Source organism: Clarias gariepinus, chromosome 10 (assembly GCF_024256425.1).
Source record: "Clarias gariepinus isolate MV-2021 ecotype Netherlands chromosome 10, CGAR_prim_01v2, whole genome shotgun sequence".
In the NCBI taxonomy this organism is placed as follows: domain Eukaryota; kingdom Metazoa; phylum Chordata; class Actinopteri; order Siluriformes; family Clariidae; genus Clarias; species Clarias gariepinus.
This window is the reverse complement of record NC_071109.1, coordinates 30605939-30677500: the sequence shown is the minus strand read 5'-3', so window position 1 is coordinate 30677500 and position 71562 is coordinate 30605939. Positions and strand designations below refer to the sequence as shown.

At 40.6% G+C, this 71562-nt stretch overlaps 2 protein-coding genes across 5 annotated transcripts in view; both read right to left on the bottom strand.

The window, feature by feature from the left end:
- The window catches only part of ada2a (adenosine deaminase 2a), a 14893-nt gene extending 6637 nt beyond the window's left edge, over positions 1 to 8256 (bottom strand). The window contains exons 1-7 of one of the 4 annotated variants that reach the window (XM_053505026.1): positions 7299 to 7325; positions 5978 to 6083; positions 5448 to 5762; positions 4226 to 4442; positions 3938 to 4148; positions 3717 to 3844; positions 3515 to 3605 (exon numbers count right to left, since the gene is read on the bottom strand). In XM_053505026.1, coding sequence (XP_053361001.1) covers positions 3515 to 3605; positions 3717 to 3844; positions 3938 to 4148; positions 4226 to 4442; positions 5448 to 5762; positions 5978 to 6083; positions 7299 to 7310 — 1080 coding nt within the window. In that variant the 5' untranslated portion in view covers positions 7311 to 7325. The other 3 variants (XM_053505027.1, XM_053505028.1, XM_053505029.1) reach the window with 3 other exon arrangements.
- A 3145-nt stretch (positions 8257 to 11401) lies between these two features.
- On the bottom strand, positions 11402 to 38931 carry LOC128531246 (probable polypeptide N-acetylgalactosaminyltransferase 8). Its single transcript, XM_053505024.1, has 11 exons — positions 38691 to 38931; positions 23221 to 23497; positions 19702 to 19868; positions 19235 to 19421; positions 18149 to 18346; positions 16701 to 16815; positions 16435 to 16620; positions 16016 to 16153; positions 12119 to 12211; positions 11853 to 12020; positions 11402 to 11713 (listed from the first exon to the last, which is right to left on the bottom strand). The coding sequence occupies exons 1-11, from the start codon at positions 38854 to 38856 to the stop codon at positions 11594 to 11596; spliced, it is 1815 nt and encodes a 604-aa protein (XP_053360999.1). The 5' UTR covers positions 38857 to 38931; the 3' UTR covers positions 11402 to 11593.
- Between the last annotated feature and the right edge of the window lie 32631 nt (positions 38932 to 71562).

Below are 71562 nucleotides of genomic sequence, written 5' to 3'. Positions count from 1 at the left end.
ACAAGCTACAGTTAGTCCAAAATGCAGCCGCCAGGGTTCTCACCAGATCCAGAAAATATGATCATATAACCCCAATATTATCATCCCTGCACTGGCTACCTGTTCAGTTTAGAATTAATTACAAAATAGTATTACTTACATACAAGGCTTTAAATGGTTTAGCTCCCACATACCTAACCAGTCTTCTGATACGCTACAATCCACCACGCTCCTTAAGATCACAAAACTCTGGACTTCTTGTAATTCCCAGAATTTCAAAATCTACAAAAGGGGGTAGGGCTTTTTCATATTTAGCTCCAAAGCTTTGGAATAGCCTTCCAGACTGTTCGGGGCTCAGACACAGTTTCCCAGTTTAAAAGTAGCCTCAATACGCATCTCTTTAATCTGGCATACGCGTAACTCATCCCATAACTTCATAGAGTACTCAGTACATCTATCCTGAATTCTCTCAATCTGTTCTGTACTTTTCTACCCATCCCAAAGCCTCTGGGGATCGTACCAGCTTCAGTAGTCAAATCCCAACCCTGCGAGGATCCTGAGGCATCCAGAGAAGGACCAGCTCCAGCTGGATTCTGCCTTATTATTGTTGGAGCTACACATCCTGCTCCTGTGGTTCCAGTGATCCAGACCCCATCTTCCCTCTGCACCTACTGACTCATCTCTATGCTGAACTGGACTTCATGTTAATTTAAAGAATCTCTGTTATATTGTACTTTCAGCTGCATAACACACATGGTGTTATATCATCTATCATTTATTCTTCTCATTATTATCTAGACACATTTTTCTCACACATACACAATTTATTATTATTATCATTATTTATTTTTTTATTTTAATTATTATTTTTTAAATGAATTTCTTTCATTTTTTAAAGCTGCTTTGAGACAATGACCATTGTTAAAAGCGCTATATAAATAAAATTGAATTGAATATTCAGCGAATAGACTAAAACAAAATCATGTTTGCTTCAGCATTGAAAACAATATTGTATTAGGCTAACTTTTTTTAATTCACTTTTGAATTCGTCTTTTTGTACAGTCATGGCCAAAAGTTTTGAGAATTACATAAATATTGGAAAAGTTGCTGCTTAAGTTTTTATAATAGCAATTTGCATATACTCCGGAATGTTATGAAGAGTGATCAGATGAATTGCATAGTCCTTCTTTGCCATGAAAATGAACTTAATCCCAAAAAGGGATTAAGTTAATCTCCCTCACAATTTTGCCCAAAAACACAGCCATGAATAAAGAATGGTACCAATCCTTTGAAACGTATGAAGTGCTTGTAATTATATTTCAGTACAACACACACACACCTGAAACAAAGATCTAAAAGCAGTTTAGCAGCAAACTTTGTGAAAACTAATAATTGTGTCATTCTCAAAACTTTTGGCCACGACTGTACACACGCGCGGGCATCTTTAAATTTGAACAGAAAATAATAGTGGGCTGGTAGGAACGTTATTTTTCACATAACTTAAACAACTAAATAAAGTTAAAAATACACAATAAATTAATAATTGCGTGTGCTTTACATTTGAGCACTCGTGTACATAGCTTTTTTCATTGTTTATACTACCATATCATATATGTGTATCTAATACTGTTTTATTCATATTTTACAAAATTACATGCAGTTTGTAATTTACTTGCGATTGTACTGTTAAAATGTAACCTACGTCTCTACAGTATAAGCATATTCAACTACTTCATGAGAAATTTGTTCGGTTTGGCTTTTAGATAAAGTTCTTATTTGACATTTTTATCAATAAATCGCATGCGTTTATCATCCTTTTGATCAAAACGCTGCCTTTTGTTAAGTATAAGTGTGAGCCGCAGGTTTATACATGGCAATGAATGAATTTTAGATTAATTTTAAAGTATTTTTTTTTAGGCCTAAATATTAATTTTTAATAGCCAGGTGTATTACGAAGTGAAGACTTTGTTGTTAAAAAACTGTTGTTTAACTGTTGCCTGCACGGTGTATCTGCACGAAGAGATTGTGTGTGTGCATGGACAGTTTGTGTGTGTATTTGTGACGTTATCTTCTCCTTTAAACATGCTTCCAACCAACCAACCCTGGCCTCCAAACTCAGAAGTCTAAGTGTCATAGCCGATAACGGCTCCTTTGATCTGCTGGTTACGGCGGGGCGCCGACTGCTGATCAGTGTAAAGTAGCCTGTACAAGCCAATCCCTTCCCCAAAAATAGTGTGAATGTCTGCAACGAACACTAACCATTAAAATGTCAAGAATTTAGTTCAATACGAATATATAAATTAGATTTTCTTTATACATAATATTTTCATTATATAAACTCATGCTAGGAAACTTTTACTACGCTGAAGTACCATTTAAAGCTACTTATTCACTTATCTTTTATTTGCTTACTTACTTACTAGCAAATGCGTCAGTAAAGAGCTCTAAAACTACGGCAGTATGAATGACAATAGGATATTACAGAACGTGCGAGTTAACGCCATGCAACAATCACTGACGATTAAAATGTTGGATTTGAATTAAAATGCCACTTATATATATATTCGTGTTTAATTAAATTCTTAAGTCATTGTGTTCACCCAAAAGGTCTAGCGTGGAAACGGAGAAGCTTCTTTTTCCGTTTTTTGCATTGAGTTTAATCATGCAGCACTTTTAGTATTCATAGCAAAAGCAACCCAACAGTGTGAATAAAGTACCCGAAATAACACCGAATTTTGGCCCAGCATAAACAACCCAACGATGTGTTTACAGAAACATCTGTGTACAACTACTAATGAATGGACAAAGCGCAGTCAATGCCCGGGGATTCTGCGTGCTGTGCGTTGTTTCATTTCACGTCTGTAGTTTTGTCAATAAATCTGCTCATATCTTTGCATGCTTTTATCAGCCTTTTGATCAAAAAGCCGCACGCGCAACTTACTTTCACTGCAAAAGGCAGTGTTTATTGTTTAGTGTACATTTAAAGTGCATAAACACAATAAAACAATATTGTTGAATATCATATTGTTAACATATTATACATCTTTGCATTATTTGTTGTACTTCGTCTTTTTGCACACGCGCGGGTGTGTTACAGTAATAATAAGTATAATAATAATAATAAATTCGGAGCACTACTACTACTAATAATAATAATAATACTGAATGGAGAAAGCGCAGTTAAAGAAGTATTATTACTGAAGGAGAGAAGAAAATAAAGAATAAATACATATCAGTATTTACAGTTGATAACATTGTTGAGCTCGACACGTTTATGAGCTCTGTCGCTTACCTGTCAATGGGAGCCTAAGAGAGATAACGCATTTTCAGCTTAGTAGACACACAATACTTTAGACTGAAACACGACTGCCCCCTACAGGTAATGAAGGGCATTTTCACAGCTTGCCGCGTGCAGCCGTGGCAAGTCGTGGGATCCCTTTTCTCGAAACGTGCGTTTTTAATGGCCAGATCTGTATCAAATTTTACACACTGTGGTTTTTTTTTGAGAAAATTGAGATTTTGGGGGTATACTCACAAAATCAAAGCCTGCCATGATGTCTGGAAAGGCATCCTGCAGCTTCATGGCCTCCTTTATCACGGTTTCTGCTTGTGTTAAATTCAAGCCTCTAATATAGACAAACACACACATACACACACAACCACACACCTGGCATTTAAATACTGTAGCTCCAATATCCTGTCATCGACATTTAAAAAATGCTGAATTAAAGACTAACCTGTGGGTGGTAAAAATTATTCGGGCTCCAAAAAAGTCTGGATGCTGAGCCCTGAAACGTTGGATCACCTCTCGAACAGCTTCCATGCTCCAGTCTCTACTGTTAATGCTGCCGTCAAGCTCGTAAGTCTAAGTCATTCCAAGAAGTAATAATTTAATTAGATTTTCTTTTCAAAAAAAAAAAAAGAAGAAGAGCTTAAAGAGGAGAATAAACGCACATACATGTGGGAGAAGAGCTCGGATTTCAACGTACATAACGTTGTCAGCATAGAACTGCTTTAAACCTTCGTAAAGATATTCCTTAAAGACCGGAGCATGCGTGACCAGCCCGTACGCCGCACAGAATGATTCTTCAAACCTCTCCCATATAACATCTTGGTTGGGGTAATCTGTGTCTGGGTCCTCTGTAACCAGCGTCAGGTTTCGAATAAAGCTACAAAAGCAAGAACATTTCTGTTGCACTTAGCTACTTTTACACTTTTTTTTTCGTAATCTTTCAAGTATCTTTACCTGTTGTCCAGTTCAGTGGCATTGATTTTCTCCCTCATAGTCTGTAGCAGAACCCACGTTGAGCATTGAGAGCCTGTTTCAGGCTGTACTGAAGAAAACACAAAGCGCACGGAGCCAGCGTTGGTGAAGCACACGTAACAGTTCTCCCTGTAGGTAGCGTTTTTTACAAGCCATTCGGCCCCCACCATGGCAAAGTCATGCACGTGTAGAGCTCCACCTGAAAATGATAAAAATCATCAGATAATCACACATCCTTAATCATAAGATCTTGAGCAGACAAGTAACAGAAAATGCATTACATGTTTTTTTTTTTTTTTGTACACATTTTTTTCGTTTATGTTTTCACTTCACAGAAACATTCCTCTCCACTGTGTGGTCAAAAAAATCCCTTTTATACAAAAGAGCAAGAATTTCTTTACATACTAAATGTGACTTTAAATGTTAAAATATAGTTGCAAGCAACGATGAGCAGACTCAAGCACCCTGCGCCTTCGGTACCCGAAGGTAAACCAGAAAGGCAACGAGTACAGTAAGTACAGGCATTTTAAAGGAGAATTACCAACACCATTATGATATAATTTAGAAAAGGGAGAATTTTATGTTTAGACTTCCAAAAATCCACAGGTGCTGAAAAAGAAAAAAAAAGGATGGCACTATGATATCTTTCAATGTGATATCACGCAGAAAGCTATTGACCACTTTTTGGCGCAAGTTTAAGGCATCGCCACAGCTGACCTTCTCTCTGTAATTTTGCATCCTCAACGTATTAAGATCACATTGGTCTGGTTTAGTGGCAATAGTATAAATCCCTTAGGAGGAGTATATCGAATTCCATTGGCTGCGTTTTGCAAATGACCCAAAATAACTGACTTCCTGTTGAGTAGAGCCCTTGACATGTAGCAAAATCTTGTGTGAGAGCCCCGTGCCACACCCGGGGACCAGATTCTCAGGCATCCAAATGATGGCAGATTCCAACCTTTCTGCCAATTTTCATGACTTTAAACAAGACCCAAGATGTAAAAATAATAATAATAATAATAATAATAAATAAATAATAATCCTTGGAAGAACAAGAAGGCCCTTCACACACTATGACACCATAGGGCTGATGTCATGGTGCTTGGGCCCTAAATATTATAATATTAATGAAAAACCCAACATAATACTTTCACACTTTTTGTACAGTTTAAAAATAAGTATTAGATTATAAACATTACCACACCCTTGGGCATCTTCTGCAGAAATCTGAAGACTGGACTTGCATCTATTAAAGACTTTGCTTTAAAGAAGTGCATGGCAGGGGGGAAGTCTGGAGCCACCATTTCCTTCTGCTTTATCTGGTAAAGTTTTTGATTAAGGATCTTTTCCGTGCTGTTTAGGACCACGCTACCACCTATCGCTATTCTCTCCTCCATCTCTATAAGAGCATCTCGCTGGCGTGGATCGGGCCGCGAGTTGCACCGTTGAGCGAAGTACAGCAACAACAGCCACGTCAAACTCAGTCGGATTCTCCAGGGAGGCACAGACATGACTCTATCTACAAATCCAGACAAAATATTTCCCCTCAAAAAAGATTCAATATATATACACACAACAGAAGTACAGAGTAGAGTTATGAATTTTTGCAGGTATGAATGGTTCTACAAACATTCATAAAGGCGAACAAATCAGAGAAGTAGTTTACATGTATTGCACAAAAATAGACACTACAGTGCACCAGATACCCAGATTTACAATTATATACAACTTTACCTACATGTCTTTGGACTGTGGGAAAAAAAACAGAGTACCCGGAGGAAATCCACAAGCATATGGAGAACCGACACACAGACCTGAGGCGAGAACCAAACCCTCGACCCTGGAGGTGCGAGACCACAGTGTTAACCTCTACACCACCGTGCTGTCCTTTTCCATCATTTAATTTATTATAAAGAAATGTGGAGAGGCTCAAGACTTTTGCACAGCACTGCAGATTTTAAAATAAACAAAACAACAAAGAAATTACTAGAATCATATCAGGTAGCTTAACGTTCTGGATCAGTTAAAACTTTTACAGAATTTTTTAACTATATTTTGTCTATGCAACTCAATACAAAGCAGCTTTACAGAGATGTGTAAGTTGTAGGTTTTATGATCAGTCAGAGGCTACAATTATATTTTGCAGAAGCTTTTTTTTGTTGTTGTTTTTAAATTATGATAACGGCACAGAAAGGCATATGCTCACTATACAGTTTCTTATTTAATAAAGCTCTTTATTTTTCTGCATCCATTTTTCCCTCCGTTCTGACTAATCTCCCAGTCCCAGTGGCAGAAAGACATCTAAACAATATGTAGGGATGGTTTTAATTCTGCCTGTTACTTTTCAGTGCTTTTTACAAACGTTAGTCGCCGAACTAAACACTAAATTAACACTAAAGTGTTAAGAGTCTGATCTGAATTCATGTGTTGATGAAATATTACTACAGATATCATGTAAGTTTTATTGCTTTGCTCATCATTTGTTGTTAATCCAGTAAATAAGGGAAAATAAGAGAAAAATTATCATGAAGATTTATGTTTTTGCAAGTCTGTTTAAAAAAAGAAAGAAAGTAAGAAACCACCTGCTTTCACTTCTCGTTCCACTAGTCCACAGTTTCTGTTACATTTCTGCTGTTTCCAACCAAAACGGTACACTTACCTCAAAAATAGACCGCTTGGTTTCGATCCTGATTTGACTTTTACCTTCTACATTTAAAACCCAAAATCTCTGCCCTCACTTTTTAAACAATAGTATTTCTTTCTAATGAGTATGTGACTTGATTGCAAGTTAATATATATATATATATACACATAGATACACACAGCTTATATATACAATATACACACACAAACAAAATTTCGCAGATACAAACGGACCACAGATCTACGAATGTTCGTGCAAGTAGCTCACATGTATCGTACCAAAAATTGACACAATAAAAAAAAAAAAAAAATTTAAGCTGTTCCAAAGGTGAATAATCCTAATTTCGAAAAACAAGACAGAGTTCACAGTCCGAAACAGCTCTGAGACAAAATGGCATCCGTTGAAACGCACAGTAAACACCATGTAGCGCTGTCCTTGCTGTCCTTGTTGTCTCGTGAGAGTGTAATGAGGGACCAAAACACCAAACCTGCATGTTTGGTATTTATATGCTTTACTTTGTCCGACTTATCTGATTTGTTCCTGGAACATTTCATGTGACTGTTAACAACATGAAACTAAAATGTGCTCTATTATAGGCATCTTCTCTATTCCGAATCTTTATTGCGTTTTTTCCACTTTAACCCTGAATAAAGAACTTGACCCATTGTTTTGGGGAATTTTATTTAATATAAATGAAAAAATGTAAGTACTGTATATATAAAAATAAAAAAAAAAACTGCATGGCTTTGACTTTTAACCCTCCTGTTACCCTTAAATTTACTAACATCTTTTATCCTTGGGGTCAAGTTGACCCCAGCAGTTTCAACCTCCAAAAAATTATCATAATTAAAATTGTTACCCAAAAAACACTGAATATGAAGCTAAATTTTTTTTTTTAATAATTCATTTTGAAACTTTAAACATTGGATGGAGTCAAAATGACCCCAAAGATAATAGGAGGGTTAAGCCAATTTCAACCCAAAACCAAACAAACAAAACATCTGTCAGTGTGACTCTCATTATCAGCAGCTCACTACTTATTCTCAACCTTCCTTTCTTACTACTTGTAATTTTGGTTTGCTTCACCCACTGATAACTTGCTTGTGATTTTGTCCTGACTTTTCATCCTGTAAATAAGAAATACATCAACAACAATACCAAAAGAAACAGCAGTTTACAGGCTCAGTGTTTTGGAGAAAAAGCTGCACATGACCAGGATTTGAACGCGTCCTGACAAACAACATGCAGAATCCTCTTTGAAATTCACATAATGTAGAACAACTGAAAAGTCTTACCTAGAGATAATAATAAAGATTAAAGGCCCAGAATATGGAGGCACGAGTCCTGTTTACATGCTCCGAGCTAGCTGTGCAAATAGTGCAGGTTGCCAGGTTTGTATTTTCTCCTCTCCTTTTTTTTTTTAACGGATTCCTCTTATCCGGGCTAACAGTAGTGTGGAAACAGTTTCGCTTTCAGTGTCTTCGTTGTATTCTTGAATATAATGTATGGTTTTAGTTATTAATCAATAAATAAAAATAATCTTAAAGATAAAAAACACTTCAAAGAATTAAACCACTCAATGTATTGGAGGTTTCATACAAATATGGCAACCCTATGTAACAGACTTTGCATGAACGCTGGATTTTAGGTACGACATTTCCGGGAAGCAAGTCCTCTCGCTCTAAAAGCTTAGAGACGTTTAAAAAACCATAAAAATAAAACAAAAATCCCCCAAAAACGTTGGTTAAAGTTGTTTTTGTGCTCCTGCCAAAAGTTTGGCAACTTCCTGAAACAAAAATAATGAATAGGGAATTATAATTGATTTTACACCTTCAATCACCACAGGTCCCGGTTTCACTTGAACGAACTCACTCACCCACTTACTCAGGGGCACTAGGCTCCTGTATCACTAGGCAGGGTACAGTCTGGACAGGGTGTCAATCCATCTCAGGGCACACTCTATGGCACCTGGTACAGTTTCATCCCAGTGGAACAATCTGACTACATGTGCAGTGCCATGAAAAAGTATTTGCCCCTTTTTCTTGGGGCAATCCAGTGTCTTCTTGTCCCGGTCACAAGTCTGGATAAATGCAGAGGGTTGTGTCAGGAAGGGCATCCGGCGTAAAAACATTTGCCAAATCAATGATGCGAATCACAAATATCATTTCCATACCGGATCGGTCGCGGCCCGGGTTAACAACGACTGCCACCGGTGCAGTTGACCTACAATTGGGCTACTGTTAGTCGAAAAAGGAGAGGAGGAAGGCGTGTTCTTAAGCAGAGAGAGAAAAGGAAAGGCAAGAGTTTAGGAGTGATAGTGGGGACTTTGAATGTTGGGACCATGACAGGAAAGGCAAGAGAGTTGGTTGATATGATGCAGAGAAGGAAGGTGGATATACTGTGTGTCCAGGAGACCAGGTGGAAAGGTAGCAAGGCTAGAAGCTTAGGATCAGGGTTCAAAATGTTTTACCATGGTGTGGATAGGAAAAGAAATGGAGTAGGAGTTATTCTAAAAAGGAGTTTGTAAGGAACGTTCTAGAGGTGAAAAGAGTATCAGATAGGGTGATGAGTCTGAAGCTGGATATTGAAGGGGTGATGTTAAATGTTGTTAGTGGTTATGCCCCACAGGTAGAATGTGAGTTAGAAGAGGAGGAGACATTCTGGAGTGAGTTAGATGAAGTGATGCAAAGCATCCCCAGTGGTGAGAGAGTGGTGATTGGTGCGGACTTCAATGGACATGTTGGGGAAGGGAACAGAGGTGATGAAAATGTGATAGGTAGGTTTGGTCTGCAGGACAAGAATGTAGAAGGACAGATGGTGGTGGACTTTGCAATGAGGATGGAAATGGCAGTAGCAAATACTTTCTTTTAGAAGAGGCAGGAACATAGGGTGACATATAAGAGTGGAGGCAGAAGCACTCAGGTCGACTACATCTTGTGTCGACGTTGTAACCTGAAAAAGATCAGTGACCGCAAAGTGTTGGTAGAGGAGAGTGTAGCCAGACAACACAGGATGGTGGTGTGTAAAATAACCCTGGTGGTGAGGAAGGTGAAGAGGACAAAAAAAAAGAGCAGAGGACAAAGTGGTGGAAGCTGAGAAAGGAAGAATGTTGTGTAGCCTTTAGAGAGAAGTGTGAGTTAGATGAAGTGATGCAGAGCATCCCCAGTGGTGAGAGAGTGGTGATGAGAAAGGAAGAATGTTGTGTAGCCTTTAGAGAGAAGTTGGGACAGGCTATGGGTGCTCAGGAGGGGCTTTCAGTTGACTGGACAACTACAGCCAATGTGATCAGGGAGACAGGTAGGAGGGTACTTGGTGTATCATCAGGTAAGGGAAAAGTGGACAAGGACTTGGTGGTGGAACGAGGAAGTCCAGGAGTGTATACAGGGAAAGAGGCTAGCTAAGAAGAAGTGGGACACTGAGAGGACTGAAGAGAGTAGACAGGAGTACAGGGAGATGCAGCGAAGGGGGAAGGTAGAGGTGGCAAAGGCCAAACAAAGAGCATATGAGGACTTGTATGCAAGATTGGATAGTAAGGAGGGAGAGGTGGATTTGTACAGGTTGGCGAGGCAGAGAGATAGAGATGGGAAGGATGTGCAGCAGGTTAGAGTGATTAAAGATAGAGACGGAAATGTACTGACAGATGCCAGGAGGGTGATGGGAAGATGGAAGGAGTACTTTAAAGAGTTGATGAATGAGAAAAACGAAAAAGAACAAAGAGTAGAAGAGGTGACTGTTGTTGGATCAGGAAGTAGCAAATATTAGTAAAAGTGAGGTGAGAAGGGCGTTGAAGAGGATAAAGAATGGAAAGGCTGTTGGTCCTGATGACATACCTGTGGAGGTATGGAAGTGCTTAGGAGAGGTGGCAGTAGAGTAAACTAGTTTGTTTAACAAGATCTTGGAGAGTGAGAGGATTCCAGAGGAATGGAGGAGAAGTGTATTGGTGCCGATTTTTAAGTACAAGGGAGATGTGCAGAGCTGTGGCAATTACAGAGGCATAAAGCTAATGAGCCATAGAACTAAGCTGTGGGAAAGAGTAGTGGAAGCTATGTTAAGGGCAGAGGTGAGCATTTGTGAGCAGCAATATGGTTTCATGCCTAGAAAGAGTACATCAGATGCATATTTGCTTTGAGGATGCTGGTGGAGAAGTACAGAGAAGGTAATAAAGAGTTGCATTGTGTCTTTGTAGATTTAGAGAAAGTGTACGACAGGGTGCCTAGAGAGGAGCTGTGGTGTTGTATGAGGAAGTCTGGAGTGGCAGAGAAGTATGTTAGAGTGGTGCAGGACATGTATGAGAGCTGTAAGACAGATGCTGGTTACCCGGAAATCAAACTCGCAATCTCCAGATGATAGGGCGAGGACTTAATCACTGCCCCACTCGGAGGACTAGATCAAACATTTACTTGACACTGGAAAGAGTCAGCAGTGTCAGTAAAAATCAGAGGTAGAGCTTTAACACTTATATTAATTTAGATCTTATTAATCTTATTAACTTTAAGAAGAACTGACATGATGGGTGAACAATCTACAACATTTAATAAAAACATGACAAATTAAGAAACTGGATTTTTGTTGTACAGACATTTTAAACAGTAAATAGGTCATTTATAAAAACATGAGGTAACTTTTTATCATATCGAACAACCTATGTTATACATCCTGTTCAACCTGTTACAGTCTTACAGAAACTGGCAGTAAATGCAAGTCTTTCAGAAAGGTTTAATAACATTTTGAATCTCCCATCGCTGTCCTGAGCACTCCTTTATAACAAGTGTGTGATGGTGTATTTCCACACATCTGTTTGTCTTTCGGTTGCGCAGTTCACCACCCTGTAGACAACACAGCCATGATAAGTATTTATCCTAAATGTGCTGTTGTTTCTATCCAAACAAGTCTTTTGATTAGATTATTCGTTATCATTTTTATGATCTAATTGGTTTTTGATTAAAGTTATTTTTACTTTCAGACCTGTTTAAAGTCCCAGTAAATGCCCATATTGTTCTTCAAGGCCTCTTTGCACGCATACAAACCAGGAACCTCCCCTGTGCCGGAATCCGCCAGACACCTGTTGTCATTGTATTTGTGAGATTTGATCCCACCAACGTACAACTCACCACTTTCTCTGTAAAAGGTATTCTGTAAAAGCAAACAAAGAGATAAGTCCTTGTATATTGTGTGTGGATGTGTGCGCAGAGTGACAGGTGATGAATTTAGGTCTCGTTACACAAACCCACCTGAGGACCGTAATAGTGGCATCCATAGGCTACAGGAATATGACCTGGTACAGGACCTTGGTCCAAGCAGAGCTGTGCATCTAGATTTGTCATCTTTATGGAGGAAAATATGAGGATGAATTTTAAACAATGGGAAAAGATGTTATATATGTAAATCATTCAAATATTTAGACTTGGTTGATTTAAAAAAATTGTATTTGAATCAGAAACTATTCTTCAATACATCTCAATGACAGAGAAGTTTGTAATGTTTAAAAAGCAGCAAGTCAGACGCCCCATAAATAAATAAAGCTTTAGTCTTAATTCCTTCAATCATCCGTAACCATCATGTCTCTACATCTTAGTGACAAATCATAAAGAAACTTTCTTCATGTCAATATTTGACCAGATTTGCATACTTGCAGTACATCCTTTAAAATAAACACACTACAGCCTTATTCAACGAACATTTCATATTCAATATAAAAAAGGTTTAATTTCATAGACTTTGCCTTAAGAAAACATGTAAATAAAGTCTTATTTAAATAGTTTTTTTTTTGTTCTCCCTGCCAAGTATGTGTGTGCGTATAGATGGGGTGCGGGTCAGCCCCACACTTTTAATGTTAAAAATCCTTAACAAAACAGAGTTCATAGTCCAATACAGTGAAAAACAGCTCTGAGACAAAATAGTGTCTGGGATTCCCCCTTGTGATTTAAAGGTGCAGAGACAACACTGTTACATTTGACATCATTTCCTTAGACGTGGTTACGGTTTTTGGTCAAATACTGTATGACACATGTCAAAGGCGTATAAGATTCACTTTGTTGGACTTGGAACTCATTTCCAAGTCAGAGACTACCTGTACTATATTTGCATAAACATGTACAGTAAAAAATATTTACAGTGGCATGAAAAAGTAAGCCTTTTTTATTTCATGGTTTCCTGCATAAACATAAATTGGTCATGAAATATTTTTACTCACAAATATTAACAAAAACATGGTTTTTAAAGATAAAACAAACAGTTATGATCGTTTATGCCTTAAGTGAACACAGCTATTAAACATACAATGTGATGGTGGAAAAGTAAGTGAAACAGTGTTTTAATAATTGGTTGTACTGTAACACCATTGGCAGCAATAACCTCAAGAAAGTGCTTTCTGTACAGTAACTGTGGAATTGGGCCTGCACAATGTTCAGGAGGAATTTTGGATAATTTCTTCCTTTACAGAAGTGTAAGGACACAACCTCACCTAAACTCAGCGATATTCTTAGGATGTTTGGTGTGAACGGACCTCCTGAGGTCATTCCACAGCATGTCCTCTGGGCCTCTCCAAAAGGCAGATTTTGTGCCTGTGCCATTCTGTTGTAGAATTGTTTCGTTGTTTCGGGTCCATGTCCTGCTGCATTACCCAGCTTCTTCTGGGATTCAGCTTGCAGATAGTCAGCCTGACATTATCATGTATGATGCCTTGATAAACTTGGGAATTAATTTACCACTTCACAACAACTCAATAGGGTTCAGATCCAGGGGGTTGTGCTGTCCGCTCCATTACAGCCAGAATGTGTTTGAATTGCACAGGGGTCAGGGGTAGCTCAGTGGATAAGGCATTGGACTATGGTTCGTAAGATCCCAGGTTCAAACCCCACAACCACCAAGTTGCCACTGTTGGGCCCTTGAGCAAGACCCTTAACCCTCAACTGCTCAGATGTGTAATGAGATTAAACAAATGTAAGTCGCTCTGGATAAGAGCGTCTGCCAAATGTCCAAATGTAAATGTAAATGTAAAATGCACACTGACACTGTTGGAGTGTTTGGTGACATCAGAAGCCCCCCCCCTCCCTCCCCCCCCCAAAAAAAATTACATTTACATTTAGGCATTTGGCAGACGCTTTTATCCAGAGCGACTTACAAAAAGTGCTTTAATGTTTACAACATTGGATACATACTTACACTGGGTTAACTAGGTTAATAACTAAGTACCATTAGTCCAACACATCTGAGTTTTTTTTTTTGTTTTTTTTTTCGGGGGGGGGGGGGGGGGGTTGGGGGGGTTTAGTCCAAGTACTGGAGAAACAGATGCGTCTTGAGTCGTCGTTTAAAGATAGTCAAAGTCTCTGATGTACGGACATCTAGAGGAAGTTCATTCCACCACCTAGGTGCCAGAACAGAAAAGAGCCTGGATGAATGCCGCCCTCGATCCCTGAGAGATGGTGGGATGAGGCGAGCAGTGCTGGAGGATCGGAGGGAACGTGGTGCAGTTCGTGGTGTAATTAGCGCAGAGAGGTAAGTGGGTGCTGGGCCATTTTTAGCTTTGTAGGCAAGCATCAGTGTTTTGAATTTGATGCGGGCAGCTACAGGAAGCCAGTGCAGGGAGCGGAGGAGTGGGGTGGTGTGGGAAAACTTGGGAAGGTTAAAAACGAGTCGTGCTGCTGCATTCTGGATCAGTTGCAGAGGACGAATCGTGGACAAAGGCACAGTAGTCCAGTCTTAAATTAACGAGGGACTGAACAAGCACCTGAGTAGCCTGTGAAGAAAGAAATGGGCGAATTCTTCTGATATTGTAAAGAAGAAATCGACAAGAGCGAGTAAGGTTAGCGATGTGTGGGGAAAATGACAGATGATTGTCCACGGTTACCCCAAGATTGCGGGCAGTGGTTGAGGGAGTGATTTGGTTGTTGTCCATGGATATCACAAGGTCTTGACCTGGAGATGTCAAGTTACACCATCACTTTGTTTGTTTGATGTGTGTGTTCAAGAAAGACATAAAAGATCATGACTATGTGGTTTATCAGCTTAGAGATATTGCATTTGTTTACATCTGTGACTTAATTAAAAATCAGATGACACTTCATGACCGATTTACTGTATACAGAAAACCAGGAAATTGCAAACCGTTTCCTTTGTCACTGCCATGTTTCTCATATAAAGGTTCAATATAGAACCTGTTAGTGAATCAGTTTTGGATGCTTACCAAATGTATTCACATATCAACCATTAGGAAATTAGAGTTACTTTGCATGTTATCATTCACTTAATGCCAGTAAAATGACATACTGTAGACTAAGTGGAGTAGGAAAAAGAGCAGAAATATGGTGAAAAATAGAAAAATAAGAAAAATAAGTTTGTGGTACTATTCATCAAGACATTTCTCCTTTCTACTTGAAATTGAATTTGTTAAAGCAATTAATTATGGTCAATTAACCATAATCAATTAATTAACATGCACCTGTGGAATGGTTGTTAAGACCTTAACAGCTTACAGAAAGTGAGCATTTAAGGTCACAGTTCTAAAAACGCAGGACACTAAAGAGACTTGTCTACCGACTGTGAAAAACACCCAAAGAAAGATGCCCAGGGTCCCTGCTCATCTGCGTGAACGTGCATTAGGCATGCTGCAGGGAGGCATGAGGACTGCTGATGTGGCTAGGGCGATAAATCGCCATGTCCGCACTGTGAGACGCCTAAGACGGCGCTACAGGGAGACAGGAAGGACGGCTGATCATCCTCGCAGTGGAAGACCACGTGTAACAACACCTGCACAGGATCGGTATATCCGAATATCACACCTGCGTGACAGGTACAGGATGGCCACAACAACTGCCCGAGTCACACCAGGAACACACAATCCCTCCATCAGTGCTCAGACTGTCCGCAATAGGCAGTCCATGAGGAGGAGATGCACTGCAGTACTTCAAGCAGCTGGTGGCCACACCAGATACTGACTGGTACTTTTGATTTTGAGCCTCCCTTCATTCAGGGACACATTGGGAAACATTTTTAGTTTATGTCTTATGGTGTTGACTCTTTTAGTGTTCATACAAATATTTACACATTAAGTTTACTGTAAAAGTAAGTAAAAGCAAGTAAAAACAGTTGAAAGTCAGAGGACGTTATACTAGAAAGTGAAGACTTACTCCTCCATAGGCCAACAGGTTGGTCCAGCTGTCTAGTTTAGGATAAACGTTCTCCACGTACCACCTGAATGGTTTACACCCTAGTTTCTCTCTGAGTTTTTTTCTTTCTGACGTGTCCCCGATATCAATGCCATGACCCTGTAAAAAAGGAAAAAAGACATCACTGTATTTACTGTAGCATAACATATATATATTTTTTGCTTTCTGATTGAAATCACAGGTTTAGACCAAAGAACTCTTTCTAAAACTCTTATATCTTATATATCCAGTTTCGTCTGGGATTCATTAGTTTAGTTAGTTTAGTTTATTTATATAGCACATTTAAAAAACAACCATTTTAGAAAAGTGCTTCACAATGTCAATGTTCAGTCCTTGCATTTCTGCAATGTACTTGTTTGTACCCGAGTGTATGCACTCACTTTAAGGGGAAGGTTCCAGGCTATGTTAACATGATGCTTGTACTCATCCATCCAGATGTCAGCCACCCGCAGTGCGTTCCTCTTCATGGCTATGCTCAGGTCAGGCATGTACGGCTTGTGGGCTCTCTCTATGTGAGCGATCTTGGAGCACGGCACTATCTCGATGCTCCCACCACACGTCCATACCTGAAGACAAACCCAGGTCAGCTTTTGCTTTAAAATGGAATTAAACATGTAACGACAATGCTAAGCTTTACAAATCTTACCCGGATACCTAGCTCTACATTTTCTCCACCATAAACCTTCATGTCTCCATCCAGGCTGCCAATCTCACCTAGAAAAGCTCTGTCGGCAACCAGGATTCCCATAACAGACGGAGATCTTGAGGGGAAGGAAGATGTTTCAGACAATTTTCACAAATATGGTCTTTATACTAAAGCATTTATGAACCCTTAATTCTGATTGGTCAAAGTGTGTTCTGACAAAATAGTGCATCTGTGAGGGGCCTGATGAAAGTTCTGGTGAATGGAGGGATAGAACTGATCAATATTTACAGAAGACAATAAGCACAGTGCAATAATGAGACTATTAGCCGCATTAAAGCATTTGAAAGGTGTAAACGTTTTAAAGAAGACCATCAAACTATGAATGAAGATCCCAACAGATCGCTCCTGTGAACATTCAGGGAGTGGAAAGCCTGAACCTTTTATTATTTTGTTAATATTATTATTTTATTATGAGTTATTGCCACATCTCCTGTACAGTCCTGACCTCACTCCAAACCATTTCCACATGTTTGGGCAGTTAAAGGAATTCCTAGGAGGCCAGCGTTTCAGACATGGTTCATGCACTTTGATCATTAAACCGGCGTACTGAGAAAACCATGAACCCTGATGGTATCCAAGTACTAGTGAAACGCTGGTATAAGTGCATTACTGTAGCAAGTGATTATATAGAGAGATAAAGGGAGTTTTTACTCTCATAACTGTGTTCTGCACAAAAGTCTCGGTTTGACTTGATCACCCCTCATATTTTTTCAACCTATTGCCCAGGGTATTATGTGCTCATTCACAAGAATTTGGTATGATGCTTTATATAATCAAAAGATTAATAATAAAAAAAGAACCATTTTTAAACCATAAATATGCATTTATATACACATATCTCTCTGTAATATGCTACATTTTGTTAATCTAGGTTGTTATTATTGACAGTTAGCTATTATTATTTAAGCTAGTTACCATTGTTTGAGTTATTAGCATGCTAGCACACATGCGGACTGTTGCTTGTTAACTAACAATCTGCAGATGAATATTCATTTCTTTCGATCTTTAAAAAATCCACACAATTCCTCAACCAAATACATAGTTAATTCTATCGTGTTTTGATAAGAAAACAACATTTACCAGAATGTTCATTTTGATGACTGTTTACACTATTTGCAATGTTTTTTTGCATAAATTAACGATATGAAAGTTATTATATTTAGTATTATCTGATATCTTTTAATAATTTAGAGTTTAATAGATGTTAGTGTAGCTTTTAAGTATTCAGTACTTTCATTAGTGATACGTCTACTTATGTCTATACTGTAACATCTGTAACATTGGGGGGATATATATACAGTATATATATCTAATTGTAATTATATATATATATATATATATATATATAAAATTGTTAAGCATCTTCGGTTCAATGCCAGTCTACTTACTTTCCAGGACTTGAAGGATCATTCAGTTTGTACCACTCAGCATCAAAACCCTCGTACATACACCACAGCGCCCAGTCAAAGGCATGAGCAGCAGGAGCGTATCGAACCACTTCAAGGTCGTAATAATTGACTCGGTCAAACACAGGAGAGACGACGACTGTTCTGTCTGCCTTGATCCGTGCCAGCATTGGCTCTGCCCTGGGGACATTAATGCATAATAATATATACAATAGATAAGTTTCTGTTTTTGTCCAAAGTGTAAGGTATTGTTACAAGCTTTCTTTGTACAATGGAATTCTCTAGTAATGGTGGTTTAAGAGCTACGGTTCAAGGGCTGCAGAAGGTCATTAACACCATGTGATCCATATATTCAGTTTTGGCATAGGCTTTACACAAGGGGAAATCTCTCACTCCGGAAAATGACTGCAAAGTGCAAGTGTCAAAACATACAGTTTCTTGAATGACTACTAGGAGGCAGCTCTAAAAGTTCCCCACTGGTGGTAATACCACCATGTTAGAATGCTCAACTTCACAAAAGAAACAAACAAGTTTACACCATAACACCAGCTGCATTGCAGGTGTCAAATCGCTAGCTGTCTGCTGTGCATCACTTAATCTAACCAGCTACCTGAAATCATTGTACTGTGATATAAATTACCACATAAAATATGGAACTTGACATGGAACGATACGTGGGTTATGGGTGACGGATTTCAATCAAATGCAAAGTAACATTAACATCTAAATGAATCTTAGACACTTTAGCATTTTAGCATTTAGCAGAGTCAGGCTATGTTCATTACACCCATTTATCTACGTATTAACCAGGGGTTTAGGCGAAGTTAGCTTTCGCCAAGATAGCGATGACTAGAGCTCCCACAGTCCAAAAACCCTTCCTGTTGCACCCCTGCCATTTTCACTAATGCTGCCCAGTAACCCCAATGAAATTTCACTAATGTGTTAAACAGGTCTTAACTCAATTCCAGTAATTGCTTAACGCAGGCTAATAATTTGAACCTTTTAAAAAGGTAATTATTATTTGCCAAGCAGTGTATTTTACACAAATTGAGTTGTTTTCATACTCACCACATCACATGGACCTCTATATGTGCATCCAAAATAGCCACAACATCACCAGTAGCGGCGCGCCAACCAGAGACACGAGCTTGTGCGAGGCCCATTTGTCGATCGTGTCTCACTCGGACAATTTTCAGCTGAGGATGCTGCTTCTGTGTGGTGGCAACGTAGAAGTCAAGACTCTCTTTCAGGTCCTCTGTGCAAAAGTAGCATAATAATTAAGGCATTAGCAAAGTGTGCTTAGTGTCTGGATCACAAATGTTCAGATAATTCAGTCTAATTTCACTCAAAATTACGATCGTTAACTCATTTTAAGTCATTTCCACATTTATTTTAGGTGATACATTAAACACATGGTGTGCCACAATAGAAAAATTATAAACAATGTTGCATAGTGGAGCTACTGTTACAACTACTCACAACAAATTCAGGTTTAAACCTGCTGTGACTCTAACTGATGATCAGGTTTAACAAACCGTTAGTGCTGTGATCATCCACCAGTATGATCTCCTTGAGCAGATGAGCAGGCGTTCTGTGTATGATGCTGTGTATGGCCCTCTTTAAGATCGACAGAGCCTCATTCAAGAAAATCAGAACCACGCTGAGTGATGGGAGCTGCTCCGGATACACCTTCGTAGCACACCTGAATAATAAAACAAACAGAAACATGGCTACATGAGGAAAATAAAGATAATAGAAGCTCTGATTATTCCATATACTGTGCTTTGGTAATGTAGATAATTTCTATACACCGGCTTATCTTCTACAGTATATACCGCTTATCCTGCGCAGGGTTTGCAGGAGTCCTGGGCCCGTATTCACAAAGCTTTTTAGGCCTAAAAGTTGCTCCTAGTCATGAAATTCTTAATTATGACATTTTCTTAGAATTTCCCCTTAAATTTAGGACTGAATCTTAGTAAAGATAAAAATTATTCACAAAATATCTTAGTCCTAAAAACAGCTACTAAGGTAAAAACGGTTAAAAGTAGAGAGGAGGACTTTTAAGACGCTTAAGAGTTTCTATTGCGAAGGACAAAATGGCGGAAAGAAGATATATTCTCCAAACACTAAACGTAAAGCTAAAAGTAAACACTGCTTTACTGTCCAATTTGTTTTTTTGGTTTTACTTCCTTCCATCTCTCTTGGATTGTTGGCTAAATACCATACACAAGTGCAACTCAAATAGATTGGCCTGTAATCATGTAAATTAGTAAAAGCTGAACCATTTTGCTCCCAACAATCTGAAATGGATTAAAAGTAGTAAAGTCATTATGATACATAACTGCAAGAAGTTAAATATAGTATACATTTGGCTGTTTAATTATCTTTAAGAATTTTAGCCTATAACAGAAACGTCGCATAAAGTAGCCTGTAGTCATGATTACACAATTACTTAATATACAAACATTATGATTTCACTGTCTGTTCTATTATCTTATATTCTCATATTTTCACAAAAAAAAAATGCTTTTTAAGAGGTTATTTTTATCAACCAATCACAGTAGTATAATTTTTTTAATACTGACAAAAACAGTTTGCGTGCTATACATATAATAAATGGGACCCCGTCAATGGTGTATTCCTTTCTCTCTGATAGACATAGAACTGTAAAAGCAGACCAGGAAAAAGTGTTTACTGAAACTGAGAGCATATTGTTTAGTTCGCCTTTAACAGTCCTACAATTTTTTTATATTTGCATAAGCAAAATAGACATTCATTTCATGTTTAATTTATCAATGTAAATGGGGTGGAAGCGGCATGGCATGGCATTTCAATGGTTTGCTGACATGGAAAAGATCAACATCTGTCCCGCGCTGAAACCTTACTCTGGCTAGGGTCAACCACACCTCCTCACTAACATAAAGGTTTTTGTACTTTCCTTACTCAGAGTTGCTCTGAGAAGTTTCCTAAATCACTTTTAGTTTAGGACTCCCAGCTAGGACTTTTTAAGTTAAAGGAGCTCTCTAAAAGAATTCTAAGAAGCTTTGTGAATAAATCTGTATAAGCAGACCAGGAAAAAGTGTTTACTGAAACTGAGAGCATATTGTTCAGTTTGCCTACAACAGTCCTACAGTTTTTATATTTGCAGAGGCAAAATAGACATACATTCCATGTTTAGTTTATCAATGTAAATATGGGGTGGAAGCGGCATGGCATGTCAAAGGGTTGCTGACATCTAGAAAAGATCAACATTTGTTCAGCGCTGACACTCTACTGGTGTCCCACAGATCATACACAGCTCAGGTGGGAGAATCTGCCCACAGAACAACTAGTAGTCATGCCCTCCACAAATCTGGCCTTTACAGAAAAGTGGCAAGAAGAAAGCTGTTGTTGGGAGAAATTCACAAGACGTTCTGTTTGCAGTTTGCGACAAGCCATGTGGGGGACACAGCAAACATGTGGAAGAAGGTGTCCCGGATGATCTAGATGAGACCAAAATTGAACTTTTTGTCATAAATGCAACTAACACTGCACAGCACCCTGAACACACCATTCTCTCCGTGATCCATGGATGCTTTCCTTCAGTAGGGACACGAAAGCTGTTTAGAGTTGATTGATACAGTATATCAACATCTCATCAGCAAATGAACAACTGGGGTTAATGAAACAAGATATGAAAGAATATCATTCATTCTAATAAACAATCTAAAAGGCACATGGAATTTTATTAAATCTTTTTCTTCTAAAGGCTTTGTCCCTTTTATCTTAGTGGTCACCCAATGGGATCATTTGCCATGCAAAATCTAGGGGTACCAGGTGCCCTTTTGTCCAACCCTCCCATTTTCTAACCGGGCTTGGGATGGCACTGGATTGTATGGTGTGTAGGGTTAAGGCCCTTGCCAAGGACCCAACAGTGGAGATCTGGTGCAACACACAATCGTACAACAACTCACCGAGTGAGTCAACAAGCAAAAGAGAGAGAAAAGGAACCATTCACGGTTTCCTGCACATTACAATAACAACAGCAGCATTATTAAACTCTGATAACCCTACCGCATGCATTTTAGAGTCTTGAAAAAACAATCTCATGAAAAGACATTGCCTTATAATAATGGGTGTTTTTTATCTGATAAAATACATCTTCTAATTGCAGGTGCTTCAAGTTTGGTTGGATAATTACAGTAAATGTCACCTGTGTTCGAAAATGAAACAACATTTAGAGTTAAAACTCTTCCTGCATTTTACTATGCACATAATGATGTATTGTTATTTGATATATAATTGATATACTGAAGAAAATTTGTTAAAGTCTACAAAAGACTTGAAAATGGGAGTGAAGGTTCACCTTTCATCAGGACAGTGACACTAAACATACTGTCAGAGCTATAATGGAATGGTTTAGATCAAATTACTGTACTGTATATTTATGTGTTAGAATAACCCAGTCACAGTCAAGACCTAAATCCAATTGAGAATCTGTGGCAAGACTTGTAAATTGCTGTTTACAGATGCTCTGCATCCAAGCAGACTGAGCTCGAGTTATTTTGCAAAGAAGAATGAGCAAGGAGTTTAATCTCCAGATGTGCAAAGCTGGTATAGATATACTCCAAAAGACCTGCAGCTGTAATTGAAGTAAAAGCTGGTTGTACAAAGTATTGGCTCTGGGGGGCCTACGACAATGCATTCCAGCACTTTTCTGATATTTATTTGTAAAAAAAAAAAAAAAAAAGTTTTTTAACCATTTAGGATTTTATTTCCAATTAACAATTTGTGCCACTTTGTGTTGGTCTGTCACATAAAATCCCAATGAAATACATCTACATTCCTGTTGTAAAGTTATAAAATGTGGAAAAGTTTAAGTCCCACTTTGACATGAACACCTAGCAGAATTATTTCCCATTTAAGTAGCCACTACATCCCCATAAGAGATGAATTAGAAGCAACATGAGTGACTTGTGATTTGCTAGTTCGAATGTAGGTTTCGATTCATGTGTACCACCTGCTTTATCTTTATTGTTTAAGTTTTTTTTTTTTTTTTTAAATGTCCACATTACCTGGGATCACGGGTGTCTGGTAGAGGTCGGTCAATTGGGAGCCGGTCGCTCAGGTAGGCATTGTATCCATAACGTTTATAGGAATTCTGCGCCTCACGCTGCTCATCATGGGAAAGATTTCTACCCCAGGATTTAAACAGAAAAGAGTCTGGAAAAAGCAGGGAATGATCTTCTCCTTTTTTCAGCTCCGTTTTCTTTTCTTCTCTGTTTTCATGCAACTTCTCTATCATCTTCTGCATTTGATTTTGCTTTTCTTGGAAAGTCTTAAACATGTCATCTGCAAATAAACAACTGAGGTTAATGAAACATGATATGAAAGTTTATTCATCTTAATAAACAATCTAAAAGGCACATGGAATTTTGTCACAATCTTCCCATTTTCTAACTGGTCTTGGGAAGGCACTGGGTTGTATGGTGTGTAGAGTTAAGGGCCAGTGTAGATCTGGTGCAACGCACAATCGTACAACTACTCGGCGAGAGAGTCAACAAGCAAGAGAGAGAGGGAAAAGGAATCATTCAGGGTTTTATTACACATTACAATAACAATAGCAGCCTTATTAAACTCTCACAACCCTAATGTATGCATTTCAGAGCCTTGAGAAGCCACTCTCATAAAAATATGTTGCCTTATAATGATAGGTGTTACTTATCTGATAAAATACACCTTCTAATTGCAGGTGTTTAAAGCAGTTTGGTTAAATACTTACAGTAAATGTCACCTTTGTTTGTAAATGAAACAACATTTATAATTACAGATGTTCAGGTATCATAACACAGGTGACACTTTTTCTTCAGTAAAGACTAGCGAGTTTGCCGTACAGTACAGTAGGCGGCATTTAAAGCTAAAAATTTTACATTTCTTTTTTTTTTCTTCTTATTTTATTTTTTTAAGGTGTAAACTATAGTGAAGAGATCTATGCTCAAATCTATGGAAGTATAACAGTGTCTAAATTCCCTGGAGGAATCATGGTTCATGGTAAATAAAAAATAAATAAATAAATAAAAGATTTTGGCACTGCAGTTTATTGTGGTTGTATATTTCAGATTAAAATGTAATTTAAGCATTTACAATTCAATGCAAAATTATTGACCTTACTCAATTGTGTTAAAAATTATTTTCAACTGTTAAAGATACCATCTTCATTATTTTTCAACCTCACAAATTTAGGTCGACAAATATATCAGATCATAAAATTCAGGTATGAACAATTCAGATCTTCACATCCGGGATATCACAGGAAGAGCAATGGATTGCTGATTGCTGTGGTCCGATCCACAGTCTACTTTAACGTGTGCCAATTCTCAGGAATCAATATTTTAAAGTTCAATATTTTTGTGTTGAATTTAAATGCTTAAATTCCTTTTTTTTATTTGGAATATACAACAACAATAAATCAAAGCCGAAATATTAAGCATCATAAATGCTTTAAGGATGTTTTTCATTTCAGATCAAATTGCAATGCGGAAAAGTTCCAACATTTTTATTGCAAAACTAAGTTTTTGTTCAGTTCCGGTAATTCAACATGATATTTTGCTTTGGGAAACTTTGATATTGTTATACTGTACTTCCATACAAACCTCCAGAAAGGGCCAGTGTGTGTACGTGCAGGTTTTCATTTCAATCAAGCAAAATATACACCCGATTCCACCTGTTTAATGACCTGTCCTTACCCTTTTAATAGAGCATCAGGTGTGGACAGCTTTTTAAACATATTCTACATTGTTACTGTACATCAATATATTCTACAGTGGTACAGTACATCATTCCTGTAAAGGGTGGTGCATTGGTATGGTAAAGGGAAGGTTGCCAAAGACTTCTTCTTATTTTGTATGGGGAACACACCTTATGATCTGACACGTACACTGATCAGACATAGATTAAAAACACCAGCTGGTCTCCTTTGCGCCATCAACAAGAGCTCTGATCCATTAAGGCATGGACTCCACAAGACCCCGACAGCAGTGACCCGGTTAAAATCACACAGATTCTTCAGCTTGGCCATACTTAATATATCTCACACCTTGATCTGTTGTGATGGGATACTAAATGCTTTTGACTTTAAATTAGAACCCAAGCACTATGACATCAGCCCTATGTTGTCATAGTGTATAAAGGGCTCTAAGGACTTTTTGGGGGTCTTACCATGCTCAAAAACTCAGGTTGGAAGACCGGTTAGAATCTGCTGCATTAGGATACAAGAGAGCCACGCCCGGGTCCCTTAAATTAAATTTTGCTGCATAGCTTATACACACGAAACCTGGTAAACCTTTAAATCTCATTGAGCTGAACAAATTTCTCATCACATGCCATAGGTTCTTCTCAACTGGAAGTAAGTTATTGTGGGTCCTTTGTAAAATGCAATCATTGGAATTAGATACACCCCTCCTAGGGGATTTATACGATCGCCATTAAACTGGGCTTATGTGATCTCAAGACATTGAGGATGCAAGATTGCAAATATGGGGTCATGGCAAAGATATTACTCTGTTTCAGAAGGATGAAATTATTGTCCTGCATTAAGCAAAGAAAACAACTATAAAGATTGAAGAAACTACTGAAATTGATAGTGCTGGACCATCATCTCTGAGAAGGAAATGTGGTAAGAAAAAACATCAGGAATGAAGATAATGGAAGAATCATCGGTCATCAGTTGAACTCACATCTATGTTTAATAGTAAAAGTAAGAAATTCATTAACAGCTGAGTATGAGTCATATCATGGTATTAATAATGGTGTATTGTTTCCTGTTACTGGTAATCTTAAAAAAAAGTTAATTGCAGCATTAGATATTATTATTAGAATCATTTGCGCTGTAAGAATGGGTCAGCCGTGACGATGGTTTAAACTTACGCTAAAAGTGGTTAATAAATTACTGACATCATATTGAGTGACATCACATTGAGTGACATCATAGTGTGATGCTTATTTTCCAGCATCTGCGGCCTATTGAACACACGTACCCATCACAAATGTTAACACTCACACACACACACATTTTTTACTCACTCACACACACACACACACACACACACACACACACATTACAAATGTTAACACTCACACACTCACTTCTTTCTCTCTCACACACACACAATCACACACAGGCTGACACACCCACACGTCTCACACACACACACACACACACACACACACACACACAAACAGAGTGACATGACGTTCACAGACATCACATTAAGTTACATCATAGTATGATGCTTTTTGGAGGTCTAAACATAAAATTCCCTTTTTTCTAAAATTATGTCATAATTGTAGTGGGATTCCACTACTCTTTTAAATGCATGTGCCCTCTATGCCCGGGTGGCGATGGCACAGGGTGCTTGGGCCCACTCATCGTTGCTTGCAACTATATTTATTATTATTATTATTATTATTATTATTATTATTATTCAGTTTTTCTCATTTGCTAAGACACGCTAAGTGAAACTGGGATTCGCTTGATCTTCATCATCACATTCTTAGCACAGGAGAAGTCTTCTCTTTCAAATGCCTTAACACTTTTTCATTTGTTACACACATTTTTTACACCCTTTGTCAAAACAGTTACCACAGATCTCATTGAAAGATCCCAAACTCCATTGGATTCACTGTGTTGAACAAAAGGAAAACAACTATTAACAGCTGATAGAAAGTACTTGCATAATTATAAATATCCAATGCATCTGTGTGAAACTTGTTTGCACAACTCTTCAATCAGCAATCAATCCTCATCCCTCTACAAAAGATGCCACCTCTGTATTGCTATTTGCAAGCATGGATCAAAGAGGCCATAGGCACGAAAGGAGAGTAAGAGGCCATGGCAGAGGGGCCCGAGGAAGAGGAGTTCGTATGCGTGGTGGAGGAGCTGCAGCAGCAAGAGGACAAAATCGAGCTCAAGTTCCAAATGAAATTCGGGCAACAATTATTGACCATGTCATCAATCATGGCTTGTCCTTTAGAGAGGCTGGACAAAGGGTCCAGCCCATTCTGGGTTGGAGCACTGTGGCATCTATTGTAAGGCTTTTTCGGAATGAGAACAGGTAATTCACAGTGTTACTGTAATGCATACCACTGTGTAGTTCAGCTTTACTGCAACCTGTAAATTTAAAATTTGCTTTTTTTCTTAGAGAACAATGGAGTTTGAAGCAGAAGGGACACATCACAAATTCATTTTTGTGGATGAAGCCGGCTTCAACCTCTGTAAAGTGAGGAGACGCGGGAGGAACATCATCGGGCAGAGGGCCACTGTCACAGTGCCAGGTCAGAGGGGTACCAATATCACCATGTGTGCTGCCATCTCCAATGATGGGGTCTTTTGCCAGATACCAACTATTGGCCCATACAATACAAAACACCTCATCACATTTCTTGATGCATTGAAAGAAATACTGATTCCACCCGAAGAGAGAGGGCTGTTGAGGCCTGGCATGACTTTGTATGTCATAATTTGGGACAATGTGGCTTTCCACCACTCTCGCCTTGTGAACGAATGGTTTGCAGCACAGCCTCGTATTATGATGCAATTCCTGCCTGCATACTCGCCTTTTCTGAACCCAATCGAGGAGTTCTTCTCTGCTTGGAGGTGGAAGGTGTATGATCACCGGCCATATGAGCAGATGCCCCTCCTGGAGGCAATGAATGCTGGTTGCCTGGCAATAGGTGCAGAGGACTGCCAGGGATGGATACGCCATGCAAGAAGGTATTTCCCTCGGTGAATTGCAAGGGAAAACATTCAATGCGATGTTGATGAGAACCTGTGGCATAATCGGCAAGAACGAATGGACTAAATGTGAAAAATAATTTATATATATATTTTCTTCTTTTTTCTAAAGGTATTTCCACCCATAAGTTTTCTTTGGTAGTTTTTTTTTTCAGTATCCATTTGAGTTTGTAAAGTATTATATTGCATATTGATGGCTGAATTTTGTTATCCATCGTGTAATGATTGATTCAAAGAATAAATTAATTTGACTACAAGTTTTGGTGTTTGATGGAAATATTTGCTGATGTTGCATGTTTTTAATGTTTTGTGAGTGTTAGAGCATTTTGCTAACAAAATGAGTCATTTTGACCATTGACCTTAAGTTTTATCCTGTGTGTTAACTGTTTTGAAAATGTGATGTCAGAGTGGGCAAATGTGTTTAAGCAATCGAGAAAAACTGTATTATGATTCATAAAGTAAAATATGGTTGCACAGATACCTGTTACACATAACTTATTACAATTACTCATTATTTAATACAACTGTATTGGGTAATTGTTCTCACTGGGCATGAACTAATGATGGTGATGTAAAGTCACCCAAGTATAGTCATGTTTTTCACCTGCCCTGTGGATTGACTGGGTTCGACTTCCAGCCACTGGATGCAGTGCCAGTCCCAACTCTAAATAAAATGGTAGGGTTACATCTGATGTAAAAAATAAGGACAAGAAAAAAACAACAACCCTGTACCTGGCTTGTTCCCGGATCAGATGGTCTGCTGTGGCGACCCTTTGCCAGGAGCGGCCAAAGCAGCAGCAATAACAACAATATCATTATCAACAAAGAACATTTACTGAAAAAATTTCTGATAAAACACAAACATGCATGAAGTATTACACAATTTCATTTCAAGAATAATAAACATAAACTACCTGCAACTGCAACAACAACAAAAAAACTCTAATAACCCCTTCCATAACAGAGGAACATCTTTGAAATATACAGTAGGAACATCTTCTGACATGGTTGTTTAAGAAACGAGAACCTTCTCATTGCATCAGTCAGGATTTACTGTAATTTGTTTCGAGCTAAACCATATTTACTGAATGATCTTCCCTATTTGCTTAGTTAAACCCAGGTGGTGACTTTTTGTTTGGCCAGGCAGCAAATTGCTGGAGGACGAAGATGTTTTACCATTTAATACCCGTATGTTACATTTTTTTGCTCACTGCTAACTTGCTTTATTGTATGCAGCATTATTTATGTTGCCCAAAAAGGTTTCCAGCACCTGGCAGCCAGACGGATTATATGTCAAAATATGCACTAGAACCAACTGCCCGTTTGTAACTATTAATGTCCAGGTGCAACACACACACATGCAACATACGCACATTACTAATAAAAATTACTAATACTAATTTTAGTTTCATAATTACTGTAAAAAAAAAAGATAAAATAATACAAAAAAATGTAAAACAATAATTAAAAAGATCAGTAATGACTTAAGTTTTTTTTTTTTTTTTTTTTTTTGCTCCAATTTATTAATCCAGACTATATAGCTAATAATATTAAAGGTTATTATGAAAGCATTGACAGGACTAAATCTGAAATAGGAAATTCAACAAGCACATATACTATATTGTGGATGAGATGGCCAGGTGTCCACAAACTATTGACCATATAGTGCATATTATTAAAGTGTAGCAAATTAGTAACATGTAAACAGATTGAGCAGCACACCCATAACTGGAATACTCACAGAGTTTTTCAACAGCTTGTTCCTTGTCATGTTCTTTCTCCAGTGCATTGATTTTGTCGGTCTTGTCATTGTTTGATATCCTCCACTTTGTCACATAAGTAATCAAGAAAAATCCCAGACCGGCACAGATTACAATTCTAGTCAACCTTAGGAGCCTCATCTTTAGACTTTCTCTTAACAAGACGTTGCCTAAAAATGATGGGTGCTGCTTCTCTAATCAAATACAGCTTCTAATTGCAGGTGTTTGAACCAGATTGTTTGAACTGTTAAATGATTCCTCTGTTTGTAAATCAAACAGCATTTTTAAATAAAGGTGTAACGTATAAAGGTGCAGCACAGGGGAAATTCAGAAAGTGCTAGTCTGTGTGTACAGGTTTTCATTCCAACAAGCAGAAGCCAAACCTCATTCCACCTGCATAACTTAATTTAAATTCAAATTCAAATTTTATTTGTCACATACACAATATGATTTGCAGTGAAATACTTCTTGTTCTTGCCTTTAAATAGACTACCAGATTTGGCTTAATATATATCTAGGTAACTAGAAAAATAGATATATTGTAAAGGTAAATGGTAAATCATGTTTTCCCATGCATCATGTGGATTTCCAATTTGTGTGTATGTATGTGAAGCCAAAATGGAGATTTTGCTGCATAGCTCATACACACTTGCATGTTTGCACATGAAACCCGGTACACACTTTCGCATTTTTTGTATACTCTGCTGTGTCGTGGGCTCAACTTAAACAGGAAGTCAGTTATTTGGGGACATTTGCAAAACGCACGCATTGGAATTTGATACACTCCTCCTAGGGGATTTATAGGATCGCCAACAAATTGAGTTGTCAAACACAAGAGTTAAAAAGTTGAAGTTTGAAGCAGAAGTTGATGTGCAAAGACCCAGATCACTCGACAACGTGAGTGTTTATAACTTATCAAGAAATTGCATATTAAAGCACTTTGTGAAGAACGCAGTAACACTTTACAATTCCCACGCACATACTAAAAAAAGTCTTTGGTTTTAATCAAGTGGTCTTTGTAACCCTTTGTTTTCTGAAAAAACTTGATGATCTAATCCAAAGACTTTTAAAAACTTTGTAAGCCTTAGAAAGGCTTTTTAATCCATTAAAAAGTATTTTTAATTTCAAGTCTTCTCCTATCAATAAGTCTTTTGTTTAAAACACGAAGTGTATTTGGCACCATGGCCAGCTCCACTGCGCACAGGGGAGGGGCGGGGCCCTTAACTCTCCACTTCGGTTAATACATAATCAGTCATCTGGCTAGGGCCATCAGCCACCTACGTATAAAAAGAGCCACAAACACCAGTCTTGTGAGTCGTATGTCCTGGGTGCCAGCTTCGCTAAATTCTCTTCTTTATTTAATTAAATTTGGAGTGGCCCAGAGACTCGGAGGAAAAATGGAGGAAATTGCCAAGAATCCTCGGGCTTTCTCGTCTTCAGCCTTTGCCAGCCCAGCCCATTGACTGAACTTGACTTAATAAGACTTTGTTTGTTTTGTTGCTTGAAGACAAAGACACAACAAGACTTAAAGACTTCCTGATTTAAAACAAATAGTTACAAGGACTTGTTGTTTGAAGAAGACTTTTTCATTGTAACTTTTTTTTTAACAACAATGGCTATAGAGACTAACGATGAATGACAAAGACTTGTTAATTGAAAAAGACATGAAAAGACATTGGTTGGAGTCATAAACTTTATTGAAAACAAAGTTACAAAGACTTGTTGGTTGAACTCTTAAGAAGACGACATTGATGACAGACTTTCCAACACTTACAAGTCTTCGGGTTTATTCATCGAGATTTTATAAGTGTTCCTGTCTTTGTCTTCAATTAATTATTTGTATTTGGCAGAACTTTATGGTACTACAGTTAATCAAATTACTATACTACTACTATACCATTCACCCAGTATGTATACAGACGAATTACTTTCAATCTGAATATTTCTGTCAGTACTTGGTTGGCATCATTAGGCTAGTTTGGAGTTTTCCCGTAAAAAATGTCTGTAAATTTAACGGTAAAATACCGTAAAAAGATGCTCCAGAATAAAACCGTATTTCACAAAACTTGGGATAACCGTAGAATTTACAGTGAAAAACTGTAATTAGTTTTACAAAGCAGGACCTTAAACTTAACAGTTAAAAACATATGAAAATATGGTCTATTGCAGTAAAATTTAAAAAAGTTATGGATGTAACATATAAACTCTTAGAGTAGAGTAAGGTATTTGTTACTAATATACTAAAGCATCAGTTTATATTTTACTAAACCTTTGTTAATAAAGTTTAAAAATCATAAAAATATATGCTCTGTAAAAAATTAACCGTAAATTTTACGGTAAAAAAGCCAGAAATTTACCATAAAAAAATACGGTAGCAGCGTTATTGTTTGTACAGGATTGCACTCATTATACTGTATATTTTACGGATTTTATTATTTTATTGAGCTTTAAGACTTTAAATTATCATGAAAAAAAAAAAGTAAAGAAGTAATGCTTTCCATAACCTAACACAAAATAGTTCTAGACTTTAGGTTACTGCGCCATCTGGTGAATAAAATGCTCTTCAGTGTTAGGATTTCTCTGTTTTATTCTGAGACTATAAAAATTGCAAGACTGCATTGGACTAAATTGAGTTAATAAAGTAATTTATTAATTTACTTATTTACTTTATGATCATATTTGTTGATACTGGCAAATGTACGTATATGTAATTCTCTGTTTGTCTTTAAGTGTTTTAGAATATCTTTTAGGGACAAATCTGTAGACAGACAGACAGACAGATCAAGTGGAAATAAATTAAGTATGGTTAAATATAGCCTTTATCCCATTCTTCCCCTGCATGCAATAATATTTTTTGGCTTCTTTAGTTAATGACACTTATTTCAGCCTATTTAAACTACTGTGGTATTTGATGAAGCTTAACTACTTTAGTTATTATGTTTAAATTGTAGTTTTTTTAACAGTTTGTTCCTTGTTCCTTGTTCCTCTTTCTACAGTGCACCGCTTTTGTCGGTCTTGTCGTTGTTTGATATCCTCCACTTCATCACATAATTAATAAAAAAAAAAAAAAAAAAATAGCCATGGAGGCACACTCATTTCAATCAAACACAACCTTCACCTGATTCTACCTGTTTTAGCTGTTCTTGCCTTTAAATGGTGTATCAGGCGTGGGTTGTGCTTGTTTCAAATGAACACACAGGCCCTTTCTGAAGAAGCTTTGCCCCCTTTTCATTATAGTGTACAGATTAAAAAAATGTATAAGAAAGAAAGAGAAAAAAAGAGAAATGTAAAAATATTTTTCTTAATACAGCCTACAATACATTGTTACTGTAAAGGAGAGTGTAAAGAGCAAAGATGTGAATGATAAAGAGACTTGTTTTGTAGTGGGAACACTTGGGCCTAACAAACTAATTTCAAATATAACTTATTTCTCCTAGGATTGTCATCTAGGAACATGCCTGTAGCATCAGGCAAGAAAAAATTAATTGAAAGAAAAAACCTGGTCATTCAGTACTTTCTGGTCATCAGCTAATCTGATTTTTTGATATAATGAACCTAATACAGTATATCTCACACCTTATACCTCATCTACTGTGATGAGGTACTGAATGCTTTTCACTTCGATTTTTAGTTGTTTTAGATTAGATTAGATTAGATTAGATTAGATTAGATTAGATCAGATTAGATCCGATCAGATCAGATTAGATTAGATTCAACTTTATTGTCATTACACATGTACAAGTACAAGGTAACGCAATGCAGTTTAGGTCTAACCAGAAGTGCAATTAGCAGAAAGTGCAGGATAAAAGTATAAGTTCTAAGTTCTAAGGGAGAAGCTATGGGTAACTATTACAGAATGATATTTGTGAGCATAATATACAGATTGCTAGTAACTATAATTATAAATATACAATGGATAAACAATATATACAAGTTGCTATTAACTATAGTCAGGAATTTGCAAATAGATATGAACATAATATACAGGTTGATATTTTCTATGGACAGGAACTTACAAGTAGGCATGTACAGATAGATATGAACATAATGTGCAGATTGCTATTTTCTATAGACAGGAATTTACAAGTGGACATGTGTGAATATATACTCAGTCAGAAGTTTACAAATGTATTGTGCGTGGATATTTGTATTTGTATTTTATGTAATGACTGATCAGTTCCCTTAAAAATTATTACTTGAATTATAAATTAACAACTCAGTGATATGAATGTAGATAGATACTTATTTGCAGATCATTAATTTATGCATGTATGCATACCTGGAAAAGATATGGCACCAGGAAGTGAGAAGTGTGTGAAGAACACGGTAACACTTTACAATGTGGTTTAGCTGGCTTTGTTATCCGTAACTGATGTAGTCAGTATGTTTGCATTTTTTTCAGAAGACATATCTTGGGGTCATGGCAAAGATATTACTCTGTTTTAGAAGGGTCAAATTATTGTCCTGCATCAAGCAAAGAAAACAACTAAGATGTCAGGCTGAACTAACCTCGGAGACCAGACGACTTATCTTTAGCGATTAGCCCAATGTAGCGTTGATGGTGAACCCAAACGCGGAAGAAAGCGAGTAGGCAGGATAACCACGCAATTTAGTTTAAGGACTCTCACAAAAGGGGAGCAAGGGAAAAACACAAATTTTACCCGCGTCCTATAAACACACACTTGATATCAGAAAGCAAAACCCAAGAAAGTGAGTACTCACGAGTCGATAGACGGACAGCCAGAACCGACATGGGCGAAACTCAATGACTAAACGTTGAATTGTGGTTTGTTTACTCCTCTTATACTTCCTGGTTCGCGACCGCTTGACTTCCGGGTCCTAGTGCCGGTCGTCGATTGAGTGTGCATGACAGTACCCCCCTGTCCAGGACCGGCTCCTGACGGTTCTGGGGTGGAGGATACCCGACGACGGTAGTCTCGGATTAATTCAGGGTTGAAAATGACCTGGGCCGGGATCCAAGACCGTAGCCTTCCCAATCGACCAGGTACTGTGCCCCTGCCCCGAGGGCGTGAGTCGAGGATCCGGCGCACAGTGTAGGCGGGACCACCGGGGAGGAGGAGCAGAGGGGTGGGTGAATTCATTGGACAGGTGGTGAAGTGTTTCAGTTGGGAGGTGTGGAAAACTGGACGGATCCGGAGCGCCACAGGCAGCTGGAGCCGGTAGGTGACAGGATTTATTCGATGGGTGATGCGGTATGGGCCAATGAACCTGGGAGATAGTTTGCGTGACTGTGTGTGAAGATGGAGATTTTTGGTGGAAAGCAATACCTTGTCACCTGCTTGGTACAAGTGTCCCGGAGGGTGTCGATGGTGATGCTGGGCGATGTAAGTGGTATTGGCACATTGGATGGCGAGGTTTGCCTCAAATATACTTAGGTTGAAGCCTCAAATGGACTTAGGTTGGTGGCCGAGGAGACATGGAGGTTGTGAGACAGCTCGGCCCATTTGAGGTAGCAGGCCCAGGAGCGCTGGCGATCCGAAACAAAACACCTCAGGTCGCGCTCCAGTTGTTGGTTCGTTCGTTCGTCTGACCATTAGTCTAGGAGTGATAACCGGAGGACAGACTGCAGGTGGAATTGATCAGATGGCAGAAGGCCTTCCAGAACTGGGCGGTGAACTGGGGCCCCCTGTCTGAGACGAGCGAGGAGTGGTCCCACTGGAGAACTTCTTATCTCAGATGTTGGGGCACATAGAGTCGTCCAGGCAGCGCACCGGCCAGCCCAGCCTTCGCAGCCTGTGCCTGGCGAACCCTCGTCTCTATGTCCCAGTGGAGGGGTGCGATGATTCGTTAGGTGGGGATGACAGGCACAGAGCCCGCCCGGGGCACCTCACCTACTTGTTGACGGGATAGGGCATCAGCCTTGGTGTTCTTGGACCCCGGGCAGTATGACAGATGGAAGTCGAACTGTTCGAAAAACAATGCCCACCGTGCCTGTTGTGGATTAAGTTGTTTAAGATTTCAGGTGGTGATGAGGCTCCGATGATCTGTCCAGACCATGAATGGCTCACTGGCACCCTGGAGCCAGTGACGGCATTCCTCCAAGGCCCACTTTATGTCCAACAGCTCGCGGTCCCCTACCCCGTATCACTGCTGAGTGGGGTCAAATTTCTTGGAGAAAAAGCCACAGGGGTGAAGCTTCTGGTCTGGACCTCGCTGGGAGAGAACAGTGCCAGCGCCCACATCTGACACGTCCACCTCCACAACGAACGGTTGGTTGGCATCTGGGTGAAGAAGAATGGGGGCAGTGGTGAAGCAGTGGCAAATTCTTGAAATGCAAAGATGGCAACAGGAGTAAGTTGGAAGGGACGAGAGAAGGGCCTGGTCAGACTGGTCAGTGGTGCTGCAACTGTACTGTAGCCCCGGATAAACCGACGATAAAAGTTCGCAAAACCAAGAAACTGTTGAAGCTGTTTGAGAGTCCTGGGTAGGGGCCAATGACGAACAGCTTCCAGTTTTTGCGGGTCCATGGTCACACCCTGGGACGAGATGACAAAACCAAGGAACGTGGTGGAGTACTGGTGAAAGACACATTTTTTCAACTTGCAGTACAGTTGGTAACCGAGCAATCCCTTGAGAACAGCCCGGACGTGCTGGATATGTTCTTCGATGGTGTGGGAGTATATAAGAATGTCGTCTAAGTAGACGAACACCCATTGGCCTGGCATGTCTCTCAGGACATCATTGATGAATTGTTGAAAGGTCGAGGGTGCGTTACAGAGTCAAAAGGGGGTGAACAGGCTCTCGTAATGTCCAGTGGGAGTGATGAAGGCCGTTTTCCACTTATCGCCCTCTCTGATGCGCATCAAGTTGTAGGCGCTCTGGAGGTCCAACTTTGTAAACGCGGTGGCACCAGAGAGGGCGTCCAGGAATGAGTTGATGAGGGGCAACAGATGTCGGTTCCTTAATGGTGATCTTATTCAACCCCCGATAGTCGACTCTGTGAAACACGTCCCAACTTGGGCCCGTAGGCAAAGTTCAGTGCAGGTCGGCCCCCACTGGAGGATTAGATTTTTGGTCCATGAAATGAGAGGGTCATGCTGCAGCAGCCAGGGGTGTCCGAGGATGATGGGAGGTGAGGAGATGGGTGTGAGATGAAATTGAATTGGTTCATGGTGTTGGTTAATGATGAGCGTAATGGGTAGGGTCTGGTGGGTGATGGGGCTGGATGACAAGGGCCGGCTGTTGACAGAAGTGATTTACACTGGCTGAAATAACACCTCGATTTTGACCCCCATTTCTCTGGCATAAGTTGAGTCAATGAAGTTGCCGACGGCACCGGAGTCGATGAACGCCGCACTTCTGACCCGTTTGTGGCCAAATTGGAGGATTACCTGCACAGTAAGGCGAGAGGTGGTGGTGTTGGTAGTGGTGGAGATTTGGAGGCGTTCTCCTGCCTGAGCTCCGCAACCTCGCGCCGCAAGGCCGCAACATCTTGGACGCTCTGGCGCAGATTAGCGATCTCTTCGGTTAGCTTATTGATTAGCTTGGCATGCTGGTCAACCACGTCGCAGAGATGCGCATAATCTGCTGGGTTCACTGCGTTTGGCTCAGTCATTCTGTCAGGATGAACTAACCTCGGAGACCAGACGACATAGCTTTAGTGATTAGCCCAATGTAGCGTGGATGGTAAACCCAAACGCGGAAGAAAGAGAGTAGGCAGGATAACCATGCGATTTAGTTTAAGGACTCTCACAAAAGGGGAGCAAGGGAAAAACACAAATTTAACCCGCGTCCTATAAACACACACTCAATATCAGAAAGCAAAACCCAAGAAAGTGAGTACTCACGAATCGGTAAATGGACAGCCAGAACCGACATGGGCGAAACTCAATGACTGAGCGTTGAATCGTGGTTTGTTTACTCCTCTTCTACTTCCTGGTTCGCGACCGCTTTACTTCCGGGTCCTAGTGCCGGTCGCCGATTGAGTGTGCATGACATAAGCAGATTGCTGAAACTACTAAAATTTGGTTGAGAAATGAAAAATGCTTTATTTCAGTTTCTCATCAGTTGTGACCAGTTGTGTCATTGGAACATTTAGATTATGGCTATGGTAGTGTCATAACATTGCAATGACAGATCATAACGTTGCCCCACAGGCTTGTATGGTAGGCAGTAATCATGATGGGTGCATCGCTTACCCTGATGCTCCACAGTCCATTCTTTATTCTCTCTAATAAATTGTATCCTCCATGGTTAATGTTTCTTTGGGGGGTTACAGAGCTGTTAACTCCCATTCCCTGAAGTTCTATTTAAATTGTGCATGTTGCATGCTCTTACTTTGACTGTTAAACATAGCCTAACATTAAATTTACTTTTATTTTCCTTTTCATATTTATTTCCTAATAGTAGTCTATTATTTTAAGGTCACGGGCAGTCGTCCAGGCATTTCCTGCATATCGTACTGTGTATGACTGTCTATGTAAAAAAAAAATTTTTTTATTTGATTTTAATAAGATTCGAGCCATGAGTTTTGCTGTAATGGGTTTTTTATAATTCGATTTGACTAAGCATTTAAGTGATCATGCTTATTCTCATCATGCTCATTCAGATAAGATTTATAATAATAATAATTAATAACAATAATAATAATAGTTATTATTATTATTATAGTATATGAGCTCAAAATTGTTTTTTCAGATTTAAATTTAATAATTTATTTAAATTAATAGTAGTAGTAGTTATAAACTCTATATATAACTATATATATAACTAAAGCAGTACTTCAAAATGAAAAGCCTTCCAAGTTTACGAGCGGAGGTTATTATTGTAAAAGCATTGACAGGACTAAATCTAACATGGGAAGTGAATGTGATTGCCAGGTGCCCCAGAAACTATTTACCATATAGTGCATATTATTAGATTATAGCAAATTAGTAAAATGTAATATTTTTTCTGATGCAGTTGGAAATATCTATATTTTTATTTCTTACAGAAACAGATTAAGCAGCACATCCATAACTGGAATACTCACAGAGTTTTTCAACAGCTTGTTCCTTGTCATGTTCTTTCTCCAGTGCACCGATTTTGTCGGTCTTGTTGTTGTTTGATATCTTCCACTTTGTTACATAAGTAATCAAGAAAAGACCCAGAGTGGCACAGATAACAATTCTAGCCAGAGTCAACTTTAGGAGCCTCATCTTTAGATTTAGAACTTTAGAACTTCTCTTAACAAGACGTTGCCTAATAATGATGGATGTTGCTCCTCTGATCAAATACACAATTCTAATTGCAGGTCTTTAAAGCAGTTCGTTTGAGCTGTTAAATGATTTCACTGTTTGTAAATCAAACAGCGTTATTAAATAAAGGCGCCAAGTATACTGTAAAGGTGTCAAACCACTGCAGCAAAGGGGGAAAGTTTTCTTTCAGAAAGGGTTGGATGTGCAGGTTTTCAATCCAACCAAGCAGAAGTCAAACCTGATTTCACCTGTATTATTATATGTTCACTCCTTTTAATACACTATCAGATTTGGCGTTAGATAAAAAGATGAATTATGTTTTCCTGTATGTCATGTGAAAGGCATGTGTGTGTGTGTGTGTGTGTGTGTGGTTGTGGGTGTGGTTGTGGGTGTGTTTGTTTGTTATGCTTCTGGCGATTGTTTTTTTAGGGGGTTACAGAGCTGTTAACTCCTATTCCCTGAAGTTCTATTTAAATTGTGCATGTTGCATGCTTTAACTTTCACTGTTAAACATAGCCTTACATTAAATTTACTTCTATTTTCTTTTACATATTTATTTCCTTTACATATATATTTACATATAGTAGTCTATTATTTTAAAGTCACGGGCAGTCGTTCAAGCATTTCACTGCATATCGTACTGTGTATGACTGTCTATGTGACAAATAAAATTTTAATTTGATTTGAATTAGATTCTAGAGTTTTGCTGTAATGGGTTTTTTATAATTTGATTTGACTAAGCATTTAAGTGATCATGCTTATTCTCATCATGCTCATTCAGATAAGATTTATAATAATAATAATTAATAACAATAATAATAATAATAATAATAATAATAATAGTTATTATTATTATTATTATAGTATATGAGCTCAAAATTGTTTTTTCAGATTTAAATTTAATAATTTATTTAAATTAATAGTAGTAGTAGTTATAAACTCTATATATATTCTTTCATAAAGGGTTGGGTGTGCAGGTTTTTAATTCAACCAAGCAGAAGTCAAACCTGATTTCACCTGTATTATTATATGTTCACTCCTTTTAATACACTATCAGATTTGGCGTTAGATAAATAGATAAACTATGTTTTACTGTATGTCATGTAGAAGGCGTGTGTGTGTGTGTTTATATGTGGTTGTGGGCGTGCGTTGCCTATTTGGGGAAGAGATTGCACCATTAAAGTGCGTAAAGTATGTAAAAAACACATTAACTGTTTACAATGCTCAATACACAAAAAATGAATATACTCTGCCTGGCCAAAAAAAAAAAGTCACCACCTAGATTTAACTAGGCAAATGTAGGAATGAACAAGCTCCCCCAAAGTGAGCTATCAAGCTACCACATTCCAGATCCTCTCTCTGCCTCTACGTCAGCATCAGATGACTATGGTTAACCTCGAATACAACAGTGTCAACTGGCAATCCGGTAAACAAAGGAGACAGTTTTGCAGCTTCACTCTAACTTGGGGAAACCACCAACCTACCAACTTAGTTGGTGTGAGAGAAGAGGATGCAGAGGATGAGGTTAGATGGAGGCAAATGATTCGCTGTGGCGACCCCTGAAAGGGAACAGCCGAAAGACAAAGAAGAAGACCAACCCACACCGCTGACCCACTTGCTGACCGCCAGAGCACATACCTTTGCTTAGAAACAAAGAGACTGAGCAAAGAGATGCCAGTAGGGCAAATATATACATTATTATTACTACCCTTACTAGAAGATTGCATGCCTATGTGTTATGCTTGATCTGGTTGTTATAATCTAGAAAGGATAATCAACATTTACAACCTCTTTCTGTAGATGAAGGTATGAATGCGTATGCAAGATATGAAATATTTGGTGTTGAATGTAAGCTTGTATTTGAAGAAATTTAGTATGTATGAAAAGCTGGTAGCGTGAACAGGGCTCATGCAATTATACATTTAAAAGTATTGAAACCTCAGCAGGATGTTCGCCCACGTGACAGACCACCCATTAGGCAAATGTACAAATTAGACAACAACAATCTGATTGGGAAAACCACCTGTGGAACAGACCGATTCTGCGGAATCAAAACTCCAAGGTCCACTCTTTCGCTTGTTCTTCTGCCCTTGCAGGTGATCCGCCACCCTTTCCTGGCACTTTTCGCCATCATCTTTTCGCCACTGCATCATCAAGCTACCGAGTCACCCGCTCTCCTTGAACTCTCAACTACCACCCTCCGAACTGTTTGTTTGTATGTGTGTGTGTGTGTATTTGGGTGTATTTAAGTACCGTAGTTTTTATGTACTGTAGAGTAGTTCAAATTCTTGTTTCTTTATGTGGCAGGGTAAATGTTTGTTTTGATTTGTGCTTCGTTGAGGGTGTGGTTATCAGATTAATGAGGGGAACGCAGTCTATTTAAGGACCCTTATTTTGACTGGGGGAGACGTGTTTGTGGTGTCTGGGTCCTCTTCAACCTGGCGTGTCCCTTTTCGTTCCTGGTTCCTGGTTGTCAAGGTAGGCTTGGACTCTGTTGACTGTGTAGCTAGGTGAAAAGCTTAATGCTAATCACTCCTATTTACAGTTTAATTCTAGTGGCGGTGGCGGCATGGATGTGTGGGTTATTCTTGGTGGAGCGCGCTTTTAGGTATGCCAGTATTCGTAATAAATTCTTATCACTTTGGCAGTAAGCATATTTAGTGTATTTTTATAGTGTCAGCGGCACTAGCAGGATGAGAATGCCGGCCGGTAGATTGAGCTGAGGCATCGGCGGTGAGTACTTGTGCAACTTCACGCGGGCGATTGTCTAAACCGAGTAAGTATATGTTTTGTGTTTTTCTTTCCATGTGGTCAATAGATTGAGGTTAATATGTTTATTAAATTTATTCATAGTTGAAGATTGCTTGCTTGCGACTCGGCTGCTTTCTGGTAGCTACGGTGTGCATGCCGACTAAGTTTCTTTTTGTTCTCCTATTTTTATTTTTGATTGGCTGTTATTCTTGTTTTGTGTGGATGGAATTGTCTTTCTTGGCCGATTGTTTTGCATGTCTGTTTTGTGTATTATGTTGTGATGGCGTGAATGTTTGTGTTTTTGTTGTTCTTTTTGTTATGTTAATTTGATTTTTGTTTATTGCTTCTGTGTCTCTTGGGAGCAAACTGATATTTCATTGTTTTTAAGTAAAACATCCCTTTTGTACTGCTACCCACATCTCAGTTACTCTTTATTCTTGCCTTTGATAGGCGGAGCTTACCTGTGTGTCTTTATTGGGAGTATTTCCCTGGCATCCCACCTGGGTGTCATGACTGTGTAAGGAGGAGGCGAACGCAGATGCAGGGTTACAATAACAAATGAGGTTTAATGAATAATGTTTGCGAATAGTCCAATAAACAAAATGAAAACCAAAAACACAACAGAAACAGGGCTGGGGTTACTTCCCCAGGCTGGGTCTGCAGGCGGTTCTTTAGAATACTAGGTCACACCAAACAAACTGGATTTTACAGCCTCCACATCAGCCTCAGTGCTGACTCACAGTCAGCCTTGAACTTGAGCTTGAAAACAAAAGATCTTCTGCCTGCAGACTCCCCTCAGTCCTGGGTCAAACATACAAAGAGAACACAGTGATTAGACACGTGAGACACAAAAGACAATGCACAACAGTGAACAGACGAAGGGCTACGGGTTCGGCTGGAATAAATAGGGACACACATGGGGTAGACACAGGTGCACGTAATCTAGGAATCAAACATGAAACATTACACACGCAGACACACTAGGGGGAGACAAAGGGACGGCTCAGTAGTCAGGTAAGCCAGATCCTATTCCAGGACTGAGGTGGCTCTGATGTGACACAGGGTGGCGTAGTCGGATTAAGTTAATTTTTCGAAATCCTGCCTTTAGGGATATTACTGTTGCCACATTTTGGCGTAATCGGCAGAATCCACCTGGTAAGGCAAGGAATTTCTTTTTGAGGCGTGGGTATATTTATATTTGGTAATTTTGTTTTTTTTGTTTTTTTCTTATCTCCTTCATAAGCAAAACAGCAGATTTCGTGGGCAAGTATGGAGGATGAAATACAGGAGTTGCGAGAACTGGTGGCCCAGTTGAGGACGGACAACGACCGTTTGCATCGTGAGCATAAGTTCTCTGGTTCCAATACTGTCCCTATTGCCACTGTAACTGCACCTGGCCCATCCCAGCCAGCGGAGGTTGATTCAGTTGTACCAGAATGGTTTGTTTTTGTGCCTCGAGATCGGCGGTGTCACAAATTTAGTGGAAAATCGGGCATAGGCATTGAGGAGTGGGTGGAAGAGGCTGAAGCATGTATGTTGCTGTTGTTGGTTTGTTGTTTGTCTAAAGCTGATAAGGCATTTTTCCTCTTTGACCACTTGGAAGGTGAAGCCCGGGAGGAGATTCGACACCGTCCCAGTGGGGAACAGGGAGATCCGGACAAGATTATTGCGATCTTACGTGAGCTGTATGGGTGCTCTCAGTCGTATGTAGCGCTCCAAGAAGCCTTTTTCTCCAGGAAACAACAGGATGGGGAATCTTTTTTAGAGTTTTCCCTGGCCTTGATGTCCCTCCTGGAGAGGGTTAAACAGCTCGTCGGCCCTCCTGTGCTAAAGTGTTACTCTGTCACCGGTGTCAAAAACCAGGTCACGTTGCCCGTGAATGTGATGGAGAACGTGTTTACCCCCCCTCCCCAGCTCGCCGTGAGTCACCTTCTTCGACAAGGGTTGAACCAAGTTTTGTTCAGCCGTCGGAAAACTAGGTCCCAACGAGCTGCTGAGTCACTGTTCGGTAGGAAAAGACCATGAGTCAATGACGTTAGCTTCTTTGCCACATTTAATGGCATCATGTCCACACCTTGTTGTTTGTATGAAAGGTGTACAGGTGCCCTGTTTGATCGATACTGGCTCTATGGTATCTACGATTTGTACCATTGGGCCAGGATCATCTCCGGGCATGTCATTGGTTGCAGCTTCAGGCGGCCAATGGATCATTAATTTCGTACGTTGGTTATGTTGAGTTGGACGTTAAGCTTTGCGACCAGGTAATTTCAGGGTGTGGCGTATTGATTGTTAAAGATCCCTCTAAGGGCACTGGTGCTCGAGTCCCTGGAATCTTGGGGATGAATGTTTTAAGTCGGTGTTATCAGGAGCTCTTTGGATTGCACGGTGCTGCCCTTTTTGATGCACTATCTGTGTCAGAGGCCTCTCAGTTGGTGGTCCAGGCATTACAACATTGTCATGAGGTAGATGCCACCGCTCATGACAATGTTGGAAAGGTGCGATTGCGGGGTCGTAATGGCTGTCGCATTCCAGGCGGCACTATGAAAGTGGTGGCTGCTACTTGTTCTGGGCACTTTGCTGGGGGAACTGTGCTTTTTGAACCTCCAGAAACAGGGCTGCCTGCCGGACTTTTGGCATCTGCTGCCTTACTGCGAGTGACTTGAGGTACAGTTTATGTACCTGTTGTCAACGTAGGTAAGACTGACGTAATGCTTTTTCGGAACTCCGTTTTGGGCACCTTGCACCAGGCATTTATTGTGAGCTTGCCCTGTGGTGTTTCAAAATGTAATTCAGTTGCTGTGTCTGTGAATTTACAGACTTCTGTTGTTCTTTCTTCAGTAGAGTAACAAATTAAGAGTCTTGATCTGTCCGTGTTGTCAGAATCTGAACAAAACCAGGTAAGATCCCTGTTGTTAAAACTCCATACAGTTTTTTCTGCGCACAAAGGTGACTAGGGAATGTTCCCAGCTCCTTTGTCATGACATCCCAAGGGTATCGGCGGATACCACTGTCAGAGTATGATGTTTTAAAAACGCACATAAACCAGCTACTAGAAAATAACATTATTAGAGAGAGTTGTAGCCCGTATGCCTCTTCTATTGTGTTGGTCAAAAAGAAAGATGGGACGCTGCGCATGTGTGTAGATTAGCTGAATGCAAAAACTCGAAAAGACGCCTTTCCTTTGCCACAGATAAAGGAAACTTGGATTCACTGACGGGAGCCCGGTGATTCTCCACCATGGACCTCGCCAGTGGTTACAATCAGGTTTCTGTTACTGAGGCGGATAGACATAAGACTGCCTTTTGTACACCCTTCGGTCTGTTTGAATGGAATTGCATGCCGTTTGGGCTCTGCAATGACCCAGGCACCTTCCAGAGGTTGATGAAGAGGTTGTTTGGGGATCAGCAGTGCCAGTCCCTTCTTTTATACTTGGACAACATAGTGGTGTTTTCTTCTTCAATGCCCCACACCTAGATAGGTTGGAGGTGTTTCTGAGTCGGCTGTAGCGAGAGGGGCTATAGGCTAAATTAGCTAAGTGTGCATTTTTCCAACAGGAGGTAAGTTATTTGGGACATATAATTTCAGCCAAGGGGGTGTAGACACACCCAAGTAAGATAGAGGCAGTGAGACAATGGCAACGTCCTACGGGGGTGGCAGACCTTCAGATGTTCCTGGGGTTTGCAGAAGGCTTTGCCAAGTTGGCAGCTCCTCTACACCGTCTAGTAGCTGAATTTGCGGGTAGTAAGTCCAGGGGTCGAGCAGAGTCGAGGTTCGGGGTGGCTTGGACAGAGCATTGCTAGGTAAACTTTGAAGAACTGAAGAGCAGGCTCACTTCTGCCCCAGTATTGACGTATGCTGATTTCTCCCTTTTCTTTATCTTGGAGGTAGATGCTAGTCATGGAGGGTTGGGAGCAGTTCTGTCCCAGGAACAGGGAGGGAAGGTGCTGCCTATAGCCTATGCTAGTCGCAGTCTTAGGCTCACTGAGCGCAACATGTCAAACTATAGTTCCATAAAGTTGGAATTTTTGGCGCTCAAGTGGGCCATGACTGAGAAGTTTAGAGAATATTTGCTGGGGCAGAGGTGTGTCGTCTTTACTGATAATAATCCCCTCAGCCACCTGGCTACGGCTAAGACACAGAGCAGCGGTGGGTGGCGCGGTTGGCCTCTTTTGATTTTGAGCTAAGTATCGTTCTGGGAGGAGCAACAGGAATGCAGATGCCCTTTTGCGACAGAGTCCTTCCAGTCAGGGTGATTTAGCGGGGTTATTACCTGGTACAGCGCTTCCCACTGTGGTACAGCAGGTTGGTGAGGTGGGGATGGGTTCTCAAGCAGCAGTCACGGTGTTGCCTGGTTTGGCTGTGGATATGCAGTCATTACAGGATGAGGACCCTGTTATAGGGAAGGTGTTAAGGTTTCGGAAGCGAGGAGCCCCAACTAATTCAGAGGAACATCGACAGTTACCCAAGGCTATGGTGACTCTTTTGCGACAATGGGGTCAGCTGTGTGAGGAGGATGGGGTATTGTACCGCCGAGTGTTTCGTTCCGATGGGGGAGAGGAGGTGTTGCAAGTGGTGTTACCAGCACTATTGCATCACGAGGTGCTGACACAGTTGCACCAGGAGCACAGGCACCAGGGGGTGGAACGCACCACTGAGTTGGTGCTACAGCGTTATTTTTGGCCCAGCCTGACAGCCGATGTGGTACAATGGTGTTGAGAGTGCAAAGGTGTCAGGCTTGAAAGGATACACGACATCTTCCCAATAGTTTTATGGGCCATTTGTTGGCCTCGAGGCCGAATGAAATACTTGCTCTTGATTTCACTGTGTTAGATCCCACCCGGTCTGGATTGGAAAACGTGCTGGTAATAACAGATGGTTAATATGTTTATTTTCCTCATGTTAGGAGTGAGGTGAACTATTATAATTCCCTCGCCTTATTCCTAGTCGATAATGCTAGCGGCGACTCGGGCTGCTTTGTAGGCCGTTGGGCTGGTAGCTACGATGTGCATTCCGACTAAGTTTCTTTTTGTTTTCCTATTTTTATTTTTGATTGGCTGTTATTCTAGTTTTGTGTGGATGGAATTGTCTTTTTTGGCTGATTGTTTTGTACAGTATGTCTGATTTGTGTATTATGTTGTGATGGCGCGAATGTTTGTGTTCTTGTTGTCCTTTTTGTTATGTTAATTTGGTGCGTTTAGGCACCGGTCTCGGTCGTATATGGGACTGGGAGACGACTTGGTGCCTTGCTCCATATACTATTGAGCATGTGAACTTGTTTGTGTATATATTTTTTTTTTATGTATGATGTGATTCATGTGCAGTGGGAATTGTGATGACTTTACACAATTGTGTTAGCTTTGTGTGTGTGTGTGTGTGTGTGTGTGTGTAGTTGTGTTCTTTTTTTCTTTTCTTATTGTTTTGATCAGGAGCACGGTGCAGGACAGGGGAAGCTGGCTGCATGCATTTGTGATGTGTGTTTCACCGATTGCAAGTGTATTAACACAATCCTTCCTTGTAGTGAGTGCATGGCATTTAATTTGATGTGAATTTGGGTGGGTTTTGGATGATTTTCTGAGCTGCAGCCAGCCTGCTTTGTCCTGTCAGTTTCTGTTTTCTTTTTCAATTAAATTCAATTTTATTTGTATAGCGCTTTTAACGATTTACATCATCACAAAGCAGCTTTACACAATCAAAAGAATTAAGTTTGTATGAAATGTGAATGTGTATGAATCAAAATTATATGATTGTCCCTGATGAGCAAGCCTAGGACGACGGCGACAGTGGCAAGGAAAAACTCTCTGAGATGGTAATAGGAAGAAACCTTGAGAGGAACCAGACTCAATAGGGAACCCATCCTCATCTGGGTGAAACAGATAGCAGGGATTGATGTGCATAATAATATGCGAGACTTAGAAGATTAAAGTCCAGTTTGTTCCTGGAAGCTCAGGTGGACTGTGAGAAATTCCAGTCCTGAACTATTGAGCGACTGAAGTCACAGGTCCTTAGAGAACAGCTGTCTGCATCAGTCGAGGACAGGACCACCTTCATGGAAGAGTGGAACCAACCCCAGTCACCACATGCATTCCAGACAGACCACACTGGGCATCCATGTGATAAGATCTCCAACCAGAAGCAGGACTCCAGGATGAGTTAGAGAGGTCCAGCGGGCAGAGGGGGTCTGGATCACTGGCAGCTCAGGAGCGACATGTATAGCTCGACAGAGAGATAGGTAGAGGAACAAGGAGAGATGGAGAGAGAGAGGAGAGAGCAAAAAAGGAGAGAGCAAAAAAGATAAACAGAAGAAATAACAGTTAGGTATAGTCACAGTCGAACAATGTATAAGGTGAATGTATATTTAGTGCAGAGTGCAAGCAGAGACTCCGGCAGGACTAACTATGACATCATAACTAAAAGGGATAGCCAGAAGGAAACACAGACATGAGGGCTCCCTGAGATGTAAAGCAACCAATCACCTCACCGTCAACAAACCTGAGTGATCAATGAGAGTGGGGAAGACAGCATCTAAACATACCAGTTCACCTAATACTCTACGTCCATGAGTCCCCCAGATCTGCTCCTTTACCTAAGGCAAATCTATTTATAAAAATGCTTGGCTAAATAAATAGGTTTTTAGCCTGGACTTAAACACTGAGACTGTGTCTAAGTCCCGAACACTATTTGGAAGACTATTCCATAACTTTGGGGCTTTGTAAGAAAAAGCTCTGCCCCCTGCTGTAGTTTTAATAATACGCGGTACCCACAAGCAGCCTGCATCCTTTGATCGAAGTAGGCGTGGCGGATTGTAAGACACTAGCAGTTCACTCAGATACTGCGGCGCGATACCATTTAATGCTTTATACGTCAAGAGTAGTATTTTAAAATTAATGCGAAATTTCACAGGAAGCCAATGCAATGTGGATAAGATAGGGGTGATGTGCTCATATCTTCTGGTTTGAGTGAGGACTCTCGCTGCTGCATTCTGGACTAATTGAAGCTTGTTTAAGCACCTTGTTGAACAACCAGACAGTAAGGCGTTACAATAATCCAACCTAGACGTGATAAAAGCATGAACTAGTTTTTCTGCATCATTTGGTGACAATATATTTCTTATCTTGGCAATATTTCTGAGGTGAAAGAATGCTATCCTGGTAATATTATCTACTGTACATGTGCTTCAAATGAAAGGCTTGAATCAATAATCACACCAAGGTCTTTTACTGTTGCACTTGATGGAACAGAAAGGCCATTTAAAATCACAGTGTGATCAGAAAGCTTACTTCTAGCTGCTTGTGGTCGTATGACTAGAACTTCTGTCTTATCAGGATTAAGCTGAAGGAAATTAATTAACATCCAACCTCTTATGTCCTGCACACATTGCTCAACTTTAGTAAGCTGGTTTTTCTCATCTGGTTTTGCTGAAACATATACTTGTGTGTCATCAGCATAACAATGAAAACTAATACCATGTTTACGAATTATGTTGCATAGAGGAAGCATGTAAAGGGAAAAAAGCAGTGAGCCTAAAACAGAACCCTGTGGAACACCAAACTCAACTTGAGAACATGAGGAATGGTCACCATCTAAATCTACAAACTGATAACGATCAGTCAAATAGGATCTAAGCCATAAGAGGGCCATTCCCCTAATTCCTACTACATTTTCTAATCTGTGAAGGAGAATACTATGATCAATAGTGTCAAAAGCTGCACTGAGGTCGAGTAACACAAGTATAGTGACACAACCCTGATCAGAGGCCACTAGGAGGTCATTTACTACTTTAACGAGTGCTGTCTCTGTGCTGTGATGAGGCCTAAATCCTGACTGATACAGTTCATGTATGCAAAATTTTGTATCATGTATGCTTTTTCCCCTCCCTGAAGAGTGCTTTTATTAATAAATTTTTGTTTATTGCTTCTGTGTCTCTTGGAAGCAAATTGATATTTGATTGTTCTTAAATAAAACATCCCTTTTGTACTGCTACCCATGTCTCAGTTACTCTTTATTCTTGCCTTTGATAGGCGGAGCTTACCTGTGTGTCTTTATTGGGAGTATTTCCCTGGCATCCCACCAGGGTGGCGTAGTCGGATTAAGTTAATTTTGCAAATTCCCGCTTTTCGGGATATTACGGTTGCCACATTTATAAAGACCTGTTGTCTTTGTCATGTATTTTAAAGTTTAAACATTTGAGCAGATCTTACTTTACCTTGCTTATAATTGACAAATACCAGATTTGTATTTTCATTGTTGGCCATGGGATGAACAGAAATCGTAAGATACACTAAACCGTGCTAAACACTGGGCGAGTAGATGATGACGTCTATACTATAACTTTTGAATCAGTTTAATAAATCAACCCGAATCCTTAGAGTTTCAATTCACCTCTGACAAAGAGCTGAAACCCTACATATAATGGTGGAGAATAATAGCAGGTGTTGTTTGGCTTGAAAATTCATAAAACCAAGACCTTACATACTTATCTTTTCGATCATCTGAAAACTAGATTAGAGATAAAGAAACAGAGTTTTTGTGTTACTGTACTTGTATTGCGGCATTCCAGCATATGAATGAATTTTATGCAACATGAGTTGCTTTAAAGTTAAACTGCAGTAAAAGTAAAAAGATTAAGTCGCTATAGAAAAATGCACAGAGAGAAGAGCAACATGTTCTTGTTCTTTTTCTTATGAGGCCTCAATAGTTTGATTTTATTAGTGTGTGTTTCACTTCCAAATTTATCTATGTGATTAAATCTCTCGGGGACCAAGCTTAGAGTAGCTACCTAAAGTCTTGCTACCATTTAAGACATTTGATTCGCTAAAGCTAGTGCACTCGATGCAATGCTCACAAAGAGAGCGTCCAACGTGTTTTATGGAAAAAGTGTTCATCTTGATTAAGTAAATTGTGTAGTTTAAACCCACGTGTTTTTGGGTGTTTTGTCTTTCTGTGTGTTTTCTGACATTTTATTTGCCTCACTCTAATAACTGGAGTCAAGGCTATTCTGCACTTTAAAGAGGGGAATCTAATAATGTTGGCTGTTCAGTGTTAAGTGTGCTGCCGTTTCACTGACGATCCACGACTGTTTTGAAACTTACAAACTTGTTTAAGCAGTGGACATCACCATAGTAACAACCGTGACCCAAAAACACTAAACAACCTCTTCCGGGATAACTTTTCAGTCTGCTAGGTTGTTCTGCTAGCAGCATCCTAAATTGGTTGTAAACAAAGCCTAGCATAAGCTAAGCTAATTAAAGCTAGCATAGATTTTAATTGTATCATGGTTGAAATGTAGCATCTATGCTAGTAGCATCGAAGGCTAGCGGTTAGCACATAGCATTTTTGGTTGTAAATGCTCTGTTTGAAAGTGTTGAATTGACTTATTATACTTTTTAAATCCCTTTTTAATCATTCTTCAACCTACGCTAGTGGGTTCTTTTCCCTCTTCTGATACACACTCCTTATTACATTGATGATATTTTGATTAATTATAACTACTCATTGATTTTGATGACATCCTGTGTTACGTGCGGGTGTAGTGCACGTATGTGCGTGTGTGTGGCTGCTGGTGCTGCTCTCTCTCTCTCCCTTCCTTTCTCTCTCTCCCTCGCTCTCCTTGTTGCAGGAGGTCCCGCCCTGAGTGTGCCGTGACGTGCGACGGGATTGGCTGGCCCAGGAGAAGCACGTCTTTTTAAGCTGGCCGGTGAAACCCGGAAGCGCGCGCTGTTGTGATTTGGAGATGTGTATTGTGTTGGCTGTTGTATGCAAACTGTTGGGTTGCGCCAGTATTTTTTGTGAAGTTGGGATAAGTGTTGGTTTTCTTTGTTTCTATCTTTGTTTTGGTGTAAATATTGTAAATAGTTTTCTGTTTGTATATACTTTTTTTTTCTCTTTGGAAGCAGTAGGGGTTGGGTGCCATTTTCTTTAAAACCCGTTTTCTCCTGTTTTTGTGTTTAGTTAGGTAGTTAGGTTAGCTTATGTATTTTGTTTATAGTTTTCTTTTGGTATAGGTTAGTTAGATTACGGGAGGAGATAGGGGGAGGTTTTTGTTTATTGTTTTGGCCTTGGCCCAACCCTGAAGCCAAGAGCTTCCTGTGTGTGTGTGTAAAAAGAAAATAAAAGACCACGCACACTATCCTGGTTGTAAAGGTTTTCTTTTTTTTTTTTATCCTTTGTTGCGGCCCTCAATCCTAGACTAATGGGTCGTAACACCGGTAATATCAATAATTTTTGAATTTTATATATATATATATATATATATATATATATAGGGGAGGGGGTTCCACAAGTTTCTCCCCAATTTAGTTGTGTCCAATTCCTCCCCGTCACTAGGGGGCTCTTACTTTACTTTACTTTCATCTCCAGGTCAAGACCTTGTGATATCCATGGACAACAACCAAATCACTCCCTCAACCACTGCCCGCAATCTCGGGGTAACCGTGTACAATCATCTGTCATTTTCCCCACACATCGCTAACCTTACTCGCTCTTGTCGATTTCTTCTTTACAATATCAGAAGAATTCGCCCATTTCTTTCTTCACAGGCTACTCAGGTGCTTGTTCAGTCCCTTGTTATTTCAAGACTGGACTACTGCAACTCACTCCTGGCAGGCCTGCCTTTGTCCACGATTCGTCCTCTGCAACTGATCCAGAATGCAGCAGCACGACTCGTTTTTAACCTTCCCAAGTTTTCCCACACCACCCCACTCCTCCGCTCCCTGCACTGGCTTCCTGTAGCTGCCCGCATCAAATTTAAAACACTGATGCTTGCCTACAAAGCTAAAAATGGCCCAGCACCCACTTACCTCTCTGCGCTAATTACACCACGAACTGCACCACGTTCCCTCCGATCCTCCAGCACTGCTCGCCTCATCCCACCATCTCTCAGGGATCGAGGGCGGCATTCATCCAGGCTCTTTTCTGTTCTGGCACCTAGGTGGTGGAATGAACTTCCTCTAGATGTCCGTACATCAGAGACTTTGACTATCTTTAAACGACGACTCAAGACGCATCTGTTTCTCCAGTACTTGGACTAACCCCCCCCGAAAAAAAAAAAAAAAAAACTCAGATGTGTTGGACTAATGGTACTTAGTTATTAACCTAGTTAACCCAGTGTAAGTATGTATCCAATGTTGTAAACATTAAAGCACTTTTTGTAAGTCGCTCTGGGTAAGAGCGTCTGCCAAATGCCTAAATGTAAATGTAAATGTACTTTAGGGCTACTACTCCCACTTAGTCGGGTGGGCCGAGGACTATCGTGTTTTTTCTGAACCCCGTGACGCCAGCCAACGGCATCTTTTTGAACTGCTTGCTCACACATCGTTGGGGGTGGTGTAACACACTTGGAGGACAGCGCTATCCACTCCTTTCACTAGTGTAAACTCACACTATATACATTGAAATCTCGGATTGCGAGTAACGCGGTTTACAAGTGTTCCGCAGGACGAGCAAAGATTTTTAAATACATTTTGACTTGAAAAACGAGCAAGTCTTGGTTTACGAGCACCGAGTATCATGTATCACACGTGTGCTTCTTGTTTTGACGCCGAGTGTCACGTGATCACAACTGAGCCAATGGTTTTTCTCTCTCTTGTGCTGCGGAATTGTGGGTAATCGGCTTCCTGCTGGGTCTTAGTGCGCGTCTCTCACTGATATAATCGTGTAATTTGAACCCTGCTGGGTCACACTCTCTCTCTCTCTCTCTTTCTCTCGCCTTTACTGTGTGTGCGTTATGTGTGTGTGTGTGTGTTTGTATTTCTCTCTCTTGTGCTGCGGAGTGTGTGCATTATGTGTGTGCGTGCTCATAATTTGACACCATGCCAGTTCACACACACACACTCTCTCTCTCTCTCTCTCTCGCCTTTACCACACACACCCAAAAAGACACTAAAGTCGCAGAGTACAGTTCACTTTTACCAAATAAAGCGGACAAGGAGGGACCGAGGCTAAATTATGTCAGTGACACCTGACTTTCTTACAAATAACGCAAATTTCATTTAAAATATTATAAACACAGACCAATAATTTGCACTTTTTTCATTTATTTAATTGTGTAAAATGGCTAATAAAAGTAGATAATAAAAACGATTATGAAATAGAGATGAATTGGTTTAGTCTTGACTTCTGGTCGTGAGTGACAGCGTTGGGGGAAATCTGTTGATTGTCGAACCGTCGATTACAAAGTAAACACAGCGATGGAGAGAAAAAGGCTAAAACTGTCAGGTGCCCAATTTAGGAAAAAAAGAAAATAAGATGAGGAGAAATGTTCTCTCTGTATGATTAAGGTGTTCATGTTATTATGTTAATTAGTGGTATAACGTTAACTCTGAGGTTTGTTAGCCTTCTTGCTTATAATGCTTGCTATGCTTACCATGCTAAAAAAAAATAACACAATAAAAGCCGAATATACAAACCATCACAGAAATTCTAATGGTTTCTATTAAATACCATTATGAACTATTAACTTTTTCGGGTGAAATTAGCACAAAATTCCTTATTGTAGTGTGTTTTGGGCACTTTTCCAATAGGATTTACCATCCCACCCACCAATAGAATCCATTATATACCAGCAGACATTGTTATACTTATCATTAAAACCAATACAATTCCCATTATAACCATTAAATCCAATACATTTGCTATTATTTTGGGGCAGGGTTCTATTGTTTCTTTCAGCAGTGTATACAACATGAGATTTAATTAAATTTAACCACAAAATTATGCTTTGCAACAAAACTGTTTGAAGTACAGTTATTTATTTCCATTTTTTATGGTAATGTTGGCTATAGCCAATGTATCTACAATATATTTACAGTATACTGTACATTGCCAGTGTATATGTGTAGATTCTTTAAAAGACATTTTCCATTTGCTATAACTCTGTTACGTGACAAAGCATATAATTTGAGGCAGTACATTAACCAAGGAGCTAATTGTTCCTCTCTTAGATTAGATTAGATTAATAAAGTGTCTAATGACAGACATTTAGCATGTTAGGGCATGTTTATTTAAATTTGCAATTTTATTTTTATATTTAGAGTATTGTTGTAGCCAACAGTCTTTTGATGTCAATTTCAACTGCGTCCTGTTTCACTACAGTGTAGTAAAAGTACAGTATTACTACAATAAAAAGTGTGGTGTGTACAAAATGTGAAGTTTTGTCATGGTTTGGGCGCCAGGAGGGAGTCTCGCCCGGGTAGCAATTTAGTGTAGAACCGCCACTGTTTGATATCCTCTACAGTGTCACATAATAATCAAGAAAAGACACAGGGTGGCACAGATAATTCTGGCCAAAGTCCAACTTTAGGAGCCTCATGTTTAGACTTAGAACTTTAGAACTTTCTTTTAACAAAAAGTTGCCCAATTATGATGGATGATGGAATAATGAAGCTGTTAAATGATTCCACTGTTTGTAAATCAAAAAGCATTATTAAATAATGTGTGTCTGACACTGTGATCGGCAGCACTGGTGTTCCTCAGTGGACTGTTCTGTCTCCATTTCTTTTCACCCTCTATACATCAGACTTTAAATATAATTGAGGATCATGCCATCTACAGACGTTCTCTGACGACTCTGTGGTGGTGGGATGTATTAAGGACGATGACATGAGTACCAGTCCGTGGTGGATGACTTTGTTTTCTGGTGTGAGCGTAACCACCTTCAACTCAACATCAAGAAAACAGATAGAGATAGGAAAAAAGATAGACTTTAGGAAAGGTGGTACCCCTGTGACTCCTATATCTATCCAGAGAGAGACAGTGGAAATGGTCTCTGAGTACAAAAACCTAGGTGTGCATCTGGATAATAAACTGGACTGGTCAGTTAACACAATGGCCCTCTACAAGAAAGGACAGAGCAGGTTGTACTTTCAGGCTCAGATCTTTCAACATCTGTAATACCATTCTTCGGATGTTTTACAAATCTGTGGTGGTGAGTGTTGTCCTCTTTGCTGTGGTCTGCTGGGGCTGTAACATAAAAGCAGCAGACAGAAACAGACTGGACAAGGTCATTAGAAGGGCCGGATCTGTCCTGGGTTTGGATCTGGACTCTGTTGATGTCGTGGCAAGGAGGAGGATCTTCCAAAAGGATTGATCTTGAATAATCCTTCTCACCCGCTATACAGAGTTCTCACCGACCAGAGGAGCAACTTTAGCCAGAGACTAATTATGACCAGGTGTTCTACGGAGCGCTACAGGGGATATTTTTTCCCTATGGCCATAAAATTATATAACTCTTCTCTGTAGCATCTTTACTACGGGCCAGTGAATGTCAGTAGTTCCTGGTTAATAATGTTTTACAGTTTGACACTTCTGTTCACACAACTCAATGTTCTAAGTGCAAAATCCGATTATAATCCACTTGTGCAATACTTCTTTTCACTTACACTACAGTTCTAGGGCAATATGTATATAAATTATATGCCAGAGCCAATTCTATTCTATTCTATTTTACTTCTATTTATTGTTATTTTTCGTTTAATTTTTACATTTTTATTTCTTTAATTTTATTTTCCTGTCTTATATACGTATATACTTTTTTTTTTCCTAATCTAACTTTCCTTGCTTCCCGGTAAATTAAACCGAGCAACTGTATAACCTGTATATAATAAGAGCAATTTCCCTCTGGGATTAATAAAGTTCTTTGACTCTTGAATCTTGAATAAAGGCACCAAGTATAAAGGTGTCAAACCACTGCAGCAAAGGGGAAAAAGTTTTCTTTTAGAAAGGGTTGGGTGTGCAGGTTTTTAATTCAACCAAGCAGAAGTCAAACCTGATTTCTTTTTCCTTTACATGCTTCCTCTGGGCAACATAATCCGTAAGCATGGTATTAGTTTTCATTGTTATGCTGACAACACAGCATAACATGTCTATTATATTATCTTATATTATATTATGTTATATGTTTCAGCAAAACCTGATGAGAAAAAACTGCTTGCTAAAGTTGAGCAATGTGTGCAGGACATAAGAAATTGGATGCTAATTAATTTCCTTCTGTTTAATCCGGATAAGACAGAAGTTCTAGTCATAGGACCGCATACAGCTAGGAGTAAAATTTTAGATCACACCGTAATTTTAGATGGCCTTTCTGTTCCATCAAGTGCAACTGTCATAGAACTAACCTGAGGTGACCAGAAGACTTAGCTTTAGCAGTTAGCCCTTACTTCCGGGGGAGAGGTAGTCAAGGGTTTTAGTTGTGAGATGTGAAATACAGGGTGGATTCGGAGCGCCGCAGGCAGCTGGAGCCGGTAGGTGACTGGATTTACCAGGATAGTGATGCGGTATGGTCCGATGAATCGGGGTGATAGTTTCTTTGACTCAGTGTGAAGATGGAGATGTTTAGTGGAAAGCCATACCTTGTCACCTACATGGTACAATCGTCCCGGAGGGTGTCGACGGCGATGTTGGATGGTATAACGGCTGTTCGCCAGGTGGATGGATCGATTTGCCTGGTTCCATAGCCGTCGACACCAGCGGACCAACTGTTGGGCTGACGGCACATCAACCTCCGGTTCATGATGATTGAACATCAAAGGTTGGTAGCCGTAGCACACCTCAAATGGGCTTAGCTTCGTGGCTGAAGATACGTGAAGATTGTGTAAAAGTTCGGCCCAGATGAAGTAGCGCTGACGGTCGGCGATAAAACATCTCAGATAGCGCTCCAGTTGTTGGTTGGTCCGCTCCGTCTGACCGTTAGTCTGTGGATGGTATCCTGATGATAGACTGCAGGTGGTGTTGATCAGACGGCAGAAGGCCTTCCAGAATTTGGCAGTGAACTGGGGGCCTCTGTCCGAGACGATGTCCTTAGGGAACCCATGCAGACGGACTACATGCTCTAATATCAGCTCGGCTGTATGTTTGGCTGACGTGAGTCCGGCGAGGGCCACCAGATGCACGGCCTTAGAGAACCGATCAACGATGGTCATGATATGGTGTCTTTTCCTTCGGATACCGGCAGGCCCACGACAAAGTCGACGGCAATGGGCGTCCAGGATCGACGGGGAACCGGAAGGGGTTGAAGGTCTCCCGGCGTAGGTTGGTTGGTGTTCTTGGCCCTGGCGCACACTGGACACGCCTGAACGAACTCTTTGACGTCCCGAGCCATAGATGGCCACCAGAAGTCTCGTTGAAGAAATTGAAGGGAGCGTCTTGTGCCTGGGTGTCCTGAGAGGGGGGAGGAGTGTCCCCATTGGAGAACCTCGGCTCTCACGGTTTCGGGTACGTAGAGTCGTCCAGGCGGTACACCTGCCGGTTCGGTCTCTGTGGCCTGCGCATGGCGGACCTTCGTTTCCAAGTCCAGTTGAAGTGGTGCGACGATCTTGGAAGAAGGTAGAATAGGCGCGGGGTCCGCCCGGGGAAGGTCCAGCTCGAGTTGCCGAGAGAGCGCATCAGCCTTAGTGTTCTTGGACCCCGGGCGGTATGAGAGATGAAAGTTATAATTTTCAAAAAACAACGCCCACCGCGCCTGTCGGGGGTTCAGCTGTTTCAGGTTCCTGATGGAGATGAGGTTTTGATGATCCGTCCAGATGATGAATGGCTCTCTGGCGCCCTGGAGCCAGTGACGCCATTCCTCCAAAGCCCACTTTATGGCCAGCAGCTCGCGGTCCCCTACCCCGTATCGCTGCTAAGTGGGGTCAAATTTTTTGGAGAAGAAACTACATGGATGTAGTTTCTGATCTGGACCTCGTTAAGAGAGAACCGCTCCAGCGCCCACATCTGAAGCGTCCACCTCCACAACGAATGGTTTACTGACGTCAGGATGAAGAAGAATGGGAGCTGTGGTGAACCGGTGGCAGAGTCTTCTGAAGACGGAGATGGCAGTGGAGTTGAGTTTGAAAGGGAGAGATGAGCGATGGGTCAGGGCGGTTAAGGGCGCGGCAACTGTACTGTAGTCCTGGATAAAGCGACGATAGAAGTTCGCAAACCTGAGAAACTGTTAAAAATGCTTAAGTCTTGGGTAGGGGCCAATGATGCACAACTTCGAGCTTCTGCGGGTCCATGGCCACACCCTGGGGCGAGATGCCAAAACCCAGGAACGTGGTGGAGCGCTCGTGAAAAGCGCTCTTTTCCAACTTACAGTACAGCTGATGGGCGAGTAGTCTCTTTAGGACCGCCCTGACATGCTGGGTGTGTTCCTCAGTGGTACGGGAGTAGATGAAGATATCATCTAGATATGCAAATGCCCACCGTCCTAGCATGTCCCGGAGAACATCATTGATAAGGTGTTGAAAAGCGGCGGGGGCATTGCATAGCCCAAATGGAATCACAAGGCTTTCATAATGTCCTGTCGGGGTGATGAAGGCCGTCTTCCACTCATCGCCCTCTCTGATGCGCACCAAGTTGTAGGCGCACCGAAGGTCCAACTTTGTAAAGATGGTGGCACCAGAGAGGGCGTCCAGGGCTGAGTTGGTAAGAGGCAATGGGTGTCGGTTCTTGATGGTGATGTTATTTAGCCCCCTATAGTCGACAAATGGGCGAAGTTCGCCTCCCTTCTTCTTCACGAAGAAGAACCCCGCGGCGGCAGGTGAGGAGGAGGGCCTGATGGTACCTTGGCGAAGAGCGTTGGTTACATATTCCTCCATCGCCTGCGTCTCTGTGGGTGTCAGCGAGTAGAGATGGCCGTGGGGTGGAGTCGTGCCAGGTTGGAGGTCAATGGCGAGGTCGTACGGGCGACGTGGAGGCAGGTGGGTGGCTCGTCGTTTGCAGAAAACTTCTGCTAGGTCTCGATATGCCTTTGGGATGGCGTTGGTGTCGACGTCGGGGGCCTCGGACTCCCTAGAGCACGTCCCAGCCGAAGCCCTTAGGCATAGTTCGCTGCAGGTCGCGCCCCACTGTAAAATCCGGTTTTGTGTCCAGGAGATGAGGGGGTCATGTTGAAGAAGCCACGGATGTCCAAGGATGATGGGAGGAGAGGAGATGGTGGTGACGTGAAAACTGATCTGTTCGTGATGTTGGTTGATGATAAGAGTGATGGGTTGAGTTTGGGTGGTGATGGAACTGGTAGATAGGGGCCGACCGTCGGCAGATGTAATGCGAACGGGCTGGGATAACGCCTCAAATTTTACCCCCAAGCTTTTGGCATAAGAAGAGTCAATGAAGTTACCTGCTGCCCCGGAGTCGATGAATGCAGTACTTCTGACCCATTTGTGGCCAAATTGGAGGTGCACTTGGACCATGAGATGGGAGGAGTTGGTCGTGACGGAGGAGAGGATGAGGTGGCCCGGTGAGTGGCTCCCATCTCTCACCGGGCCTGCGCATTTCCCGGCCGGAGAGGACAAATTGCCCGATGGTGCGTAGCCGACCCGCAGTAGGCACATAGTCCTTCTTTAAATCGCCGCTCCCGTTCTGCAGCAGTCAAGGAGGCGCGTCCTAATTGCATGGGTTCCCCGGCTCCGGTGTCAACCATGGCAGGAGGTGGAGATCCGACAAAACCGGTGTTAGCAGTGGTGAGCGTGGTCGGTGGTTGAGGTGCTGTGTAGTAGTGGATGGGAGCAGGCGGCAGGGTCCTGGAGGCTGGCTTCGGACGAGAGATCAATGTGGAGGGCTAGCTGAATTAGGCCCTCCAGGGTGGCAGGAAGCTCTCGTCCGGCAAGTTCGTTTTTAATACGATACGCCAGCCCTTCGAAATAGGATGTCTGGAGTGCGGCGTCTCCCCAGGATGTCTGCACCGCGAGGGTTCGAAATTCCGCTGTATAACGGCTCACAGACGATCCTCCCTGCCGCAGGTGATAGAGCTTGGTGTCGATCTCCACCTCGCCCGCTGGGTGTTCAAATGTAAGCTTGAGTTGACGGGTGAACTCGTTATATGAGTGGGCAGTGTCCGTGTCTGCCCGGAGAACTGCCGTGGTCCACTCAGCTGCCTGCCCTGATAGCAACGAGACGAGAAGCGCAATGTGTAGCTGATCGGTGGAGTACTTGGTGGGATTGAACTCAAACACCAGCTCGAGCGCTGTTAGAATCACACTACACTTCCCGTCCGTGCCATTCCACTTCTTTGGTAAAGAGAGAAAAACATCCGAAGGTGGGGAGGGGGGTTGGTGCGGCGCCGCGGCCGCTGCGAGGGGAGGCCGGCTAGCCGCGTCCTATAACACATACTCAAATCAGAAAGCAAAACCCAAAGAGGTGAGTACTCACGAATTGGTAGACGAACAGCCTGAACCGACATGGGCCAAACTCAATGACTGAGCGCTAAGCCGTGGTTTGTTTACTCCTCTTATACTTCCTGGTTTGCGATCGCCTTACTTCCGGGTCCTAGTGCCGGTCGTGTATTGAGTGTGCATGACAGCAACAGTAAAAGACCTAGGTGTAATTATAGATTCCAGTCATTCATTTGATGCTCATGAAGATAATATTACTAAGATAGCATTCTTTCACCTCAGAAATATTGCAAAGATAAGGAATATATTGTCGCTAAACGATGCAGAAAAACTAGTTCATGCTTTTATCACCTCTAGGTTGGACTATTGTAATGCCTTACTGTCTGGTTGTTCAGCTAGGTGCATAAATAAGCTTCAGCTAGTCCAGAATGCAGCAGCGAGAGTCCTCACTAGAACCAGAAGATATAAGCACATTACCCCTATCTTATCTTCACTGCATTGGCTTCCTGTGAAATTTCGCATCGATTTTAAAATACTACTCTTGACGTATAAAGCATTAAATGGTCTCGCGCCGCAGTACCTGAGCAAACTGCTAGTGTTTTATGAACCGCCACGCCTACTTCGATCAAAGGATGCAGGCTGCTTGTCAGTACCGCGTATTATGAAAAATACAGCTGGGGGCAGAGCTTTTTCTTACAAAGCCCCAAAGTTATGGAATAGTCTTCCAAATAGTATTCGAGACTCAAACACAGTCAGAGTGTATAAGTCCAAACTAAAAACCTATTTATTTAGCCAAGCATTTTTATAAATAGATTTGCCTTACGTAAAGGAGCAGATCTGGGTAACTCATGGACGTAGAGTATTATGGTGAACTGCTATGTTTAGATGCTGTCTTCCTCACTCTCATTGATCACTCAGGTTTGATGACGGTGAGGTGATTGTTTGCTTTACATCTCAGGAAGCCCTCATGTTTGTGTTTCTTTCTGGCTCTCCCTTTTAGTTCTGCTGTCACAGTTAGTCCTGCCGGCAATGACAATTGCTAAAAGCGCTATACAAATAAAATTGCATTGAATTTAATTGAATTTCACCTGTATTATTATATGTTCACTCCTTTTAATACACTATCAGATAAAAAGCTAGAGACAAAGATATAAAAATAGTTGATGAATTATGTTTTCCTGTATGTCATGTGAAAGGCATGTGTGTGTGTGTGTGTGTGTGTGTGGTTGTGGGTAAAAAGTATGTAAAAAACACGTTAACTGTTGCCAAAACTTTTGAGAATTACATAAATATTGGAAATTGGAAAAGTTGCTGCTTAAGTTTTTATAAGAGCAATTTGCATATACTCCAGAATATTATGAAGAGTGATAAGTTGAATTGCATAGTCCTTCTTTGCCATGAAAATTAACTTAATCCTAAAAAAACCCTTTCCACTGCATTTCATTGCTGTCATTAAAGGACCTGCTGAGATCATTTTAGTAATCGTCTTATTAACTCAGGTGAGAATGTTGACGAGCACAAGGCTGGAGATCATTATGTCAGGCTGATTGGGTTAGAATGGCAGACTTGACATGTTAAAAGGAGGGTGAGGCTTGAAATCATTGTTTTTCCCTTGTTTACCATGGTGACCTGCAAAGAAACGCATGCAGCCAAGGATATTGTGGCTACTAAGATCACCTAAATCAACAATTTATAGGATCATCAAGAACTTCAAGGAAAGAGGTTCAATTCTTGTTAGGAAAGCTTCAGGGCGTCCAAAAAAGTCCAGCAAACGCCAGGATCGTCTCCTAAAGAGGATTTAGCTGCGGGATCGGAGTACCACCAGTGCAGAGCTTGCTCAGGAATGACAGCAGGCAGGTGGAGCACATCTGCACGCACAGTAAGGCGAAGACTTTTGGAAGATGGCCTGATGTCAAGAAGGGCAGGAAAGAAGCCACTTTTCTTCAAAAATTTGATCTTCTGCAGAAAGTATGGTGAATGGACTGCTGAGGACTGGGGCAAAGTCATATTCTCTGATGTAGCCTCTTTCCGATTGTTTGGGGCATCTGGGCAAAGGCTTGTCCGCAGAAGAAAAGGTGAGCACTACCATCAGTCCTGTGTCATGCCAACAGTAAAGCATCCTGAGACCATTTATGTGTGGGGTTGCTTCTTATCCAAGGAAGTGGGCTCACACACAATTTTACCCAAAAACACAGCCATGAATAAAGAATGGTACCAAAACACCCTCTAACAGCAACTTCTTCCAACAATCCAACAACAGTTTGGTGAAGAACAATGCATTTTCCAGCACGATGGAGCACCGTGCCATAAGGCAAAAGTGATAACTAAGTGGCTCGGGGACCAAAACGTTGAAATTTTGGGTCCATGGCCTGGAAACTCCCCAGATCTTAATCCCATTGAGAACTTGTGGTCAATCCTCAAGAGGCGGGTGGAAGAACAAAAACCCACTAATTCTGACAAACTCCAAGAAGTAACTATGAAAGAATGGGTTGCTATCAGTCAGGATTTGGCCCAGACGTTGATTCAGAGCATGCCCAGTCGAATTGTAGAGGTCCTGAAAAAAGAAGGCCCAAAACTGTAAATACTGACTTTTTGCATAAATGCCATGTAATTGTCGATAAACGCCTTTGAAATGTATGAAGTGCTTGTAATTATATTTCAGTACATCACAGAAACAACTGAAACAAAGATCTGAAAGCAGTTTAGCAGCAAACTTTGTGAAAACTAATATTTGTGTAATTCTCAAAACCTTGGCCACGACTGTACTCTGCCTGGCCAAAAAAAAAGAAGTCACCACCTAGATTTAACTAGGCAAATGTAGGGATGAACAAGCTTCCCCAAAGTGAGCTATCAATCTACCACATTCCAGATCCTCTCGACTACAACAGTGTAAATTAGCAATCCGATAAACAAAGGTTTTGCAGCTTCACTCTAAATTTGGGAAACTACCAACCCACACCACTGACCCTCTTGCTGACCACCAGAGCACTCTGATACACACTCCTTAGGTAGCATGTTGAGTGTAGAGTGTAGGGTGTAAAACAGTGTTTGCACCTTTACAAATCTTTTGCATGTTTGCCACATTTTAATGTTTCAGATCATCAAACAAATTTAAACATTAAAGATAGCACAAGTAAACACATCATGCAGTTTTTAAATGAAGGTTTTTATTATTAAGGGAAAACAAAAAACAAAACTATAAATAACCCTGTGTAAAAAGGGTTTGCCCCCTAAACCTAATAACTGGCCACACTTAGCAGCAACAAACATTTAAGATAATTTGCAATGAGTCTGTTACAGCACTTTCGAAAATTTTTGACCATGAATCGCATTTTTAATCGGGTCAGGACTTTGACTAGGCCAGTCCAAAGTCTTCATTTTGTTTTTCTTCAGCCAACCAGAAGTGGACTTGCTGGTGTGCTTTGGATCATTGTCCCGCTGCAGAACCCAAGTTTGCTTCAGCTTGAGGTCACAAACAGATATTCTCCTTAAGGATATTTTGGTACACAGCAAAATTCATTGTTCTATTTATCACAGCAAGTCTTCCTGGGCCTGAAGCAGCAAAACAGCCCCAGACTTCACACTACCACCACCATATTTCACTGTTGGTACGATGTTTTTTTCTGAATCGCGGTTGTGAACTTCTGCCACACATAAAGGGACACAAATCTTGCAAAAAGTTTAACTTTCTCTTCAATCCGCATAGTATCTTCCCAAAAGTCTTGGGGATCATCAGGATGCTCTCTGTTCTTTCTGCTCAGCAGTGGTTTTCCTCTTGGAACTCTGTCATGCAAACCATTTTTGCCCAGTTTCTTTCAGAGTGCCACCAGTGCAGAGTGCACCAGTGCATGGAGTGCAGACTCCATGGTGGAGTCATAAACACTCACTTTAACTGAAGCAAGTGAGGCCTGTAGTTCTTTGAATGTTGTCAAGGGGTCTTTTGTGATCAAGGGGTTGTTGCTGTGCTCTTGGGGTAACTTTGGTCGGCCGGCCAGCCGAAGGATAAGATTGTCCCTAATGAGCAAGCTGAGGACGATGGCAACAGTGGCAAGGAAAAACTCCCTGAGAACCTTTGGAGGAACCAGACTCAACAGGAAACCCATCCTCATTTGGGTGAAATGGATAGTAGGGATTGATCTGCATCATACTGTGTGAGACTGGAAGTTCAGTATAAAAGTTGTGTTTAAGTTAAAATGTGGGGTGTACATTTTAACTAAAGGGGCGGAGGGTGTCTGGATCACTGGCAGCTCAGGAGCAACATGTATAGTGAGAGAGAGAGAGAGGAGGCATAGAGAGCAAAGAGTAGAGAGCAGAAGAAGAAGAGAGATGGCAGTTAGGTATGGTCACTGTCAAACAATGTATAAATTAAATGTATATTTAATGCAGAGTGCAGGCAGGGACTCATGTTGCAATCATCTTGAATCGGTTGTAAACAAAGACTAGCATAAGCTAAGCTAATTAAAGCTAGCGTGTTTGAATTGTAGCCTGTGTGCATGTATCATCTATGCTAGTAGCATTGTAGGCTAGTGGTTAGGACATAGCATCTTTGATTCGAGTGCACTGTTTGAAAGTGTTAAAGTGACAACTCCTTTTCATTCAAACTTCTGATACACACTCCTCATTACTTTGATGATACTTTGATTAATTATAACTGCTTCTATTGATTTTGATGACATCCTGTAATATCGTTCATTTTCTAAATATTTTGTCTGAAATTCAATTTAATAATTTATTACAGTTTTGGCTTCCACCGTACAGACACTGGTGGATTGATTTATCTATAGCTACTTGCATATACTAGAAATCCTGTGCTGGCGCCGCGGATGGCTGCCTTGGTGTGGAGCTCTCTATTTATCTTACTGTTTTTGTTAGTTTGTCCTGTTTTTTGTTTCTTAAATGTTATCACTTATACAGTACCAGGGATGAACTGCTGAACATTCAGCAGGACACATCACACAATTTTCAACCAGTTTTCGATTTTTTAAACGTTTTGCTGAACATTGTAACCGGCGGAGCAGCGTCACTGTTGAAATGCTTTAATAAGCGGAAGCGAGGGAAGAGAGCCGGCGAACTCATCAAGCTCCGACAGCGCGGCTTTAGAACTGCACTGCCGAGTATACATCTGGCGAATCTCCGCTCTCTACCCAACAAAATGGACTAACTTTTTCTGCTCTCCAGGAAAAATAAGGATTTTTCAAACTCTGCCGCGCTGTGTTTCACGGAAACCTGGCTGAATGAAGCCATTCCGGAAAATGCACTACACCTGCCGGGCTTCCAGCTATTTAGATCGAATTGTGACACAGAATTAACGGGGAAATCGCACGGCGGCGGGACATGCTTTTACATCAATGAACGTTGGTGTACAAATGTGACACCATTGAAGAAGATGTGCTGTCCTGATCTAGAGGCATATTTTATCAACTGCAAGCCTTTCTATTCGCTGCGGGAGTTTACCTTGTTCATTTTTGTGTGTGTACATCCCTCCACAAGCGTGTGTGAACCAGCATTGCAACAGCTTGCTATTTAGATCCTATACTTGGGGATTTTAACAAAGCAAACCTCAAACATGATCTGCCTAAATACAAACAGCACATTACATGCCCCACCAGGGACAAAAATCTTTTGGATCACTGCTACACCACAATAAAGAATGCATATCGCTTCGTCCCCAGAGCAGCTTTAGGACTTTCTGACCACTGCCTGGTTCATCTTCTCCCGACCTATAGGCAAAAACCTAAATCTGCTAAACCTGTAATAAGGACAGTACAGAGATGGACCAGTGAAGCAGAGCAGGAATTACAGGCCTGTTTTGACTGCACTGATTGCGTGTTTTTGAAGCTGCTGCCACCAATCTGGATAAGCTCACAGATTCTGTAACATCCTACATCAGTTTCTGTGAGGACATGTGCATCCCTACCAGGACTTTTTTAACATATAACAATGACAAACCATGGTTTACAGCAAAACTCAGACAGCTTCGTTAGGCCAAAGAGGATGCCTACAGAAGTGGAGACAGGATCCTGTACAAACAGGCCAGGAACACACTAACAACGACGATCAGGGGTGCGTTTCCCGTACAACGATGTAGCTCTTTGCTTAACCACCGTTGTATGGTGCAATGTTGAAGAAAATAACTAACTAGTCACGACTGTTTCCCAACACCATAGTACCTGTGTCGCACTTCCATCGTTAAAACCATGTTGGTTTAATCTGTCGTTCTTCTTCTTCTTTGATACAATGGCGGAGTAGTGCCGTAGGCACATATCGCCCCCTACTGTTAAGTCTCTCTCTTCAGCTCGCATTTAATGCGTTTTAGCAGTGACGTTACGTAGAAATGGTGTAATAATGTCACGAACGCAACATTAATTATTTGTACAATAAAACATATATAGGCATACACAGTTTAAATGTGCTCTTTTCGAATAACAAAGTCTATAACTATAAGTAAGGTACTATGAGGATATATATATTTTTTTTTATTTTATTTTTTTTTTTACCTATGGGCCAGGGGTAGCTCAGTGGTTAAGGCATTGGACTACAGTTCGGAAGATCCCAGGTTCAAACCCCACAACCACCAAGTTACCACTGTTGGGCCCTTGAGCAAGGCCCTTTATGCTCAAATGTGTAATGAGATAAAAAATGTAAGTCGCTCTGGATAAGAGCATCTGCCAAATGCCTAAATGTAAATGTATAACTTATATATATATATATATATATTATATATATTTAATAGTTATATTTCATTTGAACTCATTTTTATTTGGTATTGATACATAAGTACAATTAAAATAAAAAGAAATTATGGGTTTTGAAAATGCTGGGATTGTGTTGTGAACACCTGTTACCTATTTTGCTCAAGATCATTTCCTATATAAGTCCCTTTACATAAAGGCATGTTTTAATGAGAGTTGATGTGAAAAAATGTCACGGAAACCACAATTTACTACAAAAGAGCTTGCAGTTCTTTTGGAGAAGGTGGAAAACAATTAAATCTTGCTTTTCTCCAAATTAAAAAACAAAGTTACAAATTCTGACAAAAAAATCATGAAATGAAATCGCACAAAAAATTAATGCTTCTGGAAATGGGTATGAGAGGAGCCCAAAGGAAGTCAGAAACAAGTGGAGGGACTTTGCAAGTGTGACCAAACAAGCAAGTCCAGTGGTGGCCTGAAACTGAACCCCTTCAAAAGCTGCTATGTAATTGTAGTTACTGCAATTCTCCACAACATTGCAGTCAAGGAAAATTTCCTGCTTTTTGATGAGGAAGAGGGGGTCTTTCTGGTGCTGCTGTGAATGAGGAAGATGACACTTCTGATGAGGATATATATATTTTTTTTATTTATTTATTTTAACCTATGAATAGTCCATATTCTACTTCTACTTCTGGGAGCACAACAAAGATTCTCACTTAATACTACAGATCACGCTTCCTGTTGCTGACGTAGCTTCCTGTTTTCGTATCGTTGCCGCGAAAGTTTGCGTTTGTGTTAGCGTTTAAATTACATACTTTTTTTCATTTATACAATAATAAATATTAATAGCAACTAGTTTCTCACACTATTTGGCTTCGCCTTTTTCTGCGTTTTTTGGAGAACGCGCGAGTTTCTTTTTCTAAAAACAACAAACGGAATTCAGCTCCAAACAACTACAACTCCGACTCAGGTACGTTATCATGTCCAATATTCAGCTTGTTCAGTGTGTAGAGTGCAGGATGTTTAGACATTCTTCCTCCGTCGTTAGCGGTAATTTTATTTGTGATAGGTGTGTGTTAGTGAGCACTCTGACGGAGAAGATATCAGCGTTAGAGGAGCGCATCCAGACTTTAGAGAGGGTTAGAGAGTGTAAGAGCAGTGTTATTCCTGTAGCGGACAGTCTGGGTGCCACAGGCGGAGATAACCAGCCCCCGACTCCGGCATTAGAGCCCTCACAGCGGGGCGAGTGGGTGACGACTCGGCGGCATACTCGTTCAGCCAAAGCTAACGCTAAGGCTAGCCCACCGGAGCACACCTTTTCTGCGCTTCACATGTCCAACAGGTTTGCTCTCCTCAGTGATGCACCCACTGAGAAACCTGAAAGAGCTCTGGTTATGGGAGACTCTATACTGAGACACGTGAAATTAGCTAGACCTTTAGGGGCGCCAGCGGCAGTGGTTAGGTGTATCCCGGGAGCCAGAGCACCGGACATAGCAGGTAATCTTAGGGCTCTAGGACAGCACAGGTTCTCCAAGATAGTAGTACATGCTGGAGCTAACGATATACGCCTTCGTCAGTCAGAGGTTAGTAAGAATAACTTTATAGAGTTGTTTAAATTAGCGAAGGCGATGTCCGATGGAGTAGTATGCTCTGGTCCCATCCCAATGAGACGTGGTGACATAACTTACAGCAGGTTATGGTCGCTGAACCGCTGGATGTCCAGGTGGTGCTCCGAAAACAACGTGGGCTTTATTGATAATTGGAAGACCTTTGAGGGCAAAGCTGGCCTGTTAGGGCGGGACGGTGTCCATCCCACTCGGGAAGGTGCTGCTCTCATTTCTTGTAGTATAGCTCATAGTCTTAGAAAAGGCCTAGTTAATCGGTGACAATCCAGAGCCCAGGCCAGGGAGCAGACAGACAGGCTAACCCAACCGTCTGCTAGCTGCATAGAGTCGTCACTCAGGGTTCACTCTATTGAGACTGTGTCTGTTCCCCGAGCTAAAATCTTGGATCAGACTGAATGCGCAGCCGGCACCTCTGATCTGAAGCTAGGACTGTTAAGAATTAGATCTCTCGCATCTAAAGCAGTTATAGTTAATGAAATTATCACAGATCAGGAGTTTGATATACTCTGTTTAACAGAAACCTGGATTAAACAGGACGAGTATGTAGCTCTAAATGAAGCTAGTCCTCCTGGATACAGCTACATACACCAGCCTCGGTTAACTGGTAGAGGAGGAGGCGCCGCAGTTATTCACAATGATAATTTGACTATTGTACAAAAACACGGACACAAATTTAATTCATTTGAAATTCTTTATAGTAACATAAGTGTATTTAACTATATTAAGTCAGCTTAGTCGATCCCACTAATTGTCATTTACAGACCTCCAGGGCCGTACTCGGAATTTCTTAGTAAATTTGCAGATTTCCTCTCAAACCTAGTCGTTTCTGTAGACAAAGTGTTAATTGCTGGAGATTTTAATATTCATTTTGAAAACCCAGAAGACCCTCTGAGAACTGCATTTATGTCTATACTGGACTCTGTAGGAGTAAATCAGTGTGTAGTAGGACCCACTCATAAAGCAGGTCACACTTTAGATTTAATAATATTATTTGGATTAAGTATAAGAAATTTATTCACAATACCACTATCTGAAGTTATCTCAGATCACTATCTTGTCTCAATTCAAGTGTGTCACAATAATAATGTACACACAGCGCCGCGCTACCGTATGAAACGTACATTCACATCAACTACCAAACAGAGTTTTATCAGTAATCTCCCAGAGTTCCCAACTTCGATTAGATCACCGTCTGACCCCACAGAACTCGATCAGGCGACTGAATATTTAGAGTCGACATTTCGCTATACCTTAGATAATGTAGCTCCAGTCAAAAGAAAAATTATTAGAGATAAAAAACTTGCTCCCTGGTATAACGATCACACGCGCACTTTAAAACAGGCCGCTCGGAAATTAGAAAGTAAATGGCATCAAACTAAATTGTTAGTATTTTAAATAGCATGGAAGGAGAACATCCTGAACTATAGAAAAGCTCTTAGTGTAGCTAGATCAACATATCTCTCCACTCTTATAGAAAATAACAAAAATAATCCTAGATTCTTATTTAATGCTGTAGCCAAATTAACCAGAAATAAGACCACTGCAGAAATCTCCACAACAACATCATGTAATAGTGAGGACTTCATGAACTTTTTTAATAATAAAATTGTAAATATTAGGCATAAAATTGAGGTTTTGAAACCGAACAATGTAATTGATGCAGATGTTAATCTAGCCATGTCAGACCAGAACCTAGAATACTTTACTCCCCTTGAAGAGAATGAACTAATTTCACTCATCTCTTCTTCAAATTCATCAACCTGTATATTAGATCCTGTACCGACACATTTTCTTAAACAGATAGTACCAGCAATAATAGAACCCCTGTTAAGAATAATTAATTCTTCACTCAGCATTGGATATGTTCCAAAATCTTTTAAATTAGCAGTTATCAAACCAATAATTAAGAAACCTGACCTCGACCCCTGTCAGCTGTCCAGTTACAGACCAATATCAAACCTCCCCTTTATCTCTAAGATCCTGGAAAAGATAGTAGCGGAGCAGCTATGCTCATATATACATAGAAATGGCATACATGAACTGTATCAGTCAGGATTTAGGCCTCATCACAGTACAGAGACAGCGCTTGTTAAAGTAGTAAATGACATTCTATTGGCCTCTGATCAGGGTTGTGTAACTATGCTTGTATTACTTGACCTCAGTGCAGCTTTTGACACTGTTGATCACGCTATTCTTCTTCACAGATTAGAAAATGTAGTGGGAATTAAGGGTACAGCCCTCTCCTGGCTCAGATCCTATCTGACCCATCGTTATCAGTATGTAGACTTAAATGGTGATTATTCTGCATGTTCTCTAGTGGAGTTTGGCGTTCCGCAGGGTTCAGTTTTAGGTCCACTGCTTTTTTCCCTTTACATGCTTCCTCTGGGCAACATAATCCGTAAGCATGGTATTAGTTTTCATTGTTATGCTGACGATACACAGTTATATGTCTCAGCAAAACCTGATGAGAAAAAACAGCTTACTAAAATTGAGCAATGTGTGCAGGACATAAGA

Excerpts from the sequence above, each read along its gene's own strand:
- LOC128531246 (XM_053505024.1), bottom strand. The coding sequence starts at position 38,856 with ATGAGGCTCCTAAAGTTGACTCTGGCTAGAATTGTTATCTGTGCCACT. Across the intron at positions 18,347-19,234 it reads ATAGAGGTCCATGTGATGTG|GGCAGAGCCAATGCTGGCAC; the intron begins GTGAGTATGAAA and ends TAATGTCCCCAG. Across the intron at positions 12,021-12,118 it reads GCCACTATTACGGTCCTCAG|AATACCTTTTACAGAGAAAG; the intron begins GTGGGTTTGTGT and ends TTGCTTTTACAG.